The following is a 72,089-nucleotide window of genomic DNA, read 5'->3' as shown; positions in this document are numbered from 1 at the left end:
TAATAACTCAGATTATTAATTTCCAGCTTTTTCTCTCTAACCATTTTCTTTATTATTTCAAGTGGACTCACCTGTTTTATGTTTCTTCACCTTTCCTTTTTTTATTTTCAGGGGCTAAAAATTACATTATTTTCTTTTTACCCTCTGTTACCTCTTTACTTCTATATTCTTGTATTGGTTTCCCTAGATAATAATTTATTTTATGGAATGACAGTTTGACACAAGATTTAGTTGTTTAAATATTATTGTTATTGCATTATTTTTACATCTCTTACATGTGAAAATTGTTTTGTATGTTTCCCTCTTATTTTTGTTTGCATACTTTCAATTAGCTGGCTTTCTTTGTCCATTCATGTTTCTGATTTTATGGGCCATGCTGCCAAAACCCACAAAATTGACAAAACATGGCCTTATACTAGGTAGAGTTTGAAGACAGGACTGACAGACATTGCTGATGAATTGGATGTGAATGTTTCATGGAGATCTCTGCATGGTAAAAATACTGTTAGTTATAAACTGAAAAATTATGTGGAATATGAAATGTTAAAAAATATATTCAATGACACTTGTTAAAGTGCAATAAGGAAGACTTGATTCAGGACCATTTGAATAGGCATAGGGGCAACTGCAGTGGGGTATGGCAGTGGAGAAGAGAGACAGGACTTAACTCAGAATACAGCTTGAGCAAGAGGGAATTTGTAGCCAACAGGCAGGGTGGTGGGGGTTGGGAGAGTCAATGGATAAAACATTACTAAGAGGAGACATCAGTAAGGGATATTCAGGCTAAACTGACCTAATAAGATTTTTGCTGGAGACAGGCTAGGGTGTTCAGACATTATCTGGGAGATGGTGGATGAGGAACCTGGTCAGATATTGAAGATGATCAGATCTTGAAGATGGGTGTGTCTTGCCATACAGATTTAGCAGGATTCTTTGCTAAAGCTTTATTTTACAAGGATATGTACAAATGAGCCTAGCAGAACATTCAGAGGTCTAATGTTTGGCTGCCTATCAGGAGGCTCCTGAATAAAGTCTTCCTTGCTATGTTTTAGCAAGTATCACAGAATAAATTCTCTTCAATACAAAGAGCATAGTTAAATCAACAACATATATACAGTAAAGTATGTCATTATTATGCAGTAATAAAACTAATGGTTGATATCATGTGAGAATACTGGCACATAATTCCTATAAGAATGAACACAAATCTTTATTAAAACATTGATGTCCTTTGGATGCTATAAGGCATTCTTCCTATTAGACTTGATATATAATTAATTTCAAGTATTAAATAGTGCCTTTTATTAAAACTGGTAAATGAGATCAACTCATAATTAAAAGTTTATTCAGTGATAAATACTAATGCATATTATTGTTAAAATTACAATTTTTATTCCCACACAAAACTCAGCCTCACAGAAATGTTTTAGTTTTACATAAAGAGCAATAGTACTCACAAAAATTTATTTTACTCTGGTATAACAGTATATTTGTCAGTTTAATAATTTATACAACAGTGGCAAGTTTGCACAGAACTTATGAGTAGTTGATAATTTCATAAATCAAGATGACCTAAAAAGTTTATTTATTTAAAATAAAAACTTGAGAACCATGTTTTTAAAATGTGCTCTTGGCCATGTGTGGTGGCTCTTGCCTGTATCTCCAGCACTTTGGGAGGCCAAGGTGGGAGGATCACCAGGGGTTAGGAGTTTCAGACAAGGCTGACAAACATGGCAAAACCCAGTCTCTACTAAAGATACAAAAAAACATTAGCCGGGTGTGGTGGTGGGTGCCTGTAATCCCAACTACTCAGGAGGCTGAGTAAAGTCAAACCCTAGGTATAGGTTGGATGCAATAAGAATTACTTGAACCAGGGAGTTGTAGGTTGCAGTGAGCTGAGATCGTGCCCCTGCACTCCAGCCTCAGCGACAAGACCAAAACTCTGTCTCAAATATATACATATATACACAGATATTTTTATTTGATGTATCAAATAAAAATATCTATACATGTTTTTATGTATTTTACACATACACATATATAAAATAAAAATATAAATAAATGTATAAAAATATACACATATAATATATATAATAAAAAATATTATATATATGTACAAAATAAAAAGGTGCCCTTACATTTTGATATGGTTTCGTTCTGTAACCCCAACAAATCTCATGTTTAATTGTAATTCCAGTGTTGGAGGTGGGGCCTAGTGAGGGGTGATTGGATCATAGGTGTGGTTGTTTGTGAATGGCTTAGTGCCATCCTCTCAGTGCTATTCTCCTAATAGTGAGTGAGTGAGTTATTGTGGGATATGGTTATTTAAAAGTTTGTAGTCCCTCCCCTTTCGCTCTCTTCCTCCTGCTCCAGCAATACAAGACATGCCGGCCTCCCCTTTCTCCTTCTGCAATGATTGTAAGTTTCCTTACACCTCCCCAGAAGAAAAAGCTACCATGCTTCCTGTACAGCCTGAAGAATCCTGAGCCAATTAAATATCTTTTATTTGTAAATTACCCAGTCTCAGGTATTCATTTATAGCAGTGTGAGAATGAAAAAATACACACTGAAAATCTTCTGTTATTTCCTAAATTCAGAGAAAACACCTCTTTCCCTTTCCTGACTATGAAAACACAGAGATGTTTTATTCAAAGGAATACATAGTATCACATTAGATGTTTTACATAATTTATGTTTTTAAATGTAGAAAAAATATGTTTTGATTAGCTATTGCAGCGTGATAAAACACCACAAACCCACAGACTTAAATAGTTTAAAACAACAGCCATTCATATGGCACTGTGGGTCAGGAAGTTGAGCTGGACCTGAGAGTTCTATTTGGTCTGGAAAAGGCTTAGCTAAACTGAACTGGAGTTCAACCACGCATTTGTAGTGAACTGCTGGGACTATTGGAATTTTGCATCTTCTGGATGCCTGCATTCACTTCCACATGGTCATACATCCTCCAACAGGCTAGCTCAGGCAGGTAGACATAGTCAGAGGTGCCTAGTCTGTCCTGCAGACCCCGGCCAAGCGATGGATGAAAGGAGTACTCAGACAGAGAAAAGCTGCTTGCTTTTATTCAGTACAGACATAATGTGGAAAACCTGGAGACAACACAATCTGGGTACACAACGTGGATAATTAGCATTATTGTTCCCACTTTCAGGAAGCAGTCATGGAAGATCAAGAGTCAGTTTCTTGACAGCATAAGTAAACAGGCCTATTTAAGATAAATCTCCCTACACTTCCTTGTACCTACTCCTTGCCATCTGCCTCAGGGTAAGAGAACAGCTGCCTTCAGCTTATTCTCCACTGAAGCTATGCAGAGCCTTCCAACCTTTCAGAAGGCCTGCTCCTTTCCCTATAGCTGCTTCTGCTGCTCTGAGGGATCTCCTACACAGAGGGACATAAGTTCAGCAAAGGATGGCATATATCCCAGTGAAAATATTGTTCCACAACTCTGCTTTTGTCATACTTTTAAATATCTCATTGGCCAAAGAAAAGCCACATAACAACTTCACATTCAAGGTGTTGTACTGGAGCGAGCATAGAAAGTCAACACGAAGACAAAAGTATGCCAAACTGCACACGGAGGACTAGCTTCTCTCCAACCTGCGGCCCCGAAAGGAGGGTGTCAAGACCTTTTATGCCAGTAAACCACCTCGGGGGTGAGGGTGAGGGGTGGGTGTGGGGGTGAGGCACTTCAGACATTCCAAGGGCCAGTGGACTTTGGACATTCCGTAAATCACCTCCTGGGCGGAGATGAGTGTGAGGGGCTTCTGACATTCTGATTGTTACTTAAGTGGTTCACAGAAGTCAAGATAAGTGTTAGTTTACACATTGCCCTGGTAGGGTGGAAATTACAGACCTTAGTTACTTATTACAAGTCGCAGAGGCCAAGATGGCGTGGGTTTGGACTGCTTGCCTGTCACATCAGGGTTACAGAGAGTAGTTTCAACAGAAAGCCAAGGTATGGCTGAGGTATGCAGTTTTATGGGGCTTTTACCATGTCACACTCCCCCCTTATTGTATTTACAGGAATTAAATTATTAATTCTTCCAGTAGGTTAGTATTGTTTGTTTGTTTTAAGGGGTGTTTGCTATAAGGATTTACAGCACGGGTTAGGGTGGCAAGGGTGGTGACCGCAAAAGCGCACAAATCTTAGCTTTAGTGAATCTAGATGAATGGTTGAGGCTCCATTGTTTTTCGGGTGGGGCAGTCTTGATGTGGGTTTAATGAATCCAGGCCATTAGCCCGTCCACCTTGAGAGTGGTGGATGTGGTCAGGATAACCATGTAGGGTCCCTTTCAACTGGGGGTGAGGCCAAAGGTGGCAAATCTTTTAACAAGGACAGAGTCTCTGGCTGGAACGGGTGTCTCAGCTGGTCTGCAAGGTCCAATGGGGTGGGACAGGTGTCCTTAATGAGCTAGTTAGTCTGGAATTGAACAGACTGGAGTGCCTGTAAGCACTTAAGGAGTGTATAGTTATGGACTTCAGCATGCATGGTGTCCGTGGGTCTGGGGAATAAGGGAGAGGGCCTGCCGAACATGACTTTAAAAGGGGAGAAATCTTTCTGATAGGGTGTGCATCGGACGCGGAAGAGGACAAAAGGGAGCAGGCTGACCCAGTTGTCACTGGTTTCTAAGATACATTTTGTTAGGGTTTCTTTAGGGTCCGGTTCATTCTTTTGACTTGCCCTGAACTCTGGGGACGATAGGCACAGTGTAATTTCAGGATATACCCAGGGCCTTGCTTAGGCCTGAGAAATTTGTGCAGTAAAGGTGGGCCTGTTGTTCAACCCCAGCGTTAGGAGGCCGAACCGAGGAACAAGGTCCTGTAATAGGTTTTTTTTTTTATGACCACTAAAGCAGTTTTGGACTTAGTGGGAAAGGCTTCGACCCATCCAGAGAACGTATTTATAAACACTAGGAGGCATTTATAGTCATTTGCTGGGGATTTTATTTCAGTGAAATCTATTTTCCAGTGCTCTCCAGGCTAGTCCCTCTGAGTCTTACTTTTACCTGGCTAGACCTGTTTCCTCCCGGATTTACTCAGGCACATACATCACACTGAGTAGTAATTTTTTTTGATAAGTTCATGTAAGTGGCAAATATAGTGTTTGGCTTTTAACAGCTCAGTTACTTTGGTCTGTCCTAAGTGAGTGGCCTGGTGTGTGTCCTTAACTAGGGCCCGTCCTAGAGCCTCGGGGACCACAATCCTTGTGTCTGGTAGAATCCATCATCCTGTGGAATCTTGTGTGTCCCCTTGTTCTTTAGCAAAGTTTTTTTTAATCAGGTGAGTATGTAGGGGTAGGGGGCAGGGTTGGGGCCGGCAGAGTTACAAGAAGAGTCAGAGATTTTACTGGTCCCAAGGCTGCCTGTCTGGCTTGTAATTCAGCCGCCTTATTTTCCCTAGCCTCTCCTTCTGGTGCCCTTTGCAGTGTATTAATGCCACTGCCTTGGGCTTCTATATACCCTTTAGTAGGGCTAGGATTTCTTTTTTGTTTTTGATGATCTTTCCCTCTGAGGTAAGTAGTCCTCTTTCTTTATAAATAGCCTGATGTACATGAGCCATGGCAAAGGCATACCAGCTCTCCGTATAAATGTTGACAGTTTTTCCTTCTGCCCAGGCTAAGGCTTTTGTCTGGGCTATGAGTTTCGCCTTCTGAACTGAGAAGTTTCATAAGGAAGGGCCTAGGCCCAAATAATCCGAATGAGAGTGACCACGGCTACCCCGGCATACCTGACTTCATTGACCATGAAGCTGCTGCCATCTGGTATACAGTACCTCCTCTGGATTCTGTACGGGGACATCAGTGAGGTCCGGTTGAGCGGCATGGATGACGTCCATTATTTGCTGGCAATTATGTATGGGCTTCTCTGGCTTGCTATCAGGTAGCAGCGTGGCTAGATTTAAAACTGTAGCCTTTAAGAGTTGGGGGATTGGGGAGGGCTAACATTAGGAGAAATATGTAATGTGTAGATGACAGGGGGATGGATGCAGCAAGCACAGGTATACCTATGTAACAAACCTGCATGTTCTGCACATGTACCCCAGAACTTAAAGTATAATAATAAAAAAATAAAAATAAAAAAATAAAATCTTTATGCAGGGCTGGTCCAAAAGTAAGGCCTGATATTGAACTATGCTGGCATTTGACATCCATTTCCCCAGAGCTCACGGAGTAGTCACTCCACCTCATGGGGTGCCACTAAGTTTAACTCCTGCCCCGAGGTTAGTTTGTCTGCCTCCTTTACTAACAGGGCTGTAGCTGCTACCGACCTCAGACAAGCTGGCCACCCAGGGGCTATGGGGTTAAATCTTTTTGAAATGTAGGTGACTGGACGGGACCACGTCTGGGTAAGCACCCCCTTAGCGACTCCCTGTTGTTTATGCACAAACAACCTAAAGGATTTAGAGATGTTTGGCAAGGCCAAGGCTGGGGCTGTAGTTAGTGCAGTTTTAAGTTTGTTAAAAGCTCCTTGTTTTACTTTTATTCAAGCCCAGGGCTTATTTCCTCTGGTTCAGGCATAGAGAGGCTTGGCTATCTCGGCAAATCCTAGAATCCACAGCCTGCAATATTCTACCTCTCCAAGGGATTTTTGAACCTGGCGTTTTGTGGTGGGGGTAGGTATTTGCAGCACTGCTTGGACTCGGCGGGGCACCAGTGCCCGGTTGCCCTTCTCTATGATATAGCCCACGTAAGTAACTTTTAGCTGGCAGAGTTGGGCCTTTTTAGCTGAGACCTGGTAACCTAAAGTCTGGAGGGTCTTTAATAATGATTGGGTGGTCTCTTTACAAGCCTCCTGGGTTTTTGTAGCTAAGAGTAAGTTATCCACATATTGGAACAGGGTACAGTCTGGGAACTTAGCTTGGAAGGAAGCATAATCTTGGCTAAGTGTCTCATCAAACAGAGTGGGGGAGTTTTTGAACCCCTGAGGCAGTCTTGTCAAAGTGAGTTACCCCAAGGCCCCAGTATCGGGGTCAATCCATTCAAAAGCAAATATGAGCTGGCTAACAGGGGCCAGTGGGATGCAAAAGAATGCATCCCTGAGATTCAAGACAGTGTAATGGTGGTGTTCTGGGCCCAAGAGACTTAGGAGGGTGTACAGATTTGGAACCGTAGGGTGGACAGTTTCCACTCAATTGTTTACTTCCCTTAAGTCCTGTATGGGCTCTCCGTCCTTTGCACCTGGTTTTAAGACAGGGAGTAATGGGATATTTTAGGAGGACTTACAAGTAGTAAGGATCCCTTCTTTTAGGAGTCTGGTTATATGTGGAGCAATTTTCTGTCCTGCTTTCTGGCTCATGGGATATTGTCATACCTGGACTGGAGAGGCCGTTGCCAATAGCTGAACCACGACTGGGGTACAGTGACTTGCCAAGTCTGGGGAATTTGTCTCAGCCCACAATCCAGGTACATTTTCATGGAACTGGCAGAGGAGGTATGATGTTGGTGATTGATCTGCCTCTGAGGATAAAGCTTCCTGCAAGAGATACTCATCTGACAGAGCACAGGTGATGAGGATTTGCTGAGGTGGCCCTGATGCCAAGGGAGGAGGGATTGAGTGGCAAGCATGACTCTCAATGAAATTAATATTTATTTGAAGTTTGTGACGTAAGTCCCATCCTAGGAGTGGGTACAGACACTCTGGAACGGCTAAGAAGGAGTGGGTGATGGTGCCATTCCCCAGATCAATGAGTCAGTTGGTGGTCCAAGGGCTTGTTGTGGTTTTCCCTGTGGCCCCCTGGATAATTGTTTTTTTACTGGATAGTGGTCCCAGAGGCTAAGGACCCAGTGGGCCACCCAGTGTTGACTAAGAAGCTGACAGTTTTGTCCCCAGCTCTTAAAGTGACCCTAAGCTCCTGGGGGCTTAGTAAATAGAGCCCCAGCCCCATCAATCCTGACCTTCTAAATTGAGGATAGCCCTCGGTGGCATTTCCTGAGCTATTACTCATCTTTTTCTCTCGGGGCACTCATTCTTTCTAATGTTTCTCTTCTTTACATTATGCACATTGGTTTCTTCCTAACAGGGGCCAGGGACCCCAGGGGCCCTTTTACAAGGCCCCCTGCCCTTGTGGAATGACTCGTGTCTTCTGAAGGGCTGCTATTACTGCCTTAGTAACTTTTTTTTTTTTTTTTTTTTTTTTGGTATGGCTCCAGGTGTATTCCTGTTATTAAAACTTTCTGGGCAATTTCTAGCAATTGGGTTCAATTTATTTCCTGGAATCCCTCTAACTTCTGTAACTTTCTTTTAATATCTGGGGCTGACTAGGAAACAAAAGCTAGATTGATGGTCCGCTGATTTTCTGGAGCCTCAGGGTCAATAGGAGTGTAGGTGCAATAAGTGTCTTGTAGACGCTCAAGGAAGGCAGCCAGGGACTCCTGCAGACCCTGAGTTACAGTCTCTGCCTTGGAGAGGTTAGTGGCTTTGTGGGCCACTCTGCAACCCCTACTAAAAGATACTGGTGAAAAGCGTTCAGAGCCTGGTGACATCCTAAGGTGTTGAGGTCCCATTAGGGTCAGGTAGAGAAAAATACCTTTTCTATTCGGTCCCGCATTTTTTTTTTCCTACTATTCCTATCCCTGGACCTATGATGGCTTTCAGGGCTTCTTGCCTAATTTTGCCTCTTTCCTCTGTGGTGAACAGAATCAGTAATAATTGTTGGCAGTCATCCCAAGAGGAGCGATGAGTCTGGAGTACAGATTCTAAGTGCCTTGTCAAAGCCTGGGTCTTCTCAGAGAACGGGGCATGTTGAGCCTTCTGACAGAACTTACTCCATTGTAAAACCTGCTGCAGCCTCAAATTCCCCAGATGGAAACATCTCAGCAAGTTTCTAACCCTCCCCATCTCTCTATCTTAGCAGTTCCTCAGCACAACCCTCACCTGGGAACTATTAAATTCAGCAGTTCCCCAGCACCTCCCCTCCTGCATGGCCCCTCACAATGGATGCATCTGCCGACTTGCAGACCATAAAAATCCCCTTTGCCCTGCCACGGGTGCTGTGCGCCAATTTTGGGCGGAGCTTGGCAGCTTTTCCCTTGCTCTTAATAAATCTTGTTCCACCACTTGGTGTTTCAGCCCTCTCTTTAATTTCTATCACCTTCCAGTTATATAAGTCACTTGACAAGAAGGGGATGTGAACAAAGAATGGGCGACCCTGATTCTTTTCTTCTGTTGGGGGCACCTCTTGGAGAGGAAGGACTGCGGGTGGGTGTGGAGCCCCAATGCGGGTGTGCAGGGGGGTACAAGGTTTGGTTACTGATACTGTCCAGGGGCTGCTGAGGCCCTGGTTCAGAGGGCCTTGAGTAGGGTGGAGGTAATTCCTGATCCTCTGCTCGGGTGGGGAGAATGGCTGGACCAGAAGGGGCTTTCTTTGGTCCAGCTAACATGACCTGAAGTCTAGCCTGTTTTATGAGGCATTTTAGCCATGGAGGGGGTTGTTGGACTAAATCCAGCCATTGGTTAATATATGGAAACTGATCAGGGTGTCCAGGAGTTCCTGCGACCATTTTCCATACAGCTTGGGTAATATTTTTTTGAGTCGTAGGTCCCATGTCAGGCCACCCAATTCCAAAAGAAGGCCATTCTAGTTTAAATAAGGAGCAGAGTTTTCCAGGGGTTAATTTTACTCCATATTGGCCTGAAAACCCATCCTTGAAATTGGCAGTTATGCATTGGAGGGCAGTACAAGGGGAGCTGGAAGTTTGGTTTTTTCTTTAGCTTTTGAATTTCCCCTCAAGATGTTTCACTAGGGCCAGGTGCAGTGGCTCAAGGCTGCAATCCCAGCACTTTGGGATGCTGAGGCGGGTGGATTGCGAGGTGAAGAGATCGAGACCATCCTGGTCAACATGGTGAAACACGCGGTGGCACGTGCCTGTAATCCCAGCTACTCGGGAGGCTGAGGCAGGAGAATTGCCTGAACCCAGGAGGTGGAGATTGCGGTGAGCCGAGATCGCGCCATTGCACTCCAGTCTGGGTAACAAGAGTGAAACTCCATCTCAAAAAAAAAAAAAAAAAAAAAGATGTTTCACTAATTCAAAACTGGCTTCTCTGAGGAATTGAACCAACCTTGCAGTTGCAGGCCCTGTACCTTAACTACTGTGCTGACAGGTCACTTGCATTCCAGAGAGTCCAAAAGCTTTCTTAAGCGTATTTTGGATTCAAACACTGCACCCTGAGGCATTGTTGGCTGCCTGAAAGCTGGGCCGGGCTGACCTCAGGCAGAGAAAGAAAAAAAAAAAAAAAAACACTTCGTGTAAGTTTAAAAATGAGCTCTCAGCTGCTGGACCGGCTGCGAGTTCCCGGCTCTTGCAGCTTTTGGTCGCCTTGACACAGAGACCCTAAAAAGCATTAAATTCCTCTCTCCCTATCTCTCTTCTGGCTCTCTTTTTTTCTCTCTCTCTCTTCTCTCTTTGTCTCTTATTTTCAGACATGAAAAAGAGGAAGAGTGAGCCTTCAATGATAGAATAAGAAGAAGAAAAGGAAAGAGAACAGAGTTATTTCCAGGGGTGTAAACTCAATTAGAATTCCTTGAAGTTAATGGTCACTTAGCAAATGGAGAACATTATTCACCTTAAGAGTAAAAGGTTTTAGCCACTGTATATTAGCTAGTTACTGCCTTAGGGAACTGGAGGACTTAAAATAAAGACAGAACCACGTATAGGATTGACAGACGAAGGAGGGGTGCCCCCAGATGGGAGACCAGTCTGATGCCTGCCTGGCCACCTCCCCAGAGGGATGTTTTAGAGCGTTTTGGCTAAGGCGCACCCTATAAACCCCAGGCCTGGTCACCTCAGAATTTTTAGTCCTGAGATGAATCACCGTTATGCCTTATGACATCCCCGTGGAACCTCAGGTGAAGGCCCACACAAGCCGTAGCCTTCCAGCCGTGGGACTACGTATATACACACTCACTCTCACTCACACGAGGTTATGAAAACAACCGGAAACTAAATTACCCGAACCTCCAGGGAGGTAGTCTGAGCCTCCAGTGGGGTAGGTAACCCATCCGGTGGAGTAACCCGAGCATCCAGTGAGGTAACCTGAGCCTCCGGTGGGGTAACCCGAGCATCCGGTGAGGTAACCCGAACCTCCGTGGGGTAACCCGAGCCCCCGGTGGGGTAACCTGAGCCTCCGGTGGGGTAACCCGAGGCTGCAGTGAGGTAACCGGAGACTTCAGTGACGTCTCATGGTAGACTTGCCTGGTCAGAGTTGTAATGACTGGGTTAGGAACCCCTGACTTAGGCCCCCCTAAGGGATAGATCCCGATTTTCAGACCTGACTTACCTCCCAAGGTTCCTGGAACCCTGAGGAATTTCAGGTGAATGTTGGCCGGGTACTCACCCGTCCTCCACGGGGCCGGAACTCTGGGGCCCTGGAACGTCTGAGGGGGGGCCTCCCATAGAATTCCCTTAGGTGAAAGCGGCCCTCTGGGCGAGACTCTGAGACGGCTTTTGTCTGGTGATGGATGGAGATAAATCTCAGTGGGACCTCCGAAATGTTGCAGGACCAAGCCCAGAAAGTCAACACCAAGACAAAAGTATGCCAAATTGCAGGGTTTTTATTGCCGGCGGCCACGGAGGACTCACATCTCTAAACCCGTGTCCAGGAAGGGAGGATGTCAAGATCTTCATTGCCCATAAACCACGTCGGGGGTGAGGGTGAGGGTCGGGGGCGGGGTGAGGTGCTTCGGACATTCCGAGGGCCAGTGGATTTTGGACATTCTGTAAATCACGTCCTGGATGGAGATGAGGGTGAGGGGCTTCGGACATTCCGATTGTTACTTAAGTGGTTCACAGAAGTCAAGATAAGCATTAGTTTACACATTGCCTGGATAGGGTGGAAATGACAGGCCTTAGTTACTTATTACAAGTCGCAGGGGCAAAGATGGCGTGGGTTTGGACTGCTTGGCTGTCACATCAGGGTTGCAGAGAGTAGTTTCATCAGAAAGCCTCGGTATGGTTGAGGCATGCAGTTTTATGGGGCTTTTACCATGTCACAAAGGGGTCGAAGATTACAGCCATTATTTTTATTGAACAAAATGTACCTCATGAATTTTTTGTTTGCTTTAGAAAAATCATCATTTTAAGAAATTAAAAATAATGATATTCTATTATTTAAACTGAGGCAAGATAAATTAGAGTGTAAGAATCTACTACCAGCCTTGTGTAAACACAGATAATTTGTAAAATTTTTAAAATGTTAATTCTAATATAGGGTGGATTTTAACACACTAGTAGTTCTTTTAACTTTTTAGAACACTTTAAAGATATAATAAGCAGTCTCAATAAAATGCTGATTTTACTGTGTATGTTACATGTAAAATATATTTCATACATTTCAAAGTGTTTGTCTGAAATTTATTTAAATTAATACAAAGCTTTATCATTACAATTACTGTATTTCTATTCTCACTTTATAAGTGAAATCCTGAAAACATATTTTTCTTTATGATTTCCAAAATTTTATTATCTCAAATGAAAAGAGAGAGTGATGATCAACATAATTAACATGAGTATTTCTGCTTATTGGTCTCATGGTGGTTTGAAGATGTTAAACAATTAACTTTAAAATTATGTGTTTATATTTTAAACAATTTAAACTATATTGTTAGAGGTTCTGTCTTAATCTCCACCTTTCCCTTAAAAGCTCTTGCCAAAATTCTGAAAGTTAAATGTTCCATGCCTAGAGAAAATTGAACATGTTGATGTTGGGGAAGACTTAGTTTTGTTTGCCATTTGCTTATCTCGGAAATTATACTCTTAGAAATGAACTGCATTGCGGCGTTTGAACAGGTACTGTGGAAACCAGGAAAGAGAAATTCACTGGTAAGACAGAAGATTGCTGAAAATGTAGGGGGTATGGGAGAAAGCAGGGACATTACATAGGTTCATTTATACTTAGTTTTTTATTGTAAAATTTTGAACTAATTAACAAACTATAACATGATACTTCAAATTGAAGGAGAGCTCTTAGCTTTCATAATATCTGACCTAGTTTCCACATCAGAAGAGTAATAGTATAATTATTATGATGATTAAAATATTCAAAAGCACCTACAGAGGTCCTGGTTTTCACTGAGCTGTAATCAAGGGTTCACACTGCACACTGCTTTTGCATTATCTCAAAATATAATCACATTAGGAAATAAGAAAACAAGAAAAGTGTGAATGTGCAAACAAAATGCGAAATTCAGAAAGCAATTCAATTGCTTGTTTTATCTTTTTGAATTTATTATTTAGATATGTAGTAATAATGTTCTCTTCAACTCATTAATCACTGTACCCTGGTCTGAATGTTTATCCCCTCCAAGTCTCATGTAGAAATGTGATCTCCAATTTTGGATGTGGGACCAAACGGAAGGTGTTTGGTTCATGCAGGCACGTTCTTCTTGAATGGCTTGGCATCTTCCCTGTGGTAATGAGTGAGTTCCTGCTCTTTTAGTTCAGATGAGAGCTTGTTGCTTAAAAGAGCTTGGCCCATGGCACCTCTCCCTCTGTTTTTCTCTTGCTCCCTTTCTTGCCATGTGATAAACCAAATCCTCCTTTGCTTCCTGCCATGGGTGTAAACTTGCTGAGGCTTCACCAGAAATAGATGCTGGTGCTGTGTTTCTTGTGTAGCTTGTGGAACTGTGAGCCAGTTTAATCTCTTTTCATTATAAATTACCCATTCTCAGATATTCCTTTATAGCCACGCAAATGGGAAATATACATATGTTTTGATAAAACTAACACTCCCATGTGTTTAACAGACTCTTTAAGGTGTCCTCTTCCTTAGGTTATTCAATAAAACACCAATATAGGTAGACTTGCAAAGTGAATTGCAGATAAAATTAAGATTGTTAAAAAGCTCAGCTGAATATAGGGATAGTATCCTGAATTATCCATGCGTACTCATTTCAGTCACATGAGCCATTAAAAGCAGCAGAAGAAGGCAAAGGAGTGCATCTGAGAAATGTGACAGAAGACAGCAACAGCAAGGGAGGGCAGAAAGGGAGGTCAGACAGATTCAAAGCATAAGAAGGACTTGACCATGGTTTGAAGATGAAAGAAATTAACAATTAGCCAAGGAATAAAGTAGGTCCCGTGAGGTTCCCAGTGACTACCTACTGACAGCCAAGAAGAAAACAGTAAACTCTGTCCTGTATGAAATCAAATTATGCCAAAAACATGGATGAGCAAGGAAACAGTCTCTCCTACAACCTCCAGGTGAAGCACGCTGATGTTGGTTTTCTTCTACCCACAACAGATAACACAGCAAAACCTAGTCAGCCACTGACAGTCAAATTGTGAGATAATAAATCTTAAGTCTATGGTAATTTGTTATGGCAGCAATAAAAAACCAAGATAATTACTTTGGAATTTTATTAAACACATTTAATCTCTTTTATGCTTTTAATTTGTTGATTTATGAATCTCTATTGTGTTATTCTGTTTATTGATTCTGGTAGATATGGAGGGAGAGAGAGAGAGATGCTTTTTATCAGTTTTACAGTTAAATGCATATCTGTTTGCTATTTTTCTTTTTAAAATATCTGTTACGCTTGTGAGAAAGAATGCTTCATAATAAGATGTTTCATTGTTCAACACTATATATTAAACACCAAGCAAAGGTCTTGAAAATGAGCAAATGTTTGGTTGATAATGCATGAATGGTGGAAACATATGTTACAAAAGATATACTTGACACTACACACTCAAATATAAGAAAAAGCAAATGTGAACTATAAGTTTATAAGGATATAGAAAACAGTAAAAACCATGGGATTTCAGAGAAGTTAATTTCTGTATTTAATAGAATTAGAAAACTTTTTAAAGTAATGGTAAAGATGCCTCTACTAAAAAAATAGCATATTTACAATAAGAGTTGTTATGAGCAGTGTCCAAAGCAGAGGAAAATTTATGAATGAAAACAATATATATATGTTTTTAAGGGTTATTTAGGAGCCTAAGTGAGTTTACACTATAGCAGTCCTAATATAAACTCCATGTTTATTCTATGTAAAATTCAGTTTAAAATGAAAAACCATTGAGGCTTTCTAACTATTTACTGTGCCAATTTTGGAAACATCTGTACACTTTTCAGCCTACATTTAAAGGTAATGATTGTAAATTATTAATTTTCTTTTTTTCTTAGTATGCATGATGTTTTACATAAAAATATCCTTCATTAACTGAGTGGCCATCATCAAAGTATTTGTTTGCTTTTTCTTAGAAGTATTTATAATATTTAATACAAGAAGTTGGGATTGAGATTTATATCACATTTATTCTAGGACTGAAATATAATATTTTACATTCATACTAGAGAAGAACAACTACTATCTTTTTTGTTTTCTTAAAGAGACTGGGAGTCATTTATCTGTGGGGTGTGCTAATAAATTTATTAATTCTGAAAATCTACTCACATTTTATTATTTAAAAACACTAAACTTATTGAAAATATATGTAAATATATACATAAAATCAAATATTAAAGAGATATATATAACCAAAATATCATCTATATAACCATATTATTCTAGGAGTTTTAGCATTTATGTGGAAAGTTTGAGTGGTTACATAAATTTATGCACTTGCTAGGTTTCTTTAGTTTTTCTATAATTGATCAAGTGGCATAGACTATTAAACCAAAGCCTAGTCAAAGAGAACTGTTGTATTTGTCCGCCCTCACACTGCTATGAAGAAATACCCGAGAATGGATAATTTGTAAAGAAAAGAAGTTTATTTGCCTCACAGTTCTGCATGGCAAAGGAGGCCTCATGAAACTTACAATAATGGCAGAAGATACATTTTCACAGGGTGACAGGAGAGAGAATGAATGTAAGTAAGGGAAAGGCCAGACATGTAAGAAAAAATCAATCTCATGAGACACACTCATTATTAGGAGAGTAGTATGCAGAAAACCACCCTCATGGTTCAATTATTTCCACCTGTTCCTCCCCTTCACAGGTGGGAATTACAGGGATTAAAATTCAAGGTGAGATGTAGGTGGTGACACAGAGCCAAACCATCTCATGTCCTTACATTTCAAAACACAAGCATCCCCTTCCGCAGTCACTCAAAGTCTTAACTCATTGCAGCATTAACCCAAAAGTCCAAGTCCAAAGTTTCACCTAAAACAAAGCAAACCCCTTCCACATACAAGCCTGTAAAATCAAAAGCAAGTTGATTACTTCCTAGCTACAATGGGGGTACAGACATTGGTTAAACATACCTATTCCATTTCAGAGAAATTGGTCAAAACAAAGGGGCTAGAGGGACCAGGTAAGTCTGAAATTCAATAGGGCAGTAATGAAACATTAAATTTCAAAAATGATCTCCTTTGTCTTGATGCCTCACATCCAGGTCATGCTGACACAAGAGGTGAACTCCTGTGGCCTTGGACAACTTTGCTTTGTGGATTTGCAGAATACAATCTCCCCTTCTGGCTGCTTTCATGGACTGGCTTTGAGTGCGTACAGCTTTTCCAGGCACAAGGAGCAAGCTGTCAGTGGATCTACCATTCTGGGGTCTAGAGGACGCTGGCCCTCTTCTTACAACTCCACTAGACAGTGCCCCACCATGGACTTTGTGTGAGAGCTACAATCCCACATTTCCATTCCATGCTGCCCTAGCAAAGGTTCTCCATGAAGCTCTGCTCTTGCAGCAAACTTCTGCTTGGACTTCCTGGTATTTCTATACATCCCTTGAAATCTAAATGGAGGTTCCCAAACCTCAATTCTTGACTTTTGTGCACCTGCAATCTCTACATCACATGTAAGTCACCAAGGCTTAGGGATTTAATCCTATGAAGCCATGGCCTGAGCTGTAACTTAGCCCATTTTAGCCATGGCTGGAGCACCTGAGGCATAGGGCACTGAGTCCCGAGGTGGCACACCGCAGGAGAGACCTGGGCCCTGCTCAGGAAACATTTTTTCCTCCTAAGCCCCTGGGCCTGTAATGGGAAGGGCTGTCACCCCATCAGAAATGCCCTGGAGACATTTTTTCCATTGCCTTGCTTACTAACATTTGGCTCCTCGTTAGTTATGCAAATTTCTGCAGTGGCTTTAATTTCTCCCCAGAATCAAAAAAAGATTTTCATAAGACATTATTAAAGACTGAGACCTTTCATCTAGATCTGAGTCTAATACCCTAAACTATTTGCAGCAGGATACACTGATACTTTAGAAGAAACCTTGATACTTAATATATTTTTATTGATACATAATATTTACATTATTTATGAGTTATATTTGATACTTTCTTACATGTGTAGAGTGTGTAGTGATTAAGTCTGGGAATTTGGTATATCTATCAACTTAAATACTTATCATTTCTATGTGTTACAAACATTTCAAGTTTTGTCTTCCAACTACTTTGAAACATACAATATATCATTGGTAGTTATAGTCACCCTACTCTCTAACATTATAACTTATAGCTTGTACCAAAATGTATATTTGTACCCATTGACCAACCTCTCTTTATCCACTCCTCCCACACACACACACCCTTCCCAGCCTCTGGTCTGTATCATTCTACTGTCTACCTCCATGAGATCAACTTTTTTAGCTCCCACATGAGTGAGAATATGTTATACATGTCTTTCTGTGTGTGCCTTGTTTGACTTAATATAATGATCTCTAGTTTCATCAATATTGCCACAAATCACGTGTTTTCCCCTTTCTGGGGAAAGTGATGTAAATATACCACATTTCCTTTATCCATTTGTCCACTGACACTTTGGTTGATTTCATATCTTAGCTATTACGAATAGTGTGGTATTAAATATGCCAGTGCAAGTATCCTTTTGATAGACCATTCTTCCCTCTTTGGACAAATACCCAGGAGTGGGATTGCTGGATTGTGTAGGAGTTCTATTTTTAGTTTTTTTGAGAAATCTTCATGTTGTTTTTCATGAAATAGTTCTGCTAATTTTCATTACTAGCAGTGCATAAGAACTGCTTTTTTTCTGCATCCTTGTTACCATCTGTTATTTTTTTGTCTCTTTAATAAGCTATTCCAACTAGAGTAAGATATTATCTCATCGTGTTTTGCTATGCATTTCCCTGATAACTGAAGATGCTGAGCATTTTTTATATACCTGTTTGTCACTTGCATTTTTTCTTTTGAAAAATCACTATTCATGTCCTTTGCTCACTTTTTAATATAATTTTTTTTTAAGTTTTGTTTTAGTGTTGAGTTGTTTGAGCTTCTTATATATTTTGGATATTAGTCAATTGTCCAGTGAATTGGTTGAAAATATTTTCTTTCATTCAACAGCATGAATATGACAGATCTTTCTATAGACCGAAGCACTACCAGAAGGTATTTCACAATGCAACATTTAATTAATCTTGATGGTATGTTCTATTGGTAAAATTATTGCAAACCTTTATAAACTGTTAATAATTTTATATGTAAAAATGTTGTGTGGTAATACTCACTCAGAAGAATGCTAATAAGAAGTGTCATTTGAAAAATTCAAAATTATTTTTAAAAAATTCTCACCATTTTGATGGATGTCTCAGTGAGCACACTTTCCTTAGTAGAAAATTTACAATGGCAGTTCCCTGACGATTGAAATTCAACTCAGAATATGCTTTTGAAATTTAAAGTACTTTCATCTTAATGTTTTAAATTCCATGGTCAGTGACAACCCTATTTATATGTTTAACAGAATAAGAGTTCAAGGTAATACTGGGAAACAGAAATGATTTTTATAGGGGTTGAGTTGTATCAGTCTGTAAACTGTGTCTACAGTTTACAAAGAAAGGAGTCAAGTTCAATTACTGCTTTTGTTTCTTCAGATTTTTTTCCTTTATATATACACACAGTGTATGTTCACTGCATATGTATATATATATATGTATATATATACATATGCAATGTATGTATATATATGCATATATGTATATGCAATGTATATATGTATATATACATATGCAATGTATGTATATATAGATACATATGTATCTATATATATGCAGTGAACACACGCATATGCAATAAATAGGGGAAAACAGGAGAAGAAAAGGTTATAACAAACAAATGTACAAAATTGTCTTTCACATTTTCATACATTATGTTATGTTCCAAATGAAAACACTGGACTATGAATGCAGGTTTCTTTATAGCCTTAACTTCAATTATTGTCAATTATAAATAAAGGTAACTTGCTAACACATGCATTTGTGAACATAGATGCCAAAAACTATACATGTAAGTTAATGCACAAGCAATGTTTCAAAGCCATTATTTGAAATGTTTGAGCTTGAATTAGAGGCAAATGAAAATATTGAACAATATTTTGATCTTCAGATCAAGTCAATGATCCAAAGATAGCCAGGATTCTGACACCTTTCATGTGGGAATTGGGTGACCTATAATAAAATACTTTTTGTGAATATTGGATCACAGTGTTTTGTAAAGCTTTCCATCATTCACTAAAAGAAGTTACATGAGTAGGTGATGCACAAAGGAAGGGAAAAAGAAAAGAATGGTTTCAAGTGAAATCAGAAATTCATCAATAGTCTATTTATGTATTCATTATAAATCTAATTTTTACAGATCTGTGATTTCTTTAACTAAGAGTCTGACTGCTTTTTCCTAAACATATTATACTTGCTTTTCATATAATTTTTAATGGAAAAAGCAATATTGAATCTAGAGAGGATAGTTAGAAAAGAAAACCCTCCTTGAGGTTATTTCTTTATGGGTCTTGGTATTTCTTAAAAACTAACGAAAATTTTAGTGCTGTGAAGGCATTGTATCATCATGAGCAGGATCATTGTCAGAGGTTTATACTTACTGCTTCAATTTGTCCATTTAGGGTACCAATAACAGAAGCAGGATAGCATCCAGAAATAACCAGATGCTGGAAAGACGTTAGAGGGTGAGTACATTTATTATGATTTAAAACTTAGTTCAGTTATTGTGGAAGACAGTGTGGCAATTCCTCAAGGATCTAGAAATAGAAATACCATTTGACCCATTACTGGGTATATACCCAAAGGATTATAAATTGTTCTATTATGAAGACACATGCACATGTATGTTCATTATGACACTGTTTACAATAGCAAAGACTTGGAACCAACCCAAATGCCCATCAATAATAGACCAGATAAAGAAAATGTGAAACATCTATACCACAGAATACTATACAGCTATAAAAAGGATGAGTTCATGTCCTTTGCAGGGACATGGATGAAGCTGGAAACCATCACTCTCAGCAAACTGACATAAGAACAGAAAACCACATGATATCACTCATGAATGGGTGTTGAACAATGAGAACACATGGACACAGGGAGGGGAATATCACACACCAGGCCTTTTGGGGGATGAGGGGCTAGGGGAGGAATAGCAGAGGGTAAGAAGATTGGGGAGGGATAATAATAGGAGAAATACCTAATGTAGATGAGGGAGGGATGAATGCAGCAAACCACCCTGGCATGTGTGGATCAGTGGCACATATACTTATGTAACAATTCTGTACAGTCTGCACATGTACTCCAGAACTTAAAGTATAATAAGAAACTAAAATTAAACTAAGAAAAAAAAGAATTAAAACTAGGGAACACAAAATCTATCCTCAGGTCTAGCTCAAGGTAAAGTCAAAACCTAAGTATACATTAGAATGCAATAAGAAGTCACAGCAAGGGCTGGAGTAACTTCTAGTAGTTTAAGACACAATTCCAATTTCCCAGGCACATGTCTATTGATCAGCAAATAAATGGTGCCCAAGTGGTAAGACCTCATAAGCACAAGGTCATAGGTTTTCTGTGTTATCAAAATCAAAAGTACAGTTCTTTGAAGAGAAGGCATAAAGTATATCTTCCATAATTAACAGCTTATATTTCTGCTCTCTCTCCACTAAGAGGCACACAAAACTCTCCTACTCAGGAACAACATTCTCTTTTGTTCCCCAGCAAATGAGTAAGTAGATCTGATTTACCATTTCACACTTTTACAGGAAAGAACAAATACTGCCTAGTATTTTATAATCGTTCTGGTATTTTATTTTTCATTTTAATAAAAGAAATTGTGCAACAAGTAATACTTTGTTGAAAAAAGAGTTTTAAATAAAAAAATAATTTGGAATCAGAAAAACAGGCAGATTTTGTAGAGTAGAAAGAGGATAAGCTGTGGAAACAGAATTTAATCTGGTAACTGTGGAATTGAGAAAGCTACATCATGCTTAGGATTCACAGATTATATTTATTAGGATTAATAATACTTTTTGACTTTCCTTTTTTAAAAGTGCATTGAAGCAAGAGGTACATAGAATAAAATTAGTAAATGTCAATTTATCTTACTCTCCAAAGTATGTTTGCTTTCTGGGCCTCAAATTAGCCTCCAGTAAGTCCGGGTTTTTAGGATAGCATGCAAAGGCTGGAACTCTCTGCATTGTTTTTTTGTTTTATTTTTTAAGAGACAGGGCCCCACTCTGTGATCCAGGCTGGAGTGCAGTGGTGTGATTGCAACTCACTGAAGCCTCAAACTCCTGGGCTCATGTGATGCTAATACCTCTGTCTCCCTAGTAGTTAGAATTACAGGCTGGTGCCACCATACCCAAATAATTTTTTAAAAAGGTTTTTGTAGGCTCAAGATTTTGCTATGTTGCCAGGCTGGTCTCAAATTCTGGTCTCAAGTGATCTTGCCACCCTGGCCTCCCAAACTTCTAGAGTTATAGGCATAAACCATCAATCCCCACTGCATTTTGGGTAAGTAAATAAAAATAAGCAAACTCCACTACCTGCTGTATTCTGGCAGTAATGTAGAGTTGGGAATAGAAAAGGTCCCATGTAACCCACCAAAATGCATTGTGAAAGAAGAGACCCAAAATTAACCTTAAAATTGCTTTTGTTTATGTATTATTTATTGTGTTTCACTGGTGGATTTTAACTTTGAAATAAAATGAAATTAAATTAATTCAATTTAAATGTGGCATTTTAACTTACCGTTATAAAAACCATTACATATAAACATTATCCTCTGCCTATTTACTCAAATAAAGAGGTGGAGGAAAAGAAAGATGGGTAGAGTGAGAAAAAAACTTTTTTTGACAATTATATGAAACTTCATTGTAAGACTAACATTTTATAATGGACCATGGAAAATTTGGTCATTTAAATAGAATTTAAGTTAAAAAGCGCACATCACTGTAAAGAATATCAAAGTATATGCTATTCCTTGCATTAATGATTATGGCTACCACTTCTCAAATGTTTATTTTCTTCAGATACAGTACAAAGCATCTTATATTTTCATGTAATCCTCTTCATACTTACATGTTCAGGTATTTTAATATTTCTGGCACTCAAATGAGAAAAATACAGCTCAGAGCAGTTATATAACTAGTTAAATATTATTTATCCATTAATACTGGACTCTGAATGACCTGGAGGCTATTACATTAAAAGACTTCATTTTTTTCTAGATTACTATATAACATAAGATGGCATACATGATGAAACAAGCCAGAGAGCTCTGCACATATGACAGCTCTTTATTTTCATTTGTTTAGGAATGTCGGTCAAAGCCTTATGTCCATTATTCCCTTCACCACAAATTCCAAGTAAAAACAAATATTTACTATGCACTATGTTCAGGCCACAATTTTGGAAAGGCCTCTTCCATTTAAAATATCACCTGCTGAATTCCTATAGTTTTCAAATCGTCTCTTAGGATAAACCAGTCATAAAATTTTACCTGACATCTTGAGGTGGCTGGCACTCACCCAGGTGCATATAGCTTTTTAAAAAATTGACCCATAATAACTGTACATATTTATGCGTTCAATGTGATGTTTCGGTACCTGTATACATTGTGTAATGATCACATCAGGATAATTAGCCTAGTACCTCAAAAGTGTATTTTCCTTTGTGGTGGGAACATTCACAATCATTTCACTATACTGCAACATTAATATCTTTCTGCTAACTATCGTCACTCTACTGTGCAACAGGACACCAGAACTTATTCTTTCTTTCTAATTGTAACTCTCTATGCTTCCATCCTGGGTTTCCACACTCCACAGGGATTTTGCATCTCTCTTGTTGTAGTTTGGTGTACTTCTTCAGTCATTCGATGAGACATATAGTTGGTTATTCATTGTTTTGATCCTGTTTTGTGGAAGGAGACAGGCACCAGGCACCTCTAGTCAGCCATCTCGTTGACCTCACCCAGAGCCTTCAAAATATACTGCTATGTTATCACATCTTAGCTTCCATCATGAGTTGACACACTTCTTGCCACCCTTATGTTTCTCAAGTTACTTTGCTAGAAGAGCTTGTGCTGCATTAGCCACTTAAAAATTTTGCTGCTGTGAGCACTTTGCACACAGTAAATTATGCAATGATGACAGGTGGTGTTGTGTTAGTCATTAGTATTGTTTACCAATGGGTTCTGGTCCTCAGTTTCCAGGCATATGACAAGATAGCCAACACATTGTTTCAAGTTAGTTGTAACCCTCCAAATTGTTCCAAGCAATAAATGTGGGGAACACAAGTCCCTTATTGGATGAAAGCTAGTTCAAAATCGGCCTTGTACGCTTTGGCCTGTCAGTGCACCAGGCTTACGGTCATTGTTTCAGGTAAGAAAAAAATAAGTAAAAAGATAACCACCCTAACCAATCATAATGGTACTTGGTCCAACATTAATGTAATTGGAATCAGATGTGACTCTGTCCCTTTTGTAGTTTGACAAGGCAACCATTGGTTGTCTTCTCTGAACGTGGAATGGCAAGTAGAAACATTTTAGGGTATTGGAGCTTGACATTTTCAAGTTGGAAGCCAACTTATTAGATGCTCTGCAGCCAAACATCCAGGGTGTATTTTGACTGCCTTCTCATACGTAATTTGATTTATTTATTGCCTTCAAATTCAATTTTTACTTGGCTGATTTGCAATTTTTTTTTCTTTTGAGACAGAGTTTTGCTCTTGTTACCCAGGCTGGAGTGCAATGGCGCGATCTCGGCTCACCACAACCTCTGCCTCCTGTGTTCAGGCAATTCTCCTGCCTCAGCCTCCTGAGTAGCTGGGATTGCAGGCATGCGCCACCGTGCCCAGCTAATTTTTTGTATTTTTAGTGGAGACGGGGTTTCACCATGTTGACCAGGATGGTCTTGATCTCTTGACCTCGTGATCCCCCGAAGTGCTGGGATTACAGGCTTGTGCCTGGCCCACAATTTTTAAAATACTGTGTGCAGATAGGATTTGTTTGTTATGAGAAAAAGATGTGCTAAATATGCAATTGTTTTTAGTAGCACGCTTATATCTTCATAGCTCAGTTTGATCTTGTCAGACATAATGAAGATAATTATAACAGCAACAACACAAATTAATTACATGTGCTCTTAATTTTTGATATTGTGCTACCCTACTATGCAGTAAGGCTTTGATTTTGTACCTAAATGTCCTTAATGAATAATCTTTAACTCCCATTACACAAAGCTAAAGAAATAAAAAGAGGTTTTATTATTCTTTAAGTGTTTAATTCTAAAGGAAATTTAAAGTAAGTATTAAAATAGATATAATAAAAGTTTCATAGACTTGCAGTATAAATGTAATCTGTTGTTAGCGTATATGCTATTACAGCTGAGGACTTGTGAGATGGATTGGTCCATTCCATTAATCTTACTTCGCTAAGCATTTTGAAATATGTCATCACATAAAAAGATTTTAATTCAAATTAACTTTTAAAACCACTATGGCATATTTTTAAGTAAATTAATTACCGTTATGTTCAAGAACATGCAGTCCCTGAAAAACTTAGCTTTAAAAAATATTCTCACTATAATAGGGATGAAATCTATGTTCATAGTAATTTAGAGGAGGGTTTAGCAAATGCTGGCCCTAGGGCCAACCTGGCTGGTTGTTTTTATTTGTACATAAATAAAGTTTAATTGGAGGAGAGCTGTGCCTATTAATCTAAATATTATCTATATTTGCTTTCATGGTGTAACAGTGGGGCTGCATAGTTATGACAGAGAATATATAGTCCACAATACCTAAAATATTTGTTACCTAGTAATACACATAAAAAGTGTGTTGCCCTCAAATTTAGAACATGGGCAGTGAGTCCAAAAAAACAAAAGGGTTCTGCTATTTTATGGTTTTATAACCTCGGCCAAATTGTGTAGCCTTTCTCTAGCTTCATTTTTAAAATTTGTATTAAGAAGAATATAATAATTATATCATAAGCTCAGCTGACATTTAAATGAAATAAGATATGTAAATTGCTTAAGTTAGTATCGAGAACAGAAAAAATAATAAATAAAACATTGTTAATATTGCTATTGTTTCTGTTCTTATGTTTATGAACTTTCCTCCTAAGACTACCTGACATGTTGTGTTCTTACCGCAATATTTTTTGAGACATACACAATATCTCTCTCTCACTCTTTCTCTTTCACACACAAACACACACACACACAAGACTAAGACTGCCTGAGGAGCATCCACATAGATGTGAATTATTAGATCGTTAATGTTGCATAGTTTACATGATGAGATTATTAATGCAATTCTTACCTAGACAGAATTCAAAATGTTATTATATGTACCAGATTGTCATAAAAGTGAAGTGTTTGTTTTTTTTTTTTCCAAGATGGAGTGTTGTTCTGTTGTCCAGGCTTAGCGCAGTGTAATCTTGGCTCACTGAAACTTCTGTCTCCTAGGTTCAACCAATTCTCCTACCTCAGCCTCCTAAGTAGCTGGGATTACAGGCCCCTGCCACCACACCTATTTTTGCTAACTTTTACATTTTTAATAGAGACAGGATTTAATGACCTACGCTGATCTCGAACTCTTGACCTCAGGTGATCTTCCTGCCTCAGCCTACCTAAGTGCTGGGATTACAGGCGTGAGCCACCACGTCCGGCCATAAAAGTGTATTTTTAAAGAATACGTATTTATATTTTCAAATTTTGACATATTCGAAAGATTTTGTTCTGGGCATATTTGGAGTTGACATGTTTGGTACAGGTAAAATGCATTTGGCATTTAGATTGTGACTTGAAGACATAAAGACATTATTTTAGGATGAGGCTGACACTTTATACACTTAAAATCTAGTGTTTTGTCTTACTTTTACAAAACGGTGCACTCATTAAATTTTTGGTGAAATAATTAATTAAATGAATGAGTTTTGTAATGAATGTTAGAGGTCCCCATCCTTCCTACAAATATAAGCTAACCATAAACTGAATCTATATAATAAGTGGCAAAATAATGTCTCTAATGCCATTTTAAGCAATTTTAAGTCTGTAAAAGGAGTTTTATGTTTTTTTTTTTTTTTTTTTTTTTTTTCTTCTAAAGACAAGAATCAACTTTATCCTGTGCCTCAATCCTGGACAGTTGCCCTGCCTCCCATCAGTAGGTTTGCTGCACTTTGGTCCTCTGGGTTTCCTGATTTCTTTTTATACTGTCAGTGAGCAAAATAACACAGTTGACATCTAGGGGTGGTAAGCTAAGGACTAAGTTCAGAGGAGAAACAAGGGCAGACCCAGGTAAATGCCAATGCAGGGTGCTACATGGATAGTACCTCATGCAATATTATGAGTATTTTCCATGTTGCTGAATTTGAAATCCACAACTAAATCTAGACAGTTTCTAGATAGTGTTTGTTGAAGTTTATCAAAAGCTGGAATACCATCCTTTTGAGCTTTCCACCTTGAGACCCTTTGCATACAAGTAATATCATTATCACATAAAATTGCCCAAATCATTTCTTTTTTCCTGGAAATATTTCCCTTACTCCAGGTAAAAAATGGCAGAGTTTGCCTCTTCTTATTAATGTTGTTACTAAACTATTTGCTAAGCTTTTCTGAAAATGTGATAACCTAGAATCTTGCTTATTATGGAATTTGTCTTTGTGTTTGTTAAGACTAGTAGTTAAACAACCTAGAATTATGTTACAATGTGTGAAAATATAGAATATGAATTATGAGTTTATAATATCTTATGAGATTTCTTTCTGTATGCTAAGCATATTTTCATAAGTCTGCCTAAGAACTCAAGAGAACTTACCATTCAGCTTACCTGTTCAACTGTTATTAAACAGCACATGGGAAAGTGAAGAGTTCCCAGGGCCCCTTCCTTTAATTTAGTGAGTGCTCCATATTTATTTAAGTTTCTATAAATCAATAAGCACCTTTCCTGAGTATTAGCACATCTAGATGCTGACTATTAGAGTTTTAAAGGAACTGTGTAAACAGCATTGCTTAGTATTCATATTTAGTGTTCATATATAGCCCCGGGTATTTTCAAGCAATTTACAAGCTGTCAGGGATCTGTGAACTACTGATAAAAATTTATTGAATATTGAAGAACAGGAGAAGGTACAAAAACAAGAGCTAAATGGAGAAATGTGGTTTGTAGCCAAGGAAGAAAGTTTTATGTAGTATTTGCTGCCCACATGCTGAAGAAAATCAAGCAGAATATAGATTATTGAATAGATTTCTATGCAACTGTAGAGATACAAATTCTCATGAAGGTTGAGAGAGCACCATCACCTGGTTATTCTTTCCTTACCTTCAACCCTTCTCCCTAAGATGGAAACTACTCTTTTAAAAGGTTTGAAGAGACAAGTCAAAAGAGCAAGGAAACTAGAATATTCCTGCTGAAGTCAAGGCAGAGATGATAATGGAATGATTGACAATTAAACATGTACTTACATACTTGCGTACACACACAGACTTACTCATATGCATTTGTACACATGCTTGACAATTCCCATAAACCTATGTTAGACCATACAACTGGAAGATCTTGAAAATGAAATGGGGCTTTAATGACTAAATTAGAACATTAGGCATAAACTGGGATTGGCCCTAAGCACCTGAAACAAATACTCACCCTACATAAATTATGAGTAAGCTACTAATAGTGCTAATGTGATCAACTAAATCATTCCATTTTTACATACCCAGCTTACCTTTCAGCCATGCATATTTCAAGGTAAGTCATCAAATCATTTATTTTATAAATCAAATTTTATTTCAAATCAAGGGTAACTATCTAGAACCATATCTCAGTGTTAACATGAAATCCACAGGCAGTCCTCTCTCTACCCTCTAAGTGTTCTTGTCCTTTTATTTGCCTCTGCTACTGTGTAGTTTAATCTGTGCTGTGGGAAAGACATGTTCTGATTTGCAATGACTTTAATAACCTATCTGTAGGCAAATTTAAAAAGGAAATACCTTCAGACACCTGCCAGGAGGTGCATATACGTTGAGACACCACGGCATTCATTTGACATTACTGTTTCGCAGGTTGTATTTCCAGTGGATGGCCTCAGATTTTTTTTCTTCACATTTATTAGTCTATACTTTTCAAAACTAAATGGCATTTCCTTGTTTTTAAACCAGATGCCTGACCTCTTACATCCACACTTTTGTTTTCATTTCTTCACAATTTATTTTCTTTTTACACAAATCTGCTATGGATAATTTTACACTATCACTCTCTTCTGCTGTCCCCTCTACTTAAGTAAAATGATTTTTTTTTTTTCGGAAAACAATAGACATTAGCCACAACTAAATTTTTTTTGTATAGAATCTTTTTATTTCTAGTTTTGATTCAAGTATCATGTCTCTAAAGTTTGATTATTCTAAATCATAAAATATTTTTTAAAACAAAAATAAATTTAAATTGAATATGTAAGTAATTGTTTTAATTTGGACAGCAATTCTATAATACATTACTACCTACTTCTGCTTTAAGTATGTATGTGGTTAACTTATAAGGGGGAGCTAAATGAAGAGGACACATGGACACACAAAGGGGAAAAATACATACTGGAGCCTTTCAGAGAGTGGAGGGTGGGAGAAGGGAGAGGATCAGGAAAAATAACTAATGGGTCCTAGGTGTAATACCTAGGTGAAAAAATAATCTGTACAACAACTCGCATGACACAAGTTTACCTAGGTAACCAACCTGCACTCTACCCTGAACTTAAAGTTAAAAAAATTAAATGATGAAGAAACAAATTATTACTACCAGAACACTGGCTTCGTGGTCCACTAGGGTGCTGTTCCCTCAGTTCTAAACACTACCCATTTAGTTAGGCATCTGATATATTTACAGTTTAGACAAAAGAGTATTATTTGGAAACAAATCAGATAAGACTATTTGTCCTCACTTTAATGTGTCATGATATGTGATATTACCTTATGATTCTCTTTTCCTGAAATGATACACACTACTTTCTCAACTTCATTAATGACTCCCATCCTCATGACACAACCCAGATGACATTTGTTACAAAAATCTTCCTCAAACTTGTTTTCTACCTTTACTCTACTTGATGAAAGGATCTTCTTTATTCATTTATTTTAAACCCCATATGAAATGCTTCCTTTGGGGTAAGAAAATTCAGACCTTAAAGCAATAACCCTAAATCTTAACCCTGGGATATAAAACAAAAATTTGTCTACGGTACTTATTCTATCTCGTCATGGCCTCCTTTGGCACCAGTAAAGTGATCTGCCTTAAGTTCTGTCTTGGTAATTTTGCTTTTAACTCTTTGTTGCGCATATTGATCCACACAGTATAAACTTTTATATCAAAAATTATTGATTTTTTCTAAACTCAGAGATTAAATTAAATGCCAATACACATTTTCTAGTACATCTTCTATAATCCCTATGTATATATATATATATATATATATATATATATATATTAATATATTAAAATTATATTACTATCATTTAGTACCTTGTGCAGATATAACAGTTTGTCATCTCATAATAGACAACATTATTTCCTCTACAATTACCAATAATTTAACCTACCAGTGACAGAATTGTGTTACACAGATTCAGACATTCTTTAATATTCTTCTATCTCCCTTTGTGTTCTATATAATCGCCTGAGAACGTGCTATACGACATTAGGAAGAGCCAAATTCCACTATAACAAACTTTAAGAACAAATGCAGACCTTGTCTGGGAATTAACTAATCTGACAGATGACCGAAGTTTGGTGATGTTTAGTTTACAGGATTCATTTCATGGCAATAATGGAATGCTATGCTAAAGTAATAACGGTATTATCATGAAAATTTGGGATAGCCTAAATTAGCAAAAGCAACCCACTTTGTAAAACACTTAGCCAAGTTAAGATAATTACTTAATCCAAGTACCAAACAGAGCATTGAAAGAAATAATTTATTCTGTGGCAACTGAAATCAGGCTAGATTATCAGCTGTATTTAACTCAAATAGTCCAGTATTTTAATCCTAAACCATTTCTTCCTAGCTAAATAGAGAAGCATGACTGAAATTGATTTATCTAATTGAAGCCCATATTGGCCATATAACCTGCACATTAACATGCAGACTTTAATCAGTTTGTGTTGAAAACAAAAAAAATTAAAAAGCATCAGTTTCAATACATCTAAACATCAAAGTACTAACCTTGACTCAGAGAATGCTTTTCATTTTAAACTTTGCAAACTCTAACAAGGTGCTAGGAACTGTGTTATTTACAACATCTGGTGCAAAAAAAGTAAAAGTTTATGTCCCCCTAAGTACAAAGTCATTTAAACTTCATGTTAATTAAACATTTTAATAGTGATATAATAAAAACATAAAAGTAATTAGAGAGGATCTAAGTTTATACATTATTACATATTAGGCAATATCCTAAGCCTTATAAAGGGATTAACTTATTTAATTCTTACAATAACCTTAAGAGATGGATATTATTATTATTATCATTTCTATTTAAATATTCAGAGAACTAAAGCATGGAAAGATTTGGTAATTTTCCAAGGACATCATTGGCAGAAGCAGGATTTGCACCACAGATAATGTAAGTCCAGAGAACATGTCTTTAAACAATAGGATATAATGTTCCTAATTCCATTTCTGTGCCTCGATTCCCTCCAACTCCAAATTTATGAATTTCCCAAGAACTGCATCAAGAAGAAAAAAACAATTTGTACTCAATAAAGCAGATAAAAGATATATTACAGGAATGGCCGCAGTGTTTCACCAGTTTCTATCCACAAAAGGAAGATTAATCCTGATTATGTGCTCTCTCCACTACCACTAATTTCTACATTTGTAGGTGGGTGTCATTATAAGACCTAAGAAATCAGGAGCTTCCTTAAAATTTGGTACATCTTCCTATTAAGTCAAAATTTTACAACCGTCATACTTTAAAGGAAATAAACAGCAACTTGCTATCTAAAAATCCCTTTCAAAATCAAAGAGAAATCAAAGAAATCTAGAATCCTAATATGTTGGATATTGTTAAAGATGAAGGAAGCTTTTGAGTAACAGTATAAAAAGGTTAGGATTTCATGATTTTTTGCTTTGCTTTAAGATTCCTGGACTGGAAGAAAAGGTAACATATGTACGCGAAATATATGTGTGGGTTTTCTACTATGCAGTGAATATGCTCAAGGGTAATGATACATGCAAATAATAAAGATACAAGATATTTAAATTATAAACAAATTATAAACTGTCACTGCTTTTTTTTTTTTTTTTTTTTTTTTTTGAGTTAGAGTCTCACTCTGTTGTCCAGGCTGGAGTGCAGTGGCATGACCTCCGCTCACTGCAACTTCTGCCTCCCAGGGTCAAGCCATTCTCCTGCTTTGGCCTCCCAAGCAGGTAGGAATACAGACGCCTGCCACCACATCCAGTTAATTTTTTTTTTTTTTTAATCTCTCTCTGGCTGCCATGAAATAGATCATAGGGAAGCAAGTTAGCTCTTTTTTATTTATTTTCTTTTGAAAGGAGAGAAGGAAAGAAAGAAAAAAAGGAGTGAAAGAGAGGAAGAAAAAGAGGGAGAGAGAACAGGAATATTGCTTTATTCTAATAATGGGTATTAATAATGGCCAATCATTATTTTGTATATTTAAAGTGGAGAATGTATGTTTTTTGTATTTAAAGTGGAGAGCTCTATAAATATTTATTAAGTTTACTTGTTCCAGATCTGAGTTCAAGTCCTGGATGTCCTTATTAATTTTCTGTCTCGTTAGGTCTAAATCTCTTTATGGGTCCTATGTATCCGGGTGTCAGGATGGTTAGCTCTTATTGTTGCATTGATCCTTTTACCACTATATCTTTGTTGCTTTGAAATCTATTTTATCAGATGCGAGAATTGCAACTCCTGCTTTTTATTTTATTTATTTATTTATTTTTGCTCTCCATTTGGATGGTAAATCTTTCTCCATCCCTTTGTTTTGAGTCTTTGTGTATCTTTGGATGTGAAATGGGTCTGGATGTAGCATACAGTTAGGTTTTGGCTGTATCTTTTGATTGGGGGATTTAATTGACTTAAATTTAGGGTTACAGCCATTTGATGTTGACTGGCTATTTTATCCATTCATTGATGTAAATTCTTCTTTATGTTGATGCTCTTTACTTTTTGGTATATTTTTAGAAAGGCTAATACTGGTCGTTCCTTTCTATGTATAATGTTTCTTTCAGAAGCTCTTGTAAAGCCGTCCTGGTGGTAATAAAATCTCTGAGTACTTGCTTGTTCATAAAAGATTTTATTTTTCCTTCAATTGTGAAGCTTAGTTTGGCAGGATATGAAATTCTGGGCTGAAAGTTCTGTTCCTTAAGGATGTTGAATATTGGCCCCCACTCTCTTCTGGCTTGTAGGGTTTCTGCTGAGAGATCTGCTGTAAGTCTAATAGGCTTCCCTTTGTGGGTAACCTGGCCTTTCTCTCTGGCTGCCCTTAGTATTTTCTCCTTCATTTCCACCCTGGTGAATCTAACAATTATGTGCCTTGGGGTTGCTCTTCTTGAGGAATATCTTTGTGGTGTTCTCTGTATTACCAGGGGTTGAATATTGTACTGCTTTGCTAGATTTGAAAAGTTTTCCTGAATAATATCCTGAAGAGTATTTTCCAGCTTGGATTCATTCTCTCAGTCACATTCAGGTACACCTATCGAACATAAATTAGGTATTTTCACATAGTCCCATATTTCTTGGAGACTTTGCTCATTCCTTTTTATCCTTTTTTCTCTATTTTTGTCTTCTCGTTTTATTTCATTAAGTTGGTCTTCGACCTCTAATATCCTTTCTTCTGCTTGATCAATTCAGCTATTCAAACTTGTGCATATTTTGCTAAGTTCCCATGTTGTGTTTTTCAACTCTGTTAGTTCATTTATAATTTTTGTATATTTAGTAGAGACAGGATTTTACCATGTTGACCAGGGTGTTCTCCAACTTCTGATAGCAGGTGATGGGCTAGCCTCGGCCTCCCAAAGTGCTAAGATTACAGTCATGAGTAACTGCGCCTGGCCTAAACTGTCACTTTAAGGGAGTTGATCTAGTTTATCCTTAAATTGAGCTGATTTCATTATTTAAGACTTAATGTTTACTAATACTATTGCCTTAACTTTAATGGTACATGTTCCCATATAAAAAATAAAATAAAATCTGGTGCAAAATCACTGAATTTTGAATATGTATTCCTTCAAAGTTATTTTAAATCTAATTATTTTAAATAATTGATTTTAGAGAACACAGATTTCTTTTCATTTTCAACATTGCATGACAAATATATTCAAGTATCTTCTGACTGAATTAATTATTTTAAATACTTGATTCACATATGTGCCACAGAATGACAGTGAATCATACCTGAGGCTGGGGGAATAGAACAGTGACATTTAGAAACTCTTTCCCAGTTTCCGTTGATCTGCAGTGCCACATTATTTCCTGAATCTTTATTGAATCACTTAGTTTATTTATTTCCTCCAACAGTTCATAATATTTTGTAATATGAACTGTTTCCCCTTTGGACTCATTTGAGCAAGACAGTTTCTTGATTCTTACTTTTTTATCCAGAGTTATGGTTAATCTTTCAATGATGCTGTTTGTTTTAAGAGGTAATGTATATGTCACCTTAGGTCTTATGGAGGAAAGGCATTATATAAATCTTATATATGTGTCTTATTCCTAATTGGGATTTCCAATGAGCAGAAAGATTCAAGGTTGAATCCTCATTGAACTTCTTCCTAACACTCCCTGTGATTCACTATACCTGTACAGCAGGAAATAAAACCTATCAGCTTCCCAATAAAACTTGATGGGTTTTAGAACACATTCTACGACTGCTCATTTAAGATATGCATTACATTGAGGTTATTATGACATTCACTAAAAGCTGACTAAATCCATTCAACAAAGCTTATGCTTTTAACAGACTTGTCAGTGTTTTAGCAAATGTCACCGTTAGCACCATCTATTGGCTGATTTTACAAGTCTCACTTGTTCTGTATGTTTAGGTAGAAATTTACTATGACTATTTCGGCAAAGTAGAAAACACCAAAGCAATGGTCAAATGTAAATAATAATAATTAAAATTATATAATGATTAAAGGAATAATGAGGTATAAAAATTGGTCTTAAATTATTCTTACATTTTGTATAGAAATTTAAAATTTTTAGACTTTAATTTTTTTTTCTATTCAGTCAGCTTTAATGGGACAATTAGTGACTTCTTTTGTATTGATTTATTATATTTCTTATCTATTAGATAGTTATAAATACTTCTATTGAAGTTTCTTAATGTTAATTTTGAATTAAATTATTTTAATTTTAATTTGTTAATTTTGAATAAATATTTATTCAATGCTATTTAAAATCTATTCGTTGATTCACATGTGTGTCACAGAATAACAGTGACAAAAACGTTGCTGTAACAAAAACAAAAAATGATGAGGAAGAAAATATAACATCCATACTTGGCTGTAGAGACAGAGTTCTTCCCATTTTCAACATTGCATGACAAGTATCTTCAATATGTTCTGATTGAATTCCAACTGCTGGAAGTCAGTTCTAATTTCAGAGGTGAGCTTCATAATGGTGACCAAATACTAAATCATCCTTTTCTGGTTTCCTTACATCTGTGTACCACTGCAACAGGGTTTAATTCTCTAGCCACTAGGAGGTCCTAGATTAAATTCATAACTGATTTGCTTCCAGAAAACTCTTTCAAAAGATTTGGAACAAATATTCATTAATATACTAGTTTTTGAAAAATCCGTATTAGAAACACATATGTTCTATGTATTTTATGTACACACACACACACACATACGCACACTATTTACTGTGGAAAAAAAACAATTTTTTTTTTTTTTGAGATGGAGTTTCGCTCTTGTTACCCAGGCTGGAGTGCAATGTCGCGATCTCGGCTCACCACAACCTCCGCCTCCTGGGTTCAGGCAATTCTCCTCCCTCTGCCTCCCGAGTAGCTGGGATTACAGGCATGCGCCATCGTGCCCAGCTAATTTTTTGTATTTTTAGTAGAGACGGGGTTTCACCATGTTGACCAGGATGGTCTCGATCTCTTGACCTCGTGATCCACCCTCCTTGGCCTCCCAAAGTGCTGGGATTACAGGCGTGAGCCACCGTGCCCAGCCAACAATTTTATAATAGATAATATTTTATGGATACCTTATTGTAGTAGTATTTTGAGTTATGTAGTCCATATAAAATAAAAAGAGGACATATATAAAAGGACATATCTAAACAAATATAAGTAAGCTACAAGTAAATAGACTATAACAGCACCCAAAAGACAACTGGAAAGTAGATGGCAGAAGTCATGGGTGTAAATTATTCCTTTTATCTTACTAGTTGTGTAATAGCAAACGTTAGAAAATAGAAACCTAATTGAACTAAAACAAAATAAAACAAGACAAAATTTAAATACATATCTATTTACAATCATACAAATGTATACACACATATGTTAAACTATAAACATTTAGCAAATATGAGAAGTAATAAATATTTTACAATGCTAACAATTAACTTTAAAAGCATCCTAGGTTGGGTGTGGTATCTCATACCTGTAATCCCAGTTACTCGGGAGGCTGAGGCAGGAAAATCAGTTGAACTCAGAAGGTGGAGACTGCAGTGAGCTGAGATCATGCCATTGCACTACAGCCTGAGCAACAAGAGTGAAACTCCATCTCAAAAAAAAAAAAGCAGCAGAGATACCAAAATATTTAAAATACCAAATCAAAGTTACCTAGAAAATGTGCTCATTGTACTGTAAAAATAATATATTTGAGCTACTTTAGTTGCACAATGTAGACTATTTAACTGGTAGAATACCTAGGTGATTTATTACCCATAGTTCATTAATGCTATAAAGATATGACAATATTAAAGATAATTGAAATTAAATTTCAGATTAAAAAAATTGTTAGTCATACCAAGGACCAATGATTATAATGAATAAAATGAATAATTTTATGGCAGAAATCAGAAGCATGCAGAGACATATTTAAAAGCAAATTTATGTGACTAAATTAAATAACATTGTATCAAGATATACTTGATACAGATATACAAGATATATCTCTGACCTTAACATATTTTTTTATTCCTAACTGGACCTTCAAGGTTAATAACGCTGTTAAGTATTCTAATGGCAGTACCTGCATTTTTTTTCAATTATGCTTATTGCTTTGTAATACATATACACAGTTCATATATACATATACATATACATATACATATACATATACATATACACAGATACGTATAGCACAGTTATATTTATTTGGATTATTAATTTTTATTTATATATTTATCCATAATAAATAAAAAATAACTAGCTGCTATTTTAATTGTTAAAATCTTATTGCAAAAAAATAAGATATATGGAATTCTTATGCATAAATGCAAGTAAATACGGAGTTAGAAAGGAACAGGAAGAGAGAGTCAGAGAGAGACAAAAGAGAAAACTTATTTGAAGTGCCTCTTTCACACACACACTTGGAAACAGTGCAGTTACTGGAATTAACATTCTCAAAGTTTCTAATATGTGAATGTTAGAAATTTTAAAAAATGGCTTTTTTTAAGAATATCAAGAGAAGATACAATTTTGAATGTATAAGGTTTTGCATACAAGAGTAATAGTAAACATATACTTACGTGTTCAGACAGGTTTGAAACCAGTAGAGAGCGTCTCATTTTGGCATTAATGAATATTGTAAACTTAAAAATCAAATATAAATGCATATGCTTTTATTCACACCAAAGTTAATATATGTGAATTATATAATTAGTCCTATTAATATCAGATTTAATAGAATCTGCATTTTACTATCTAAAGCCTACACTTGACTTTTGAGACCAATGACACCATGGAGATGGCATATTAGGAATAAAATCATTTCTAATTATGTCAGGTGAGACTATCATCTGTTCAGTAGGATTAATGATCTTATTTAAAAATTTAAATTTAAAAGCAAAATGCCTTTCATGGTTTTTTTTGCATAAATAACATTGAACAAAATAAATCACAAGACTGAATTGAAATTAATTTTTGATGACTTCCCTTAAAAAAAACTCAAACTCATAACAATAGTAGGGAAATATGTCAATGAAGCAATATTTGCCAAAAGATGGAAGTGTATAGGATTGTCATTCTTTACCTCACCTCACCAATAGACTGTCTTCATATTAAAAATTCAACTACTTTTCTTTTAATCAGTTGAGCAGATTTTTCTATATATACTGCCATATAATTATCTAGTTATATAATTTCTTTATGTGCCCAAATGTGATACATTTGTACTGAGTCATCAAAGTTATATTTGTCTCTTTTACTTTGTTGAATAAACACATCTATCTATTATGAATTTACATACTCAAAAACATTTGACTTTCATAGAATGTAAGTTCTTTGATTTTTTATTTCTTGTTTATTGGGCTTTTTCAAAGACTTTTACATTAGGTCTTTGAAAAGAAAATGATTTAAAAAGAAATAAAGCTGTGATTTGGTTTTGTATGTCTCTTTTTCTTTCTATTGTAATTCTCAAACAATATGTGTATATCAAACATTACAAACTGATCAATACCTTTTCTTGGTCTATTTAGTAATTTCACCCAATACTTTTGTTAACAGATAATATAACATTTAGGATAATTAGTAAATGTAGGGATAAGGTGTTTTTTGTGTAATCTGATATTAGAATAAAGAAACCTGGGTTATAGAAAAATATATTTCCCTCTAATTATATGTCTTTATAGAAGTTACTTAACTCTCTTGAGTCTTTAATGCCTTCATAGACTATTCTGTAGATACAAAACACAAATGGGACAAAACAGAGGTGACCATTGGAAACACACCTGGTCTGGTCACCCCCACCTACTGAGCTTCATGAAACATTAGTTCTGGCTGAAACTAGAGATAAACATAAGCATAATTATAATTAAAATATTTTGGACATTTATTTTATGCCAGGCACTATGATCACAATTTGTAAATGTTTTCACATTCTCACCACAGATATATGATTCAGAAGCCAGTGTCATTTAATGATGAGGAAACTGGCTTATTAAAACAAGTTCATGGCTGGGCACAGTGGCACAAGGTCAGGAGATGGAGACCATCCTGGCTAATACTGTGAAACCTCGTCTCTACTAAAAATACAAAAATTAGCTGGGTGTGGTGGCACAGACCTGTAGTCTCAGCTACTTGGGAGGCCGAGGCAAAAGAATCCCCTGAACCTGGAAGGTGGAGTTTGCAGTGAGAGGAGAGCATGCCACTGCACTCCAGCCTGACAACAGAGCGATACTCCATCTCAAAAAAATAAAAAGAAAATAAAACAAGTTTTTATCATTTAGGTATCAGAGTTGGGTTCTGAACACAAGAGTTGTATTCCATCATAAGTGACCCTATGATCACTTCTGATGGAAAAACCCAAGCTTATTATTTCATTGGAAATGACACACATTGAAGAAGTTCTGTTTTTGTACATTTGCTAGCAATGCCATTTTATTCCCAGTTTTTTTTGTGTGTGTGTGGGGGGTGAAGGTTGTGGGTGTGGCAGCCTGCTACCAAGGAAACAGCATGAACGTTTATGGTCAGATGTAGAAAATGATTCTGTCTCCATAATTACTAGCTCTGAGGCCTTAGAAATGTTCAACTTGCTGAGCTACAGTCCAGGTCTTTGTAAAATAGTATTTTAAAATGCCGACATTGTGTACCTTATATGAGACTGAATATTAACTATGTCATGGCTGCTGGTTAAGGGAACTGTAAAAGCAACATATTACTTTTAGAAAACGCTTCATGATATCCACATGCCAAACAGTCTAGAACAAATTCCAGACCTACTGGATTTACTGATACGTGTTTCAGCTAACAGTGGAAGAGGCAGAAGAGAAAAGAAAGAGTGCATTCCCAGAGAACAAATTTGAGGTAAAAGATGTACCTGCCAGAGACAGGCAACTATATGCCCTACGGAATGTGGGATTAAAACCTCTAATATTCGGCAGAAAAATGTTGCAAAAGGATACTGTGATAGGATTTCTTGAGGAAATAAATATGAAAGAGTCCTCATCTGCCTCTTGTTTCACTGTGCTGAGACATCAACCTGTAAATGAAGAGGACAGCAGATACAACAGTTTTTCTTCAGCAGTTGAGTAATAGCTGACCAGTCCTTCAAATTTAACGATTAATTCACAAGAGTTTGGTACTCACTTTTTAAAGTCTAATTATAACAAAGCAGTTTAATTCTCTAATTCATGGCTCAGAAATCATTTCATGACAGAGCACTTAATATGTATTTATGGATAGGTAAGGGGTGTGTATTACTGTCTGAACCTGTCCCTCCAAAATTCAGGTGTTGCGAATGGGTTGGCATTAAGTCAGAATACTTTAAGGGGTGATTAAGCCATAAGGGTTCCTCTATTCTGAATGAGATTAAGGTCCTTCTAAGAGAAACTTCATGCAGCATTGGCCTGTCCTGAAAAGATGCAGCTTTTCTTCCTTGCAGAGGATGCAGCAATATGGCACCACCTTAGAAGGTGAGAGCAGACTCACCAGACAACTAAACCTGTTGGTATCTTTACTTTGGACTTCCCAACCTCCAAAGTGTGAGAAAATACATTTCTGTTCTTTAAAAATTACCCATTATATGGTATTCTGTTATAGCAGCACAAATGGACTAAGATGGGCGGTTTCTTTTTCTGTGCTTCTTTATAAGAGCAACCAATAGAGACATTTCTCCTCCTTCTGGTCTTGCAGATCGCATAAATACACTCTCTGAGGTCAGAGTAAGTGAAACTGAATACTTGAAATAGCACGTTACATAGTCTTTTAGCTAGCTGTAGCGTCTGTTGGTAGGTTGTTTTTAAGTCACAGTTACATGTTTTATACTATACGTTTTTATGTCACCATTGTAATGAGACAAGAATAACACCATAATCAATAATTTCTAGCCTGTGGGACCACCTCATCTACAAGGATTAAAAAAAAATCTAGCCTGATGGGTCACTGTGACCTTGGTCCTTGTTGTGTGGCAATTAATATTTCAATAGCCTTCTCTGCAGTTTTTTTTTAATTTTTTATTGCATTTTAGGTTTTGGGGTACATGTGCAGAACATGCAAGACAGTTGCATAGGTACACACATGGCAGTGTGTTTTGCTTCCTTTCTCCCTTTCACCCACATTTGGCATTTCTCCCCAGGCTATCTCTCCCCACCTCCCCCTCCCACAGGCCCTCCCCTTTTCCCCCCAGTAAACCCCAGTGTTTAGTACTCCCCTCCCTGTGTCCATGTGTTCTCATTTTTCATCACCCACCTATGAGTGAAAATATGCGGTGTTTCATTTTCTGTTCTTGTGTCAGTTTGCTGAGAATGATGTTCTCCAGATTCATCCATGTCCCTACAAATGACACAAACTCATCATTTCTGATTGCTGCATAATATTCCATGGTGTATATGTGCCACATTTTCCCAATCCAGTCTATCATCGATGGGCATTTGGGTTGATTCCAGGTCTTTGCTATTGTAAACAGTGCTGCAATGAACATTCGTGTGCATGTGTCCTTATAGTAGAATGATTTATAGTCCTTTGGATATATACCCAGTAATGGGATTGCTGGGTCAAATGAAATTTCTATTTCTAAGGCCTTGAGGAATCGCGACACTGTCTTCCACAATGGTTGAACTAATTTACACTCCCACCAACAGTGTAAAAGTGTTCCTTTTTCTCCACATCCTCTCCAGCATCTGTTGTCTCCAGATTTTTTAATGATCGCCATTTTAACTGGCGTGAGACGGTATCTCAATGTAGTTTTGATTTGCATCTCTCTGATGACCAGTGGCAATGAATATTTTTTCATATGATTCTTGGCCTCATATATGTCTTCTTTCGTAAAGTGTCTGTTCATATCCTTTGCCCACTTTTGAATGGGCTTGCTTGTTTTTTTTTTCTGTAAATCTGTTTGAGTTCTTTGTAAATTCTGGATATCAGCCCTTTGTCAGATGGGTAAACTGCAAAAATTTTTTCCCATTCTGTTGGTTGCCGATTCACTCTAATGACTGTTTTTTTGCCATGCAGAAGCTGTGGAGTTTCATTAGGTCCCATTTGTCTATTTTGGCTTTTGTTGCCAATGCTTTTGGTGTTTTGTTCATGAAGTCCTTGCCTACTCCTACGTCCTGGATGGTTTTGCCTAGATTTTCTTCTAGAGTTTTTATGGTGCCAGGTCTTATGTTTAAGTCTTTAATCCATCTGGAGTTAATTTTAGTGTAAGGTGTCAGGAAGGGGTCCAGTATCTGCTTTCTGCACATGGCTAGCCAGTTTTCCCAACACCATTTGTTAAACAGGGAATCCTTTCCCCATTGCTTGTTTTTGTCAGGTTTATCAAAGATTGTATGATTGTAGATATGTTGTGTTGCCTCCGATGCCTCTGTTTTGTTCCATTGATCTATATCTCTGTTTTGGTACCAGTACCATGCTGTTTTGATGACTGTAACCTTGTAGTACAGTTTGAAATCCGGTAGTGTGATGCCCCCCACTGTGTTCTTTTTGCTTAGAATTGACTTGGCTATGCGGGCTCTCTTTTGGTTCCATATGAAGTTCATGGTGGTTTTTCCAGTTCTGTGAAGAAAGTCAATGGTAGCTTGATGGGGATAATGTTGATTCTATAAATTACTTTGGGCAGTATAGCCATTTTCACGATGTTAATTCTTCCTAACCATGAACATGGAATGTTTCTCCATCTGTTTGTGTCCTCTCTGATTTCGTTGAGCAGTGGTTTGTAGTTTTCCTTGAAGAGGTCCCTTACATTCCTTGTGAGTTGTATTCCAAGGTATTTTATTCTTTTTGTAGCAATTGTGAATGGCAGTTCGTTCTTGATTTGGCTTTCTTTAAGTCTGTTATTGCTGTAGAGGAAGGCTTCTGATTTTTGCACATTGATTTTATATCCTGAGACTTTGCTGAAGTTGCTTATCAGTTTCAGGAGTTTTGGGGCTGAGGCGATGGGTTCTTCTAGGTATACTATCATGTCGTCTGCAAATAGAGACAATTTGGCTTCCACCTTTCCTATTTGAATACCCTTTATTTCTTTTTCTTGCCTGATTGCTATGGCTATATCTTCCAGTACTATATTGAATAGGAGTGGTGAAAGAGGGCATCCTTGTCTAGTGCCAGATTTCAAAGAGAATGCTTCCAGTTTTTGCCCATTAAGTATGATACTGGCTGTTGGTTTGTCATAAATAGCTTTTATTACTTTGAGATACGTTCCATCGATACCAAGTTTGTTGAGGGTTTTTAGCATAAAGGGCTGTTGAATTTTGTCAAATGCCTTCTCTGCATCAATTGAGATAATCATGTGGTTTTTGTTTTTGGTTCTGTTTATGTGGTGAATTACATTTATAGACTTGCATATGTTGAACCAGCCTTGCATACCCGGGATGAATCCTACTTGATCATGATGAATAAGTTTTTTGATTTGCTGTTGCAATAGGCTTGCCAATATTTTATTGAAGATTTTTGCATCTATGTTCATCGTGGATATTTGCATAAAGTTGTCTTTTCTTGTTGGGTCTCTGCTGGGTTTTGGTATCAGGATGATATTGGTCTTGTAAAATGATTTTGGAAGGATTCCTTCTTTTTGGATTATTTGGAATAGTTTCAGAAGGAATGGTACCAGCTCCTCTTTGTGTGTCTGGTAGAATTCTGCTGTAAACCCGTCTGGACCTGGACTTTTTTTGTGTGGTAGGCTCTTAATTGCTGCCTCGACTTCTGCCCTTGTTATTGGTCTATTCATAGTTTCAGCTTCCTCCTGGTTTAGGCTTGGGAGGACACAGGAATCCAGGAATTTATCCATTTCTTCCAGGTTTACTAGTTTATGTGCATAGAGTTGTCCGTAATATTCTCTGATGATGGTTTGAATTTCTGTGGAATCTGTGGTGATTTCCCCTTTATGATTTTTTATTGAATCTATTTGGTTGTTCTCTCTTTTATTTTTAATCAATCTGGCTAGTGGTCTGTCTATTTTGTTGATCTTTTCAAAAAACCAACTCTTGGATTTATTGATTTTTTGAAGGGTTTTTCGTGTCTCAATCTCCTTCAGTTCAGCTCTGATCTTAGTTATTTCTTGTCTTCTGCTGGGTTTTGAGTTTTGTTGATCTTGCTCCTCTAGCTCTTTCAATTTTGACGATAGGGTGTCAATTTTGGATCTCTCCATTCTTCTCATATGGGCACTTATTGATATATACTTTCCTCTAGAGACTGCTTTAAATGTGTCCCAGAGATTCTGGCATGTTGTGTCTTCGTTCTCATTGGTTTCGAAGAACTTCTTTATTTCTGCCTTCATTTCATTGTTTACCCAGTCAACATTCAAGAGCCAGTTGTTCAGTTTCCATGAAGCTGTGCGGTTCTGGGTCTGTTTCTGAATTCTGAGTTCTAACTTGATTGCACTATGGTCTGAGAGGCTGTTTGTTATGATTTCAGTTGTTTTGCATTTGCTGAGCAGTGCTTTGCTTCCGATTATGTGGTCAATTTTAGAGTAGGTGTGATGTGGTGCTGAGAAAAATGTATATTCTGTGGATTTGGGGTGGAGAATTCTGTAAATGTCTATCAGGTTTGCTTGCTCCAGGTCTGAGTTCAAGCCCTGGATATCCTTGTTGATTTTCTGTCTGGTTGATCTGTCTAATATTGACAGTGGGGTGTTAAAGTCTCCCACTATTATTGTGTGGGAGTCTAAGTCTCTTTCTAAGTCATCAAGAACTTGTCTTATGTATCTGGGTGCTCCTGTATTGGGTCCATATATGTTTAGAATCGTTAGCTATTCTTTTTGTATCGATCCTTTTACCATTATGTAATGGCCTTCTTTGTCTCTTTTGATCTTTGTTGCTTTAAAGTCTATTTTATCAGAGATGAGAATTGCAACTCCTGCTTTCTTTTGCTCTCCATTTGCTTGGTAAATCTTCCTCCATCCCATTATTTTGAGCCTTTGTGTATCCTTGCATGTGAGATGGGTTTCCTGGATACAGCACACTGATGGGTTTTGGATTTTTATCCAATTTGCCAGTCTGTGTCTTTTGATTGGTGCATTTAGTCCATTTACATTTAGGGTTAGTATTGTTATGTGTGAATTTGATACTGCCATTTTGATGCCAGCTGGCTGTTTTGCCCATTAGTTGTTGTAGATTCTTCATTATGTTGATGCTCTTCAGCATTTAGTGTGATTTTGGACTGGCTGGTACTGGTTGTTCCTTTCTATGTGTAGTGCCTCTTTCAGGAGCTCTTGTAAAGCAGGCCTGGTGGTGACAAAATCTCTGAGTACTTGCTTGTTCGCAAAAAAATTTATTTTTTCTTCACTTATGAAGCTCAGTTTGGCTAGATATGAAATCCTGGGTAGAAAGTTCTTTTCTTTAAGGATGTTGAATATTGGCCCCCACTCTCTTCTGGTTTGTAGTGTTTCTGCCGAGAGATCTGCTGTGAGTCTGATGGGCTTCCCTTTGTGGGTGACCTGACCTTTCTCTCTGGCTGCCTTAGTATTTTCTCCTTTATTTCAACCTTGTTGAATCTGATGATTATGTGCCTTGGGGTTGCTCTTCTTGCAGAATATTTTTGTGGTGTTCTCTGTATTTCCTGCATTTGAGTGTTGGCCTGTCTTGCTAGGTGGGGGAAATTTTCCTGGATAATGTCCTGAAGAGTATTTTCCAGGTTGGATTCATTCTCTTTGTCACATTCTGGTACGCCTATCAAACATAGGTTAGGTCTCTTCACATAGTCCCACATTTCTTGGAGAGTTTGTTCATTCCTTTTTGCACTTTATTCTCTGATCTTGGTTTCTCGTTTTATTTTATTGACTTGATCTTCGACTTCTGAAATTCTTTCTTCTGCTTGGTCAATTAGGCTATTGAAACTTGTGCATGCTTTGTGAATTTCTCGTATTGTGTTTTTTAGCTCCTTTAATTCATTCATATTCCTCTCTAAGTTATCCATTCTTGTTATCATTTCCTTGAATCTTTTTCCATATCTTTTTTCAAGGTTCTTAGTTTCTTTGCATTGATTTAAAACATGTTCTTTTAGCTCACAAAAGTTTCTCATTATCCACCTTCTGAATTCTAATTCCATCATTTCATCACAGTCATTCTCCGTCCAGCTTTGTTCCCTTGCTTGTGAGGAGTTTTGGTCCTTTCTAGGAGGCGAGGTGTTCTGGTTTTGGGTGTTTTCCTCTTTTTTGCGCTGGTTTCTTCCCATCTTTGTGGATTTATCCACCTGTCGTCTGTGTAGTTGCTGACTTTTTGGTTGGGTCTCTGAGTGGACACCTAGATTGTTGATGATGAAGTGTTTCTGTTACTTAGTTTTCCTTCTACCAGTCTAGCCCCTTCGCTGTATGACTGCTGAGTTCCACTCCAGGCCCTGCTTGTCTGGGGTGCACCTATAGGAGCTGTGGAACAGTGAGGGATGCTACCAGTTTCTTTTTCGGCTGTCTTTGTCCCAGAATGATGCCTGCCATATGTCAGTCTTTTGGATATAGAGGGGTCAGGGAGCTTCTTGAGGAGACAGTCTGTACTTTATACGAGCTCAATTACTGAGCTGTGAGCTCTGTTGTTCATTCAGGGCTGTTAGGCTGCTATGTTTAATTCTGCAACAGAACTCATAAAAAAACCCTTTTTTTTCTCAGATGCTCTGTCTGGGGGGGGTTAGGGCTTTATTTTTGAGTGTCCGTTGTGCTGTCCTGCCCAGCTAGGAGGCAGTCTAGTCACTATTTGCCTGCCGAGGCTCTGCCCTGCTGGTGTGAGGTTTGCCCTGTTGCTGCAGGCTCTGCCCTTCTGCTGCGGTCTCTGCCTTGCTGCCACAGACTACGCCCTGTGGCGGAGTCTCTCTGTTGTAGCGGGTTGCCTCAGCAACAGCAGGCTGCGTCAGCAATGGGCATGTACCTCAGTAGGGGTGGTTTGCTTAGGTAATAGCAGACTCCCCTCCCCCACGAACTTCGCCCTCAAGGAGCCTCTCCACTGGGAGCATTTGGAATCGCCGTTTTGTTTGTCCCACTGTGTTACCCCAAACACTGTGTCCCTGGAATCTCCTGGGCTGGCTCACTGTCCAAGTCCTATTCAGTCTCATGTTCAGCCCTCTCACGTCTCAGGTTGCCAGTTCAACAGGGCACCTGGACTGGTGCACTTTGTGCGGAGCGCTGTGTAGCGCCCCTACAGCATGGGCCCCCGCCACACCGGCTGCCGGCTGCACCAGTCAAAACCTCTGCCTGGCGTCCCACGTCTCTTTTATACCTGGGAATTTCCCTGTTCTGTGGGCAACAAAGATCCGTCTGGAAATGTGGCCCTGACTCACCCTCTCCACGCATTGACCATGAGCTTCAATCCTGGGTTGTTCTCACAGCGCCATCTTGAGTCCTCCCTTCTCTGCAGTTTTTTTGCTTTTAAAAAGATGACAAGAATGAAATCAACTTTGTGTTATTAGATATATATTGATGTTTGAGGGTTTTGTTTGTTTTCATGGATGATCATATTGTTAAGCATTATATGCCAATAATCCCAGAGGACTGGTGTTTATGATTCTGTTGTGATCTCTCTCTCCATTTTTAATCTCTCTTTTTTAAATGATTACTTTTAAGAGGAATGATCTGTATGTTTCTCCCATATGCCTTGGTGAAAAGTTTATTACTATTACATTTCTAGTCCTACAATATAAGTCCATGACCCCTATCGGTTTTTAAAAAGGCCCAAACACTCAGTGATGTTGAACATAAACAAAACAAAATTTTTATTGTTTTACTAAAATACAACTTTACACAGGGTTATCAACTACATAATTTATTGTAGTGCCTATAAAATATTCCAATAAATATTATATACAATTCATTATGATTTTTCTAAGATCTAGCCACATGACAGTCTATTAAACTATACTTATAGAACCTTACAAAATCTTCTACATATTAAAAATGAAAATAATGATTGTTCCCTATATATCTCACAAAGTTGATATAAGAATTAATAATTTAATACTCATGTCAAATAATTGAGTAGAAGATAATAGGGGATTTTCTTCTCTTTAGATCTTTAAATGGGAAATCAAGACTTGTCATTTACATTGTTACTTGAGGAAGTTAGTCAGCTAATGGATATCTATGGAAAGAAAGAAAGGTAGTGATGCATTCATCTTCCATAGCTATGAATTCTCAAATACAAATTATTGCAATCCAATAAAGATGTCCTGACAGCTTGCCAATATTTTTTACCTATTCTGGCGAATTAAAAAAAAAAAAATTACGTAATACTGCAAAAGGTTAATACAAAAATTTACAGACTGTCATAGGTTTACATGATTTATGAGCATGAGTAATCCTTTTTTATGTTATATTTACAGTTTAGGGTATGTGTATGAACCCTGGTTTTATCCTCATGACATATTAAAATTATTTATAGTGTTTTATAAATATAGTTTCTGTATAGGAATATAATTTTATGAGTGGATGGATGGCTGCCTGGACAATGTTAAGGAAAATTAAAACTGCTTATCACTTCATGTGTGAAATCCTAATATACAAAGTGTATGAGGTGCAGACTGCAGTAAGTTTTGCCAAAGAGGAGCTAAGTGAATGGCAAGTGATACTGCAGAATAAAACACTTGAATGAACATTTTCCCTAGAGTAGTGGTAAATAAACTTTATGCTGATTTGTGGCAATACAGTGTGCATAAAGAAAATAAACAAGATTTTTATGTCAAGGCACAACTTGAAGCCACATTCCCTGATCAGTGTCCTCCTACATGTATTACTAAGCACATGTGGACTTCTTCTGAGGTCTAGCATATTTAATACGGGTAAGTTCTTGATAGCTCACATGAGACTTAATTCATTTCTGGAGTGCTCCATTACCAACTCTGACAGCCTTACAACTTGGTTGGGAAATGAAGTATAACATCAGATTACTAAGCTACTCTGCAGCTTTTTAAAAGTATGTCTTGGAACTCACTTGTTTTTCCTAATTGATTCCATCAATGTAATTTAGAACATAAATGGGACATCATGTTTAGAAATATGCTGGATTGGGGGCCAGGCGCTGTGTCTCACGCTTGTAATCCCAGCACTTTGGGAGGCCAAGGCGGGTGGTTCACGAGGTCAAGAGATCAAGACCATCCTGGCCAATATGGTGAAACCCCATCTCTACTAAAAATATGAAAAAAAAAATCAGCTGGGCATGGTGGCGCGTGCCTGTAATCCCAGCTACTCAGGAGGCTGAGGCAGGAGAATTGCCTGAACCTAGGAGGTGGAGGTTGCGGTGAGCCGAGATCGAGCCATTGCACTCCAGCCTGGGTAACAAGAGTGAAACTCCGTCTCAAAAAAAAAAAAATGCTGGATTGGTACTTTAAGCTAATGTCTTGCTACCTCTGCATATCTAAATCAAGGGCTGGCATATAAATGTCATATTGAAAGCAAATTTTTATCTTTCTTCTAGGTTGTATCATATATTTACACACACACACCATTATTTTGGCAGCCCAAGTTAGTGTTTGAGGTTATCTGCACACTGTCAGAAAATTACATGAAAAACTGAAGAGTAATGCCACATTTTTTTTTACCTTTACACAGAATAAAATTTTAATTAGCCCATCTGACTTACCCGTCAATACATTCTCACAGTATAATACATTAGAATTAATAACAAATCTGTCTCACAGCATTGTAGCCACATTGACATTTCTGCAGTCACTAAACCAATGAGCAAGATAATATCTCATACAATCTTGAAATATTGGTGATAAATGCATCCGCATATTGCATTTTACAAGGAGCAAAGTAGATGTTTATCAACTTTGACTCCTCTTTCCATTATATCAGAGGTGAAGAGTAAACAATAAAATGTTACAAACATTTTAAATCCAATGTATCTTCTTAAAAATTCATTTGCTCTTAGCTCTATGATTTTGAATGGTGCATAATTTAGTTACTAACTCTGTATGTATGGAACATTTTGCAATTTGATGAAGTTCCAAGATGCAGGAGAGATTGATAGACTAAGAAAGTCTGCATATTTTTACTTAGTGTCTGTTTTTGACTTGTTGAATTACCTTTTGACTTAAGGTATGACCATTAAAGAATTTTTCAAAAATATACAATTTAAAATACTTGATGATATAAAACCTATTTTTTTGTTTCTTTAACTTTATTGAGGTATAATTGATATGTGAAAAATGTCAAGCATTTAATATGTACATCAAGATGAGTTTGGACACATATGTACAGCAATGATTCTGTCATCACAACCAAGATACTAAACATATCCAACACCAAGAGAAGTAAATTTTTGTAAAATGAAGAAAACTGAAGTCAAGTTTCTCTCCCTCTCTCTCTCTCTCTCTCTCTCTCTCTCTCTCTTTCTCCACTTCCCCTTTACCTATGGATTTCTAATTAATCCAGTATCTCTTTTTTTAATTGTACTTTAGGTTCTGGGGTACATGTGCAGATCATGCAAGATTGTTGCATAGTTACACACATGGTAATGTGGTTTGCTGCCTCCATCCCCCCATCACCTACATCTGGAATTTGTCCCCATATTATCCCTCCCCAACCTCCCCACCCCCTCCTCACTCTCCCTCCCTTGGCCTCCCCCTCCACAGACCCCAGTGTGTGATGCTCCCCTCCCTGTGTCCATGTGTTCTCACTGTTCAGCACCCACCTATGAGTAAGAACATGTGGTGTTTGATTTTCTGTTCTCCTGTCAGTTTGATGAGAATGACGGTTTCCAGATCCACCCATGTCCCTACAAAGGACACAAACTCATCGTTTTTTATGGCTGCATAGTATTCCATGGTGTATGTGTGGCACATTTTCCTTGTCCAGTCTATCGTTGATGGGCATTTGGGTTGGTTCCAGGTCTTTGCTATTGTAAACAGTGCTGCTATGAACATATGTGTGCATGTATCTTTATAACAGAATGATTTATAATCCTTTGGGTATATACCCAGTAATGGAGTTGTTGGGTCAAATGGAGTTTCTATTTCTAGGTCCTTGAGGAAGCAGCACACTGTCTTTCACAATGACTGAACTAGTTTACACTCCCACCAACAGTGTAAAAGTGTTCATATTTCTACACATCCTCTCCAGCATCTGTTGTCTCCTAACTTTTTAATGGTTGCCATTCTAACTGGCATCAGGTGGCATCTCAATGTGGTTTTAATTTGCATTTCTCTAATAATCAGTGATCATGTGCATTTTTTCATATGTTTGTTGGCCTCATGTATTCTTCTTTTGAGAAATGTCTGTTCATATACTTCTCCCACTTTTGAATTTGTTTGTTTGTTTGTTTTTTCTTGTAAATCTGTTTTAGTTCTTTGTAGATTCTGGATAATAGCCCTTTGTCAAATGGGTAGATTGCAAAAATTTTTCCCATTCTATTGGTTGCCAGTTCACTCTAATGATTGTTTCTTTTGCTGTCCAGAAGCTCTGGAGTTTAATTAGATCCCATTTGTCTATTTGGCTTTTGTTGCCAATGCTTTTGGTGTTTTAGTCATGAAGTCCTTGCCTATGCCTATGTCCTGAATGATTTTGTCTAGGTTTTCTTCTAGGGTTTTTATGGTGTTAGGGTTTATGTTGAAGTCATTCATGTTTTAATTATTCAATTGCTTGAGAGAATCACAGCACTATATATAGAGAGATGGCATTAAAGTAATTGTGGTTTTTCTATTAAGAGTAATGGCAAATCCATTACTTTTCATGAGCCTTTTATGTATATTTAGACAGAGTCTCACTCTGTCTCCTAGGCTGGAGTGCAGTGGAGCAATCATGGCTCACTGCAGCCTCGACCTCCCCAGGCTCAGGTGATCCTCCCACCTCAGTCTCCTAAGTAGCAGGGACTAAAAGCATGGACCAACATAGCCGTCTAATTTTTGTACTTTTTTTTTTTTTTTTTGGTCAAGGTAGGGTGTTGTTATGCTTCCCAGGCTGGTCTTGAACTCCTGAGCTGAAGTTATCTGTTTACCTTGGCCTTCCAAAGTGCTGGAATTATAGGCATAAGCCACTGTATCTAGTCCTCTATATTTCTTTTATTTCATTTTAGGGCTTCCCCTTTTAAACACTTTTTAATTGTGTGAGAAATTTCAGTTTACATCAATCTGTCCATTTATTTTACCACTGTTTACAGATAAATGAGGAATCACACTACAAACAGAACTGAACAAAGCAAAAACTGCTTTAAAGATTCAATGGTGATAGGTAGAATAAACATGCCCTTTTTACACTAAAAATAACCTTAGAAGTAAATTTTATTTACTGAATCAGAACCCATGGTAGTTGTCAATATTGCATGGCCTTAATAGTCAGAAGTGTGTATGAAAACCAAGTCATAGATTTATGATGAAGTTTTACACAGGCAAGCTATTTACTGTGGCAGTAATGACATAGTCAACGTGGAATAAATAAATTGCAAAAATTTACATGAAATATTGTAGTAATGATATTTTAATATAATACACATTAAGGCTGATATATGTTTTATCTAAAAATGTTTACTTATTCATTTTGGTAAAAAAGAGCATTTGTGTTCTCATTACAGGAAAATTTACACAACTGCAAGGAGTTCAAAAAGGCAAAAATAATAATAATATTTCATCTATAAAATAAGATATTTGAAAGCATATATGTTAACCCAAAAGATATGCTTACCTGATGTTAAAGGGTCTTCATTGACATTTATTTCCTCTAAGAAATTTGACCAATGTAGATTAGTTTTCCACATCTATCCGTCTAATTAATCAGTTGGAATATGTTTCCTAAAAAAACAAGATACATATAGTTTTTTCGAGATTTTACAGATTATTTTACCAAACAGAAAAATATTGAAAAATAATCAGTTCATTTGAAATAGAAATATAAGAACAATAACAAATATAAATTGTGTGCAGATAAATATAACACATGCAAACTTGTATTAAAAATGTCTCAGTGTAAAAACTGGTTCAGTAAATAAGATTATTTGGAAGTGAGATCAGCACGTTGATGAAATAAGTAAAAGATTTTCTTTTATTTTCAACAGAAAGTCAATGTGAAAATGACATACATCCCAAATATCTTTATGAGAAGTCACGAATCCAGTAAAAACTGGTAGCAAATGAGAGTGGAACTAATCCATTTTGTTGCTGGTTAGACATAACTGAACAACAAATATCAACCACTATAGCTTACATGTTGAAAGGAAGCTGATGAAAATTGAAGTTAAATTTTTATTTAAAAAACTGTAAAAAATACAGAACAACTGCTTTTATTGGTTCCATCAATAGATGACATCCATTAGCAGATTTTACAATGATTTCCTTGAGCAAAGAAAACATAAAAACACTAGTCAAAACAGCTTATTACACTCTGAACTAAGATTCCACCTCTCCAATTTGATTTCTTCCTAAACACTTGGCAGCATATAGTTTTTAGTAGCTTCAAGCAAGATTAATGAGGAAGAATGTCATACAAACTGTATCAAATTGTAGTCATAGACCAAAGCAGCCTCAGGTGAATTCCAATTCAACATTAGTACATCAAAGAAAATGTTGTATCTACTATGAAAGCAGAAATTCTTTAAATGTTTTCCTAACCAGGTCTGTGTTAAAAGATTACATATTTACATATGTATTTCCAGAAAAGTAGGATACAATATGATTTGACTATATCCCACCAAACTCATCCTGAATTGCAGCTCCCATAATTGTCATGCTTTGTGTGAGGGACTCAGTGGGAGATAATTGAATTGCGGTGCACTTTTCCCTATACTGTTCTCATGATAGTGAATAAGTCTCATGAGATTTAACGGTGTTATAACAGAAAACCCTTTTTCACTTGGCTGTCATTCTTTTTTTGCCTGTTGCCATGTAAGGTGTGCCTTTTACCTTCCACCATGTCTATGAGGCCTCCCCAACCACAAGTAACTGTGAGTCCATTAAAGCTTTGTTTTTTTTTTTAAATATAAATCCAGTATCAGGTATGTGTTTATCAGCAGTGTGAAAATGGACTAATTAAAGAAATATATTACATTCTTTTTGGTGTAATTTTTTTTTTGTACTTTGTTCATTACATACCACTTTCTAAGTTATTTTGTGTTTTTCTGAAGAATCATATAACATGCTTGTTTACATATGGGTTTTAAGTAATTCATTAAATTAGTCTCATTTTTGAGGATATTAATTACTTTTTGTTCCAGTAAAGGAAATATTTTGCTGCAACAACTATCTTATATCTACAGAATTTTTAAAGCATTAATATTTTTAAAGTATTTTTATTTTGTTTATACAAAAAGATCCTGAACCTTATCCAAATAAGAAGTTCCTCTGACATAAAAACATGTTAGAAATAAATCCAAACCCATAAATCCAAAAAGGACATGAAAAATTAATCTGCATCTACTTGTTGGAATAACTAATAGAAAAAGCAACTGTCTTTAAATGCTTTAAAAATGGAAGAATCATTATTGAAAAGAGTAAGTGGTAGGAAGTTTAGGGAGAGAAGGAGTAATGAGATTAATATTTGGCCAGGTGCAGTGGCTTATGCCTATAAAAAATCCTAGCACTTTGGGAGGCCAAGGCAGGTGGATCAAGAGGTCAGGAGTTTGAGACCAACCTGGCCAACGTGGTGAAACCTTGTCTCTACTGAAAATACAAAAACTATCTGGGCATGGTTGTGGGTACCTATAATCCCAGCTATGTGGGAGGCTGAGTCAGGAGAATCATTTGAACCCAGAAAGTGGAGGTTGCAGTGAGCCGAGATTACACCATTGTACAGCAGCCTGGGTGACAGGGTGAGACTCTGTTTCAAAAAAAAAAAAAAAGAAAAAATAAGGTTAATACTGATTTTAAAAATGTGTAACTCAATGCTACTACTATTTAATTATTTATTAAGGTCTAACAGTGAACATGAAAATAATAATAGAGAAATAAAGTCTTAATTATTTATTTTAATTATGACATTTAGAAAACTAGTTGAAGTAAATATAAAACCAGAAGGCTGAAAATATGATGCAAATGCAATAGAACAGTAAATTGAGGTGCAAAGTGATGACTGTTAGTCAGAGTCTGCAGGGATAATTCAGAAACAAAAGGCTGGATTTGAACTTGATGGTGAAAATGCTAATTACAGATGAGACTGATATTCACTTCTGCATACAGACTTAACTTACCTTTTCAGCTGCCTGTTATTTTACTTTGTTCTTTTCATTACAAAATAGCCTCTTTCACAGAGGATGTACAAAATGTGAATAAACAAGAAAAAAATAAAAGAAAAATTGGTAAAACAGATTTATAGAGATACTACCACTTTCCTTAAGTATTGTACCACCCCCCTTTTACAAACAATTTGCAAAAATTGTCACATATCTAATAATCAAGTTCTTCTATAATGTATGTTTCCTTTCTAAAGGTATCTGAAAGAGAGAAAATTCACACATCACAATGTAATGTCTTGATAGAGATGGCAAAACAAAATCTACAAACTACAGTGACAGGCAGCTAAGAAAATAAGTACATAAATGGTTTTCCCAAGATGAGAATGTAGTGACTCAGTAAGCAAAAGATAGACTTTGAAAGTATGACAGCAGGACTGCAGAAGTAGTTATGAAAGTTCCCTATTGATAGTAAGAGCATTATAATTAATTTGTGATCAATTATGTTCACTAGATTACACTTTGCTTCAAATAACCTTATTAAAGCCTCAGAGCTATTTGCCACAATGTATCTCAACATGGCACTGACACAATACATTTAATCTTCAACTATGAAGGAAAAATGCTTAATGTCCTTGTTAGGTATTAATAAAAATTGTGAAGTTAATAACTATTTGATATATCAACCTGTCACCTTACTGGTGGCCTTTTACAATAGCGCTTTTATCAGAAAGTAATAATTGCATAAAAGGACACTAATCTTCAGGCATTAAAAAGAAGAGATCTCAAGAAAGTATAAAGTTCTTGCTATTCTTTCTGTAATAACCTCTGGAAAACTAGAAAAATTCACAAAAGACATTGATTAACATGTATCATATAAAACCATAAAGCAATATACAATTTATAATTAAATATGTATTAATCATTCACATCTATTCCACAAATTTTTAAGTAATAATGTGTGGCTAAGCCCCTTGTCTTATGGAAAATAAGTGAAAGAATAATTTCTCTTGTCTTCACAATAATGCCAGAAGTCAGTTTGGAATAAGGAAACCTGGAAGTTACAGAAAATATAGCTCAGAGTACTACTTCCAGGGGCATTTTTTCATATGTATCTGGAAATAGTTCTAGTATTGGCTCAGCTGTTTGGCAGTGTTATTAATATCCACCTTCTGTTTTTGTATTCTATCACTCTTGGCAAGGTGACCTTTCTTCTCTTAAGTACAAGATGGCCACTGTACTTTGGTCAATTTTAAGGACCAGAAAAGTAAAAGGCTTTCTTTAAATAAATAAATAAATAAATAAAAGACAATTGTGTGTCTGTGTGCGTGTGTGTGTGTGTGTGTGTGTGGTCTAAGTACTACACAGGCACCTTTCTGCTCATTGTACTACTAAATATTTACTCACATGCCTAATAAAAAAGAGATTATCCTGAGATTACTAGTAATGGTCAGTCATGAATTAACCCTTGTGGCTCTTGTGGCAACCATGCCAATCCTCCAATCAGGACGTCTTCTCCTTTTACCTAGGCCATTATAGTAAGTAGGTATTTGTTCTTCAAACAATAGGAGGTACTGAACTGTTTCTCACTGTAGAGTTACACAGCACAATTTTCCTTTTTAATCGTTATTCAGCATGTCTTGTGAAAAATGTATTGTCCACCAGCTTAAGTCAGACTGTAGCAGTTAGGAAAAGCATATGTAGCTTTGGAGAAATAGAATTTCCAGTCTTGACAGGTTGCCAACACAATGGAAAAAAATTGAGGGAATACTATTTGTGACAATGTTGATTAACCATTATAAAATCAATTTTTTATTTGTCAATAATCAAAATGAAAATTTGTCTTCAATGCATTGAGCTGGAGGAGATCTTTTGCATAATCAAAGACACCCTCTGGCAAACCTTACTCCCAATATCTAAATACTGCAGTTTAGCTTCACTGGGATTTTCTTAATCTTCATAATCTTGAAATGTGTGATGTCAACTATTAAGGGCATCTCTGAGACACTTACTGAAGTCTTTGAATAGTGTGTTTTCTCAAGTACCCATTTCCCTTTGAAGAATTTGCCCCTCACATCTCTGTAATCAGAGCATTGGTGTAAACCTCATGCCATCCACAGAAGCTCTATGAATAAAAAACTCTGCAGAAAACTTTATCTGCTGTTTTCTCTGCTCTGTTGACCCCATTGATAAAACCTCTCTACCAACACAGTATGAGCTGCATTCCCATTAGAAACATATATTTTACTCTCCTGATAAAAAGGGAATGTTGTCACATCAAAGGGCTTCTATTTGAGCAGAACCCTTACAACTACAATATTTGCTTGGCTCTAGTGATGCCATCTGCAGAGCATGCTGCAAGATAATATTACGATAAAGTGGAAAATTCCCACAGTGTTATACACAATGTCAAAATTTCAAAAATTGTGAGATTTTTCTTACTTTATCTCCTTTCAACTTTATATCTGCCAAAGATGGTTCATCTCAACTCTCCATTTGTATTTCATCAGTTTCCACTCTAGGTCTTAGACTAGTAAAATATTTAATCCAGTATTCTGTGACTTGATTTCAAGTAATTACTGCTGCTACAATGGATGTGACTATCTGGATAAATTGTAAAAACACACTTTTTCTCACTTTTTAAAATAATAGGTAAGATGCAGTTTCAGAGCTATGCAACAAAACAAACATTTCTAAACCTTAAGAATGCCTTAATTTATCCTAGAAAATGTAAGATACACAGCTGTCACAATCAGTGAAATAATTTTAGATCCTAGTCAGAAACAAGGGCAGACAAAGCAGCTATACAGTATGAATCCTCTTTCTCTCACCAGGAACATTTTTCTATTAGCCCACAGTTCCAGCTGCTCAGGAGGCTAATGTGAGAGGATCACTTGTACATAGGAGTTTAAGGCTGCAGTGAGCTATGATTGTACCACTGGACTCCCAGCTTGGGAGACAGAACAAATCCCTGTCTCAAAAGAAAGAAAGAAAGGAAAAGAAAGAAAGAGAAAGAAATAGAAAGAAAGAAGAAAGAAAGAGAGAGAGAGAGAGAGAGAGAAAGAAAGAAAGAAAGAAAGAAAGAAAGAAAGAAAGAAAGAAAGAAAGAAAGAAAAGAAAGAAAGATGGAAGGGAGGAAGGAGAGAGAGAGAGGGAGGGAGGAAAGGAGGGAGAGAAGAAAAATGATACCCTAAAGTAGTCAATTTAGTAAATATCCTATTCCACTGCTCCAGAGAACACATGAAAGTGGATTTTCATTGTCTGTTAATAATAACTCAACTGAACTGATAGAAAACATATTTTGAAATGGAGATAAGGTTTTGTTTTAGTGGTTGGTCTTTCCTTTAGGCAAGTTTTTAGAACACCAGGAAAGCTACATGGCTGTAACCTCAAGGTAACTCATGGTACTTTATATCTACAGAAAGAAAGGAAGAGCAAAACAAATAAAATAAAATGTCATTGCCATCTGGAGTGTATAATAGAAATGCACAATGGATCATAATAGACAACAGCAATTCCAGACAGAGCTTCTCTTCAGATTTGTGTTTATGTCATTCTTCAGGTCTCGTTTCATGACTCTTATAATCTGAAAAACAGAAGCATTCACAGAATAAAATACCAAGCAATAAGGGTCATATCTTGAACACCAAATACTATTCTCAGAAGTAGTTTCCAATATGCTGGGAGAATAACCAAATAAAATAATTCTCATATGGCTTAGAAAGGTATTTTTACATTCTGACATATCTTTAAGAATTCTAACACTAGCTCAGTAAATATTATACCTGTTACAAACTGAATTGGGACCCTCCCAAAATTTATATATTGAAGTTCTAAAGCCCAGTTCTTTAGTGTGCAATTGTATTTGTAGGGTCTTTAAAGAAATGATTAAGACCAGGCACGGTGGCTCATGCCTGTAATTCCAATACTTTGGGAGGCCAAGGAGGTCAAATTGCTTGATTTCAAGAATTTGAGACGAGTGTGAGCATCATGGTGAAACTTCATCTCAACAAAAGACACACAAATTAGCCAGTCATGGTTGCATGTGCCTGTAGTCCCAGCTACTCAGAAGGCTGAGATGGGAGGATCACTTGAGCTGGAGAGAAAGAGGTTGCAGGGAGCCATGATCAAACCACTGCACTCCAGCCTGGATGACAGAGGAAGACCTGTCAAAAAGAAAAGAAAAGAAAAGAAATAACATTAAGAAAAAAACAATTAAGATTAAATAAGAATGGTGTCCCTATGTGTTACATAGATACCAAGGGTGTACGCACACAGAGAAAAGACCATATGAGTACACAATCAGAAGTCAACTATCTGCAAGCCAAAGAGAGAGGGCTCAGGACAAACAAAGTCTGTCAGTCTTGGACTTCCAGCTTTCATCCAGAACCATGAGAAAACAAATTCGTTGTTATGTATTTTGTTGCCGCATCCCTAGCAAACAAATACAGTTCAGTAGTTGCCCTTCTCCCCTTTCTCATAGATGCTTTTTTCATTATTCATGGTTTTAATTACCTGTGGTCAGCTGTGATTTAAAAATAATAAATGGAAAATTCCAGAAATAAACAATTTGTACGTTTTAAATTGCATGCCATTCTGAGTACCATGATGAAGTCTTATGTTATCCCATTCAATCCTGCTACATTTTAGCCTGAACATGTATTGTCCAGTGTCTCTATCTATAGAAGCTCACTGTCAGTTAGTAGCCATCTGGGTGATCAGACTGACTGCCACAGTATGGCAGAGCTTGTTTTCAAGCAATCCTTAGTTTACTTAATAAGGGCCCCAAGGCACAAGAGTGTAATGCTGGCAATTTGAATATGCCAAAGAGAAGCTATAAAATGCTTTGTATGAGTGAAAATGTAAAAGTTCTTGACAATGCTGAAATTAAAAAAAATATATGCCAAGTTTGATAAGGTCTAAGGTAAGACAATCTGTCTATAAAATAATGGAGAAAACAATAGTATAGTATAGAGACTTTGATACTTTCTGCAGGTTCAGATATCTACTGGGTGTCTTGGAGCATATCCTCTTCCAATAAGAGGGGTTACTTTGATTCTGTTTTATAAATTGGAGCATATTTTTAACCTGAAAATGTTCCCATCACTTAATTTCTCCTAGTTCCAGAAACTTTTCCTCAGTGAGACTTTACACTTATTAAAATCTCTCATTCTCTTTTTTCCTTTGTTGGTGACTTTTTTCCTCTGTTGACAGCAGTGTACAACAAATTCTAAGCTGTGAAGTTACCAGACACTTTCGATTATTGATATAACTAGAAACTATGAATTAAGACTATAAATGCTCAATTACTTTAAGACAAATGTACCAAATTATTGTAATCTGAGTATCCAATAAGTTAACTGGTATATAATAAATGAATGCAAATGTTCTCTTAGCAGATTTCTTCAATTTAGTGTTTGCTCCTTGTGTTCTCAAACATCACAAAATTCGATGAAAAATGTAACACCAAGAAAAAGGGGAAAAAGGAATGTAAAAGCAAAACACAATATTCAAGAGCTCTGAGACAGTTTCAAAATTGCATAAAGTGTGCTACAAGAAAAATAACAAGAAAAGAACAAACATAAGAAATATTTGAAGTAATAATGGCTGTGAACTTTACAAAATCAATGACAGAAATCAAACCACAGGTCGCGAAGGCTCAAAAACACAAGGCAAGATAAATACCAAAATTTTACTTCTTTCTGGGTATATCATATTCAAATTGCAGAAAATCAAAGACAAAAAAAAAAATCTTGAATGGAAGCTGACATGGGGAATATTTTACCTACAGAGGAAAAATAATAAATGCAGTGGACTTCTCAGACTATAACGAAATGAAGATGAAGTAAATATTTAAAGTGTTGAAAGAAAAATAAAGTGCCAAATTAGAATTTTTTATCCAGCAAAATTATTCTTTAAAATGATGGAAGAATATTCCAACCACAAAACAAAGGAAATTTATTTTCAATAAACTAAAAGAAGTTCTTCAGGTAGAGGTAAAATAATGCATATTAGAAATTTAGATCTACAAAATTTTTAGAGAAAAAAATCAAACAGTACTAAAGAAAAAAATAAGGTAAATTAATGTTTTTAATTTTTAATTTTTTAAATAATATATAATATAACTGTGCGTAATGAGCAATAAAATGAGAATGCACAGGTAATTACACCTTATTAATAAGTGAAATCAAAGACTGAAATGCCACAAGGAGGGAAAGATCTAAATTACTCTTACATAACTTACTTATATTACATATGAAATGCTTTTGTTCTATTTCAGTGAGGGCTTAGATTAGTATAAAAAATGCTTGTTGTGAACTCTAGAGCAGTGTATTAGTCTGTTGTCACAATGCCATAGGAACAACCTGAGACTGAGTAATTTATCATTATTATTATTTTATTTATTTATTTATTTATTTTTTTGAGATGGAGTTTTGCTCTTGTTACCCAGGCTGGAGTGCAATGGCACGATCTTGGCTCACCGCAACCTCTGCCTCCTGGGTTCAGGCAATTCTCCTGCCTCAGCCTCCTGAGTAGCTGGGATTACAGGCACGCACTACTATGCCCAGCTAATTTTTTGTATTTTTAGTAGAGACGGGATTTCACCATGTTGACCAGGATGGTCTCGATCTCTTGACCTCGTGATCCACCCTCCTCGGCCTCCCAAAGTGCTGGGATTACAGGCTTGAGCCACCGCTCCCGGCCTAATTTTTTTTTTTTAAAGAAGTTTCATTGACTCACAGTTCTGCAAGCTCTACAGAAAGCATGACTGGGAAGGCCTCAGGAAACTTACAATCATGCAGAAGGAGAAGGGGATGCATGTATATCTTCACATGGTGCCAGGAAAGGTAGAGAAAGAAGGGGAAAGCGCTACACACTTTCAAACAACCAGATCTTGTGAGCACTCACTCACCATCAAGAGAGCAGCAAGGGGGAAATCTGCCCCCATTATCCAATCACCTCTTCCAACAGTGGGAATTAAAATTCAACATGACATTTGGTTGGAGACACAGAGTCAAACTATATCATCTCAACCTTGGCCCATCCAAAATTGTATGGCCTTATCACATTTGAAAACACAACTATGCCTTCCCAATAGTCCCCCAAAGTCTTGACTCATTCCAACATTAACTCATAATTCCAAGTCCAAAGTCTTATCTAAGATAAGAAGAGTCCCTTTAAACTATTTGCCTGTAAAATCAAAAACAAGTTTGTTACTGCCAAGATACAATGGGCTTCCCGGCATTGAGTAAACAGATCCAGTCTAAGAGGGGAAATTCAGCCAAAACAAAGGGACCACAGGGCTCATGCAAGTTGAAAACCCAGAAGGGAAGTCATGAAATCTTACATTTCTCAAACAATCTCATTTGACTCCATGGTTTATATCCATGCCACACTGATGCAAAGACTGAGCTCCCATGGTCTTGGACAGCTCTGTGCCTGTGTCCCTCCTGAGTACAATCTTCATGGCTGCTGTCCCAGGCTGACATTGAGTGCCTGTGGCTTTTTGAGGTGCAAGGTGCAAGCTGTTGGTGGTTCTACCACTCTGGGGTGTGGAGGACAGTGGCCCTCTTCCCACAGCTCCACCAGGCAGTGCCCCACTGTGTACTCTGTGTAGGGCCTCCAATCACACATTTTCCCTCTGCACTGCCATAATAGATGTTCATCATGAGGGCTCTACCCCTGCAGCAGATTTCTGCCTGGACATCCAGGCATTTTCATATATCCTCTGAAATCTAAGCAGAGGCTTCCAAATCTCAACTCTTGCCTTCTGCACACCCCACTCTCAACACCACATAGAAGTTACCAAGGCTTGGGGTTTGTGCCCCCTAAACAACAGACTGTATTGTACTCTGGCCCCTTTTAGCCATGGCTGGAGCTGGAGCAACTGGGATGCAGGGCACCAAGTCCCTAGGCTGGATGCCACAGTGGGGGTCTAGGCCCTCCCTGTGAAACCATTTTTCCCTCCTAGGCTTCTAGACCTGTAATGGGAGGGGCTGCTGTGAAGGTCTCTGACATATCCTGGAGACATTTTTCCCATTGCCTTGGTGAATAACAACCAGCTCTTTATTACTTATGCAAATGTTTGCAGCTAGCTTGAATTTCTCCACAGAAAATGTGATTTTCTTTGCTAGTGCATCATTTTCTTTTTTATCACAAGTTTCCAAATTTTCAAAATTTTCATGCTCTGATTCCTCTTGAATACTTTGCCACTTAGAAATTTCCTCCACCAGATACCCTAAATAAACTCTCTCAAGTTCAAAGTTCCATAGATCTCTGGGGCAGGACAAAATGCCACCAGTATCTTTGCTAAAGCATAGCAAGGGTGACCTTTACTCTAGTTCCCAATAAGTTTGTTATCAACATCTGAGACTACCTCAGTCTGGATTTTGTTGTCCATATTATTATCAGTAATTTGGTCAAAGCCATCCAACAAGTCGCTAGGAAGTTTCAAACTTTCCCACATAATCCTGTCTTCTTCTGAGCCCTCCATACTACTCCAACTTCTGTCTGTTACCCAGTTCCAAAGTTTCCTCCACATTTTTGGGTGTCTTTAGGAAAGCACCTCTCTCTCTCTGATACCAATTTATTATATTAGTCCATTCTCATGCTGCTATAAAGAACTGTTTGAGACAGGTGATTTTTAAAGGAAAGAGGTTTAATTTACTCACAGTTCTGCATGGCGGGGGAGGCCTCAGGAAACTTACAATTACAGTGGAAGGCACCACTTCATAAGGTGGTAGCATAGAGAATGAGTGCCATGAAGGAAATTCCAGATGGATATAAAACCATCAGAGCTCATGAGAACTGATTATCATGAGAACAGCATGGGAGAAATTGTCCCCATGATTGAAGTGCCTCCTACTGAGTCCCTCTCATAACACATGGGTATTATTACAATTCAAAGTAAGATTTGAGTGGGGATGCAGACCCAAACCATATCACCATCTGGAACCAGTTCAACCCGGACTTCACTATTCATATCACTAGCAACATTTTGATCACAACCATTCAACAACTCTAGGGAGTTCCAAACTTTTCCTCATCTTTCTGTCTTCTTCTCAGCCCCCCAAACTATTGCAACCTCTGCCCATTACTCAGTTCCAAAGTCACTTCCACATTTTCAGGTATCTTTATAACAATGCCTCACTTCTCCGGAATGGAGTTTCTGTATTGGATGTTCCCCCCACTGCTCTAAAATCCTACCTGAGACTGGAAAGTTTATTTAAAAAGAAGTTTTCTTAACTCATAGTTCCAGAGGCTGTACAGGAAGCATGGCTTCAGAAGCCTTAGGAAACTTACAATGGCAAAAGGTATAGGGGAAGCAAGCACATATTCACATGGTGACAGGAGAGAAAGAAGGAGGAAATTTTATTTCAAAGTGCACTTTCAAACTACCAGATCTTAGGAGCACTCACTCACTATCATGAGAACAGCAAGGAGGAAACCTGCTTCTGTGATCCAATGGCCTCCCACCAGGTCCCTCTCCTAACACAGGGAATTACAATTGGACATGAAATTTGTATGGGGACACAGAGTCAAACCATGTTAGGCAATTAAAACAAAAGCACAATTAATAGGCTAAAACAGATCACTGGAAACAGGCAAAACATTAAAAAATCAGAGAAGGGAGAAAGATGGGAGAAATAAAAATAAAATTAGCAAAAAAAGAAAAGGTAAAACTCTTTCTCAATGAGTTTGCTATGAAAGAACAAGTATTGAGAAAACAACCCCCCCTTAAAAGCCAATGTGGGAGAGAAAAGTCTCATGTCAACATCCTTGTCCTTAGACACACAGATTTGAGCATGTTCATCACTTCTGAACATCTGGTCTATAAATGTGGTAGGATTGATGAAAGAACCATTAAAAAATTTGATAAGGAGGCTGCTGAGATGGGAGACAACTTCTTCAAGTATGCTTACCTGAGCAAGAGCATGGCATCACCATTGATCCCTCCCTGCAAAAATTTGAGACCAGAAAGTATTATGTGACTATCACTGATGCCCAAGGACATAACAACTTTATCAAAAACATGATTATTGGAATCTCAGGTAGACTGTGCTATCCTATTTGTTGCTGCTGGTGTTGGTGATTTTTAAGATGACACCTCAAAGAACTGGCAGACCTATGAGCATGCCCTTCTGAGTTACATGCTGAATGTGAAACAACTAATTATCAATGTTAACAACCTAGATACCACTGAGCCACCCTACAACCAGAAGAGACTTGAGAAAATCATTAAGGAAGTCAGCACTTATTAGAAAAATTATCTGTAAAACTGGCACAGTACCATGTGTGTCAACTTCTTATTAGAGTGGAGCAAAATGCTGTATCCAAATACTAATATGTCTTGGTTCAAGAGATAAAAAGTCACCTGTAAAGATGGCAATGGCAATGGAACCATGCCACTTGAAGTTTTGCATTGCATCCTACCACCAACTTGTCTAACTGACAAGTGCTCACATCTATTCTACCCTTCCTGATGTCTGCAAAATTGATGGTATTGGGCCCTGTGCTGAATGGAGACTGTTGTTCTCAAATCCAGAATGACTGTCACCTTTACTCCAGTCAACATTACAAGTGAAGTAAAGTCTGTTGAAATGCACCATGAAGCTTTTTGTGGAGCTCTTCCTGGGGATAATGTAGGCTTCAGGGTCAAGAATGTGTCTTTGTAAGATGTTTGTCATGGCAACATCGCTTCTAACAACAAAATGAGCCATCAACAGAAGCAGCTGTCTTCATTGCTCAGATGATTTTCCTGGACCATCAAAACCAAATCAGTGCTGCCTATGCCCTTGTAATGGATCACAGCACTCCTTACGTTGCTTTCAATTTTGCTGAGCTGAAGGTCAAGGTTGATTGCTGTTCTAGTTAGAAACTGGAAGATGGCCAGAAATTCCTGAAATAGAGTGGTGCTTCCATCATTGATATGGTTCCAGTCAAGCCCATGTTTGCTGAGAGCTCCTCTGATTGTCCTCTTTGAATTATTTTGCTGTTTGCAATGAGACAGACTGTTGTTGTTGGAGTCACAGAGCAGTGGACAAGGAGTCTGCTGGAGATGTCAAAGTCACTAAGTCTACCCAGAGTGCTCAGAAGACTAAATGAGTATCCCTAAAGGCTGCTACCCCAGTCTTAAGCAGTAGTGGGGAAAGGTCTTAGAACTCTTTGTTTCAATCAGCTATTCAAGTCTAATAGCAAAAGACTGGTTTATGGTAAAAGTGGATTATAAAAGCTTGAGAAGGAAAGAAAAATGTTTTATGGCCCATTTTGGTTTCTTTTTTTAGTGTGTGTGTTGCAGTTTTAATTTATTAGTTTTAGTAATCAGTACTTTTTAATGGAAATAACGTGACCAAAAATCTGTTACATAATTTGAATCCCATTAAATCAAAGTTTAATGAGAAATCTGTCTTCTTTTGGTCAACACTGAAACTTTTTTAGAAATGCTTAGGCAAAGGACTTCAAAATCTATTTATGGTGTTGAAAATCTGCTGAAACTCCAAAAGAGTATGATAATTCTGAGTTAACATATTTTTCTGATTGGAGATGGAGAGGTTTTTTTTTCCCCTACTTATTTTTAAGGGAAAGAAAACGTGTTTAAATCACCTAGTGAAAAGCTATGAGAGGGCTCTGATTGCACCACTATTGGGTAGGACAGAAATGCAGCATGCTTTTGCTCACCTGTAATTCACTTTAGAAGGTTAAGATCTGTACCAAAGACCATGTGTTACATATAAAATTTTGTTACATCAATACTGAGTAAATTTGTTGGAATCTGAAAAAGAATTAAAAACAAAGTAGATATTAGATCAAAAACCTTTTAATGTTCACTTTAAATTGGATGGTCTAAGTGCACTGATTAAAGTGCAAAGATTGATCAGAGTGAATAGAAATAAATTTTAAAATGTTTTTCATAAGAAACTTAATTTAGGTAAAAAGAATATGATTGTTTAAAATTAGAAATAAACTCTATATTATGTAAAATTAGACCATGCTGACAATAATCAAAGTAACCTTTGTGAACTATGTTAATTTCAAACAAAGCAGAATTCAGGACAAGATAATCAGTAATTAAGTGAGGCATTACAAACTGATAAAGAGATCAATTTTCTAAGAATACTTAATAATCCTTAAGATGCATGTGTCTCATGGCAGCATCAAAATATGTTAAACAAAACTGATCAAACTCAAAGGAGAAATGTTCAAGGCCACTGTTATAGTTTGAGATGTAGAGAATTCAGCACATCTCTTTTAATCATTGATAGATAAAGCAGGCAATTATCAGTCAGGATTTACCTGAACAGCACTATCAATCAACTTGATCTAATTGACAATTATAGACTACTTCATCCAAGAAAAACAGATTACACTTTTCTCTCAAACTCAGATGAGACATTTACCAAAATAGAGCAAGTTATGGGCCATGAAATAATCTTTAACACATTTTAATATAAATTATTTAGAGGAAATTATCAGATCGCATGAAACAAAACTAGAACTCAGGGAAATAGCCTAAAAATCTCAGAATATATGAACATTAAAAAATTTTATATTGAAAGTGTGTCAAAAGGTCTCAAGATAATTAAAAGGTATTTTAAAGTCAATGACAATGAAAATGTAAATTAACAAAATCTGTGTGATGTAAGGAATGCAGTGCTTAGGCTAGGCATATTGGCTCATGCTTGTCATTCCAGCACTTTGGGGTTGCTGAGGCAGATATAACACTTGAGTCCAAGAGTTCAAGATCTGACTGGACAACATGATAAAGCCTTATCTCTACTAAAAATACAAAAAATCAACTGGTCATGGTGGCACATGTCTGTGGTTCTATTTACTTGAAAAGCTGAGGTGGAAGAATCATTTGAGCTGGGAGGCTCAGTGGGTGGAGATCACACCACTGCCCTCCAGCATGGGTGACAGAGTGAGACCCCATCTAAAATAAAATATAATAAAATAGAAAGCAGTGCTTAGACTAAAAATTATAGTACTAAATGATATAAATCTATATTTATCTATTTTCTATGCATATATTCTCTCTCTCTCTAAATATATATGTTATAACAAATAAAGATTTAAAAATCTTTATTAGTTTTCACATTAGGAAACTTGAGAATAAAGCACAAGTTAAGTATAAAGCCAGCAGAAGAACAGAAATGTAAAAGTCAATGCAGAACTCAATGAAATTGAAATAGAAACAAAATAAAGAACATTAACAAAATCAAAGCTGATTCATTGAAAATATAAGCAAAATTCATGAATCTCTAGTGAGATTAACCAGTAAAAAAGAAAGTAAAGGCACAAATTACCAATCTCAAAAAGGAGGAAATCATCATTACTCACCCTTGGACAGCCTATGAAAACAAAATTTTACTATATTAAACACATATGAAACAACCTCACTAAAATAAACGAAGAAAAAAAGTGTTGACCTAAAGAAATTATGAAAGTAGTGGAGTCTTTAATACTAAAGTGAGGAGTTAAAAAAATTGTGCATAATTACTTGCTTCCAGTGTTTATGCAGGTTAACAATTTTCAAATTATATAATTGAGCAATAAAGCAAATGGAATGCAGACGCTGGAAGCCGGGCTTCTCATGTTGAAGTAGAGGTTACAAGTCAGTAAGGGAGACATCTGCATTGAATCATGTGATTATATACTACAGTTAGAGATATTGTAAATCATGTTTATCTTAATGGGGATACAAATTGTTACAAATAGAAATATGGATTTGTATATAAGCAGGGCAGTATACACACACACACACACACACACAAAATATGTGTGTGTGTGGTGATTAATACTGTCAACTTGATTGGATTGAAGGAGGCAAAGTATTGATCCTGGGTGTGTCTATAAGGGTGTTGTCAAAGGATATTAAAATTGGGGTCAGTGGGGTGGGAAAGGCAGATCCACCCTTAATCTGAGTGGTCACCATCTAATCAGCTGCCGGTCCTGCTAGAATATAAAGCAGACAGAAAAATGTGGAAAGGCTAGACTGGCTAAGCCTCCCAGCATGTGTCTTTCTTCTGTACTGGATGCTTCCTGCCCTTGAACATCAGATTCAAGTTCTTCAGTTTTGGGGCTTGAACTGGCTTTCCTTCTCCTCAGCTTGCAGAGAGCTACTGTGGAACTTTGTAACTGTGTGAGTTAATACTTAATAAACACCCCTATAGGTAGAGATATAGATATAGATATAGATGATATAGATGATATAGATATATCTCAATAGTTTTGTCCCTCTAGAGAACCCTGACTAATAGATTTGGGTAGCAGGAGTGGTTCTAGAGGAACAGAGTATTAAGGATGGAGTTCTTTCATTGGATTTGAGGTTTCTGGAGTTGGCTACATAATATAATGAGATCCCAAAATGCTAAAGACTCTAATTCTATAATATGGAGAACACTGATGGTTCCTGGCATGACTTGTTTAGTGAGTTATGCAAAATAAATGCATTTGACACTCCTGATTCAATGCTCATGAAAGGAAAGAAGTTTAGTGAGTCTATACATAATGCCTTTGACTATATGTGGAGAACCAAGAAACATAATAAAGCTGGCTGGTTGCTCCAACGTTCAGTAGACAAAGAGATAAAAGAAAATGATGAACACAGGGAATCTAACTCCCAGCTTCAGAAGCAAACACTGAGCCTCAAATCTGCTAAGATTGCCCTGAGGGAGTCTTATCTCCTATAGAGAAAGAACTGAAATTGTGGATAAACAGATACAAGCTCTTATGTAAGTGGCTAACCTGCAATGAAAGGTGCATCACAGCCTCACCAGGTGTCTACTGTTAAAGTGAGAGCATTCATTGGAAAAGAATGGACCCTAATACTTGGAATGGGGATTTGTGGGAGGACCTTGAAAAAGCTGCAGACACTGAGTTCGTAAACTCCAATGAAGCATTTTTGCCAGAAGAAACAGCTTCTCCATCCCCAGTAGTGGCAACATCTCCCCAACCCATGCTGCCATCAGCCTTTCTATCTTTGTCTGAAGAAATAAACCCTATGCTGCCTGAGGAAAGAGCAGTGGCCTCCCTGAAGCAATTGCCTGGCAAGATAATATTGATTCTCCTCAGGAGCCACTCGCAATACCCCTGTTTTCTTCTAGACCTATATAACTAGACCAAAGTCCCAGTGGGTCCCTAGAGGTGAGGTTGAGAGTCGACCAAAAGGAATGTATTACACTTGAAAATAAATGCTTTAGTTTTCTAATTTATCTAAGCAGAAATCTGGAGAACAGGCAGGATAATGGATATGAAGGGGTTGGGATAATGGCGGGAAAAACACAGAGTTCATCAGGCTGAATTTATTGATTCCTATTAAGTAGGAACTCTGCATTTAAGAGAAATAAAAGCGTATACAAAAATAAATACTTATAGGTGAATGCTCATAACAAGTGTATTTGAAATGGAAAAATCCTGGAAACAAACTAAATGACCGTTAGCAGATGAAAGAATAAAGAAGCTGCAGCATAGCCATAAATGAAGTAACACTTAGCAATATAAAAGAATGAAATAACAATAAACAATACATAAAACAGCACAAATGAAATTTAACATATACTTATGCTGAGTGAAAGAGGTGAGATTAAGTACACACTACATGATTAAATATACATAAAATTATAGATAATAAAAAATTAAATATGATGAAAGCAGTTGTTGTTTTTGTCTGTAAGTGATGCAAAGAGTGTGTTTGGGAGAAAGAAGGGAGAGATTACCAAAGGTCAAAGGGAAACTCAGGAGTTAACAAAACTGTTCTTTATCGTAATTTTGGTTGTGGCTTCACAGGTTAATACATATGATAAAATTAATAAATTTTACCCTTTAAATATGTGAATTGTATTGCATGTTACTTATATATCATATATGTAAAAATGTATACTACTTGCATAAATAAAAAGCCTTGCTCTCAGAAATAAAAGAATAAAGGTACCTACTCTCCATTTTTGGACAAATTGTGATATTTAGATTATAGTTTTATTTTCAAGTTTTTATATTCCTTTTTTTTTAATTTTACTTTAGAAATTTTATACATAAAGGTAAGCAAATGTGAGAGAGAGAGAGATCATGAAATGTTTGCCTCAAACACAACATGCATTTATAATGGGGTAAATCATTGGAACCTTGTTTGACAATAAAATATTTTGATAAAATAATATATTAAGACATCCTAAAGTTAAATTACTTGGTCATCATCACTTCAAGGTCATTTCAGCAGAACTATTAGTCATAGACTTAGACTGCAAATTCTTTGCAAATAGTCTTCTGATCCATGTTTAAATATCTTCATTGATGAGGATATGACTCCATCCTGAGTTAGTTCTTTTATGTTTGAATGTATCTTAATATTACATATACAATACTCCCTTACAGTGAGTCAAAACCTGTATTCTCTGACTTCTATCAATTGGTCACAGAGCCATAACATTATGCAAAGTAACTTAATCTCTATCTGTGAGTACTCTTAAAATGTGCAAATTTCCCTGCCTTCATGGAAATTTTTTTATCCATGCTAATAAGTATGAAGTTTCTTCTATAATTTCTTCTAGTTTCAAGTTTCTTTATATTATACTATCTGAGTCATTCTCTGACCCTAAATGACTTTTCCTATCCTATTCAGCTGCTCTAAAGAATAAAAGAACTGATTTTTAAATCAAGCTCATTATCTCATTTTCTGTCATATGCTATGTACCAGTCATTGTCTCCTATGTCAAGAAAAAAAAAAAAAAAAGAAAGAAAAGAAAAATTTGAGATCCTCAGGTAATCCTTCTGGCAAGAAGTGGTAAGAACTAGTTGGTGGTTTAAAAGTTATATTGACTTGATTGTTTGATTGTTTGCTTATATCTAAGGCATACTGAATGTGAAATTTATTGGGAAATGAGAAATTAGATATCTTGCTTCTTTGTCTGCATTACTTTCATTGATCTCTGAAGTGTAAAGTATGAAATTTGTCAAACTCTGTCATTCATTACATTATATGGAGAATGGAGGTGTTACTTTGACAAGCAGTTTACACATCCCAGGGGATCATTTGGTTACTAAAAGGATGTCCAGCTCTTCAGTCTGTTGATCAGTTGGTTGCCATAGCTTGTTCCTTATAGAACTTTAAAGATCTGCCCAATTATAGAGAGTTCTACTTGCATGTCATTTAATGCTAAATTAGGCTTCATAAGACTGGCTGTGAGAAATGACTCCAATTATTTACATACAGAAGCTTTTTTTAACTTTTCATCTATCTCTAAAGTTTATCTCCTATACTATAAACGTAATTATTCCACCTATATGTACTATTTCTTCCCACCATGAAATCAAGTTGCCCTTGAAGTGGGCATTAGAATTCAAGCAGGAATAAATAGTATCATAGTTGTACTACATAGACTAGTACCTGTTTTTCTTTCATTTTCTTGCCAATATAATGTACATGAATACTCAGTTGCATTCCATTGATAGAATCTCTTGATTTGGAATTTTCTATAGCCACTACTTGATTTTTATTTATTCATTTAGTTTTGAGATGGAGTCTTGCTCTGTCACCTAGGCTGTAGTGCAATGGCACAATCTCGGCTCACTACAATCTCCCGCCTCCCAGATTCAAGTGATTCTCCTGCTTCAGCCTCCCAAATAGATCAGGTTAGAGGCATGCAGCACCACGCCTGGTTAATTTTTGTATTTTTAGTAGAGACAGGGTTTCAC

The sequence above is a fragment of the Callithrix jacchus genome, chromosome 3, assembly GCF_049354715.1.
Source record: "Callithrix jacchus isolate 240 chromosome 3, calJac240_pri, whole genome shotgun sequence".
Taxonomy (NCBI): Eukaryota; Metazoa; Chordata; class Mammalia; order Primates; family Cebidae; genus Callithrix; species Callithrix jacchus.
Note: the sequence above shows the minus strand (reverse complement) of the source record.